At 38.5% G+C, this 72089-nt stretch overlaps 1 protein-coding gene across 2 annotated transcripts; it reads right to left on the bottom strand.

The window, feature by feature from the left end:
- Window positions 1–23704: 23704 nt before the first annotated feature.
- On the bottom strand, window positions 23705–50753 carry RAD21 (RAD21 cohesin complex component). 2 transcript variants are annotated; one of them, XM_061123572.1, is made up of 15 exons: window positions 50614–50753; window positions 50203–50318; window positions 43573–43747; window positions 38914–39043; window positions 37652–37751; window positions 36124–36230; window positions 35622–35828; window positions 35036–35161; window positions 34585–34707; window positions 32762–32985; window positions 31404–31563; window positions 30811–30956; window positions 27929–28078; window positions 26042–26125; window positions 23705–25420 (listed from the first exon to the last, which is right to left on the bottom strand). In XM_061123572.1, exons 3-15 carry the CDS (start codon window positions 43714–43716, stop codon window positions 25229–25231), a joined length of 1893 nt encoding a protein of 630 aa, XP_060979555.1. In that variant the 5' UTR covers window positions 43717–43747; window positions 50203–50318; window positions 50614–50753; the 3' UTR covers window positions 23705–25228. The 2 variants fall into 2 exon arrangements, with proteins under 2 accessions (XP_060979555.1, XP_060979554.1); XM_061123571.1 differs by lacking the exon at window positions 50203–50318 and having other exon boundaries at window positions 50614–50747.
- Window positions 50754–72089: the final 21336 nt, after the last annotated feature.

Below are 72089 nucleotides of genomic sequence, written 5' to 3'. Positions count from 1 at the left end.
CAGCAAGAGAGTGAATGTGAAATACCCCAGAAGCCAGGTCAGGAATATATTTCAAAGATGAACCAAGTGGTCAAATGAGCAAATGTGCCAACAAAATCATTGTTGTCAGGCCAGCAAAATCATTATTGACCATGTGATAATCATATTGCTGAGTATAAAATGACAAACTGGATTTCTGGTTCAAATCTTCTGTGAGTTGGATACTCCAAGTTGAACCTAGAGCAATGAAACTGCTTTGGGTCTCTTGACCAAATTGGGTAATATGAGGGTCAGACCTTGGACTATAATAAATTCGTGTGACCTTGTGAGGCTATTTGGCAATCCCTCTGTTTGTATCTGCTTTTAATGATATTTTGGCTTTGTCACGTGCAGGGCCTGCCTGGGAATTCAGTCTTCACATGTGCCTCTTCACCAGCCTGCCCTGTCAGAGCTAATCTATTAGCTGCTTTATGAGATATCCCATCTGGGCTGGGTCTTCCATGGATAGGTTTTTGGAGTCATTGCCACACACATGGTAAATGGAGCAGTAGAAACCTTGACCTTTATCACAGTCAGATTGGAATTCATGCAGCAGAGACTCTCCTGGGAACCAGGAGATTTCGTTTCTAGTGCTAACTCCATCACTTACTTAGATCTGTTATTTAGGGTAAGTTACTAAATTTCTTAGTGTATTATCAGGAAAGGTTAGATTATGCAGCTGTTAATAAATTAGCACTAAAATCTCAGTGGCTTAACACAACAAAGGCTTATCCCTTGCTCCTGGTATATATTTATCCCAAGTTTATGAGCAGCCACTACTCTCCCTAGTTACTCAGGAACCAGCTTGATGGAGGTTCCACCAGCTAGTTGCTTCTGACGCACTCCCACCCTCCTCTATCCCTTGAGCTCAGGGGAAGAGAGGAGCAGGACCGGGAGAAGAAAGTGCCGATGGGTTTTTCAGTTCTGAAGAACTATGCTCCATTTGTGTGCAAAGCCCATGGATGAAAGCTAGTTTTGTGACCTCACCTATCATCAAGTCATGAAGTGTAAGGAAACAAATGAAATCTTCACTGACCATTGTAGTCTAGGTCACACTAAGTTTCTATATCTGTTGATACAATTAATAGCAATACTGTTATTATCATGGAGATACAATTATTTATCTCATGTTAGGACTAAGATAATGCAGGTGACATGCTTAATGTAGAGCCTGACTGCTAACAAATGTTGGACAAGTTCTAGACATGATATATGTATTATTATTATCAATAGGGCTTTCCTGGTGGTTCAGTTGGTAAAGAAGCCACCTGCAAAGCAGAAGACTGCCTGCAGTGCAGGAGACCTGGGTTTAATCTCTGGGTTGAGAAGATCCCCTGGAGAAGGGAATGGCAACCCGCTCCAGTATTCTTGCCTAGGAAATCTCATGGACAGAGTAGGCTGGTGGGCTATAGTCTATAGGATCGCAGGAGTCAGACATGACTTATTTTTATTATTAAGTGGGCAATAAATTGTTCTTTTGTTATTATTATCATCATCATTTTGTGATTCTCTTAAGAGCAAAACTGATTTTGCCTAAGCCCTTAACCATTTGTCACTTTTGGGCCATTGTAAAGTCATTCTGCCCTGAAGTTTGGCTTAGGATCAAGACAAGGGCCGTTGACAAAAACATTCCAGGAAAACTGGAATTGAAGACGGCTTCTCTGTACCTTCTTCCTTTGCCCTACCCCTTTTGCGAGTATTCCTAGCCACAAATGCCTCTGTCGGCAACCCAGGAAGAAGTCTGCAGATATTGGAAGCATTTAGCTCTTTCTCCTCCTAAGTGATTTTCCAGGGTCCAGAGCACCTCTTACACATCCAGGCTCTTAAGAGTGTGAGACACGGGAGGCTGCAGGGGCGGCTCAGTTTTCCTGGCAGTCAGGTTCCCATGTAAACAATGGAATGAGGTGGACTTATAAAAATGGTCATACTCAACAAGCAGACTTACTCTTGTCTGGAAATGTTTTTCAACTTTCTCTTTTCTGTCTGGTTTGTCGAGGTATAAAGATCCCACATGACCTCATTAAAAAGCAGAAAGGTCTGTTGAGAGGACCTATTTGTTGTTAAATATAGGGATGTGGAGAAGACTGTACTGAAGGATGGAGAAATGCCAGGTGGTCCTTTGAGCCTAGACTCCCTACAAAGTCCAGCAAGATTGAGTAGCCCGAGAGTTAATCCTGCCCCCTGCCTGCTCCCTGGGCTTTGCTTTCTTATATTTGGCTTCGAAATCAACCCTGCTCTTTTTTTTTTTAACCTCCATGCCCTTCTTCTTTTTTAAAAATTGTATTTATTTTTGGCTGTGCTGGGTCTTTGTTGCTGCCCACAGGCTTTCTCTAGATGCAGTGAGCAGGAGCTACTCTCCAGTTGTGGTGTACAGGCTTCTCATTGCAGTGGCTTCTCTTTTTGGGAAGCATGGGCTCTAGGGCGTGGGCTTCAATAGTTGTGGTGCACGGACTTAGTTGCCCCCCGACATGTGGGATCTTCCTGGACCAGGGATTGAATCTGTTTTCCCTGTGTTGGCAGGCAGAGTATTCGTCATTGGACCATCTGGGATGTTCCCCTTCTTTTTAATGCAATTGTGTATTATGTGTTTGAGGTATCTGTCTATCTTTTTATCTATCTATCTAGGCCAAGTCTTAGTTATGCCATGTAGGACCTTTAGTCACAGCATGCAAAACTCTTAGTTGTGGCATGTGAGGTCTAGTTCCCTGACCAGGGATTGAACCTGGGCCTTCTGCATTGGGAATGTGGAGTCATAACACTGGACCATCAGGGAATTCCCTGCCCTGACCTTCTATCTATCATCTGTATTCTACCTGCCAAATGAAATCACACTCATTCTTCAAGGTCTGGTTCAAATGCCACTTACTGCCTCCTTGAAATCTTTGAAGATGTCATTGTAAGGATTGTGTTTTTGTGCTATTAACAGTGTCTGGTGTTTAATAAATGTATGTCAAGTTGAAAACCTCCCTCTTCATTAATTTTATCCTTTAGTTTATGTTTTTGGAAGCCATTGACTATGTCAGAGTTTGTGGAAAGTTGTTTTTGCCCCAGAATCTCATCAGGAAAAACATTAAAAATTCCCCCAAACTTTCAAGTTTATAAAACTTGAAATAGTTACTATAAGACATCATCCCTAACTACATGGTATTCCCTTACCTTCTGTGAAATTGACTTGTAGATCAAGGTTTAACCATCAGTTCAGTTCAGTTGCTCAGTCGTGTCTGACTCTTTGTGACCCCGGGGACTGCAGCACGCCAGGCCTCCCTGTCCATCACCAACTCCCGGAATCTACCCAGACCCGTGTCCATCGAGTCAGTGATGCCATCCAACCATCTCATCTTCTGTCGTCCCCTTCTCCTCCTGCCCTCAATCTTTCCCAGCATCAGGGTCTTTTCAAATGAGTCAGCTCTTCGCATCAGGTGGCCAAAGTATTGGAGTTTCATCTTCAGCATCGGTCCTTCCAATGAACACCCAGGACTGATCTCCTTTAGGATGGACTGGTTGAATCTCCTTGCAGTCCAAGGGACTCTCAAGAGGCTTCTCCAGCACCACAGTTCAAAAGTATCAATTCTTCTGCACTCAGCTTTCTTTATAGTCCAATTCTCACATACATACATGACTACTGGAAAAACCATAGCCTTGACTAGATGGACCTTTGTTGACAAAGTAATGTCTCTGCTTTTTAATGTGCTGTCTAGGTTGGTCATAACTCTCCTTCTAAGGAGTAAGCATCTTTTAATTTCATGGCTGCAATCACCATCTGCAAGGATTTTGGAGCTCAAGAAAATAAAGTCAGCCACTGTTACCACTGTTTCCCCATCTATTTGCCATGAAGTGATGGGACCAGAGGCCACGATCTTAGTTTTCTGAATGTTGCACTTTAAGCCAGCTTTTTCACTCTCCTCTTTCACTTTCATCAAGAGGCTCTTTAGTTCTCCTTCACTTTCTGCCATAAGGGTGGTGTCATCTGCATATCTGAGGTTATTGATATTTTTCCCAGCAGTCTTGATTCCAGCTTGTGCTTCATCCAGCCCAGCATTTCTCATGATGTACCCTGCATAATAGCTAATAGATAAAGAGCAGTGATCACAGGCCAAGCACTATAAGTGCTTTGCTTGCATTGTATTATTTAATCCTCATAGGATCCTTGACTAGTTTTTGCAGTAGAGAAGCAATATATAGAGAAGTGAAGGCAGTCCCATGGTTGGTTTCTAGTTAGAGACAGAACTGTTACTCAATTCACCTTTCTCTTATTCCAATCTCATGCCCTCAGCTCAGTCAAACTCTCTCAATAAAGAGAAACTATCAATAAAAAAAATGTATTGGAATGTAGTTGATTTACAATATTGTATTAGTTTCAGGTGTATAGCAGAGTGATTCAGTTATACAGATACATATATTTATTCTTTTTCAGATCCTTTCCTCCTAATAGTTTATTACAGAATATTGCTTTGAGATCCTGTCCTTGTTGGTTATCTATTTTATATATAGTTCAGTTCAGTCGCTCAGTCGTGTCCGACTCTTTGCGACCCCATGAATCGCAGCACGCCAGGCCTCCCGGTCCATCATCAACTCTCGGAGTTTAATCAAACTCATGTCCATCGAGTTGGTGATGCCTTCCAGCCATCTCATCCTCTGTCGCCCCCTTCTCCTCCTGCCCCCAATCCCTCCCAGCATCAGGGTCTTTTCCAATGAGTCAACTCTTCACATGAGGTGGCCAAAGTATTAGAGTTTCAGCTTCAGCCTCAGTCCTTCCAATGAACACCCAGGACTGATCTCCTTTAGGATGGACTGGTTGGATCTCCTTGCAGTCCAAGGGACTCTCAAGAGTCTTCTCCAACACTACCATTCAAAAGCATCAATTCTTCGGTGCTCAGCTTTCTTCACAGTCCAACTCTCACATCCGTATATGACCACTGGAAAAACCATAGCCTTGACCAGACGGACCTTTGTTGGCAAAATAATGTCTCTGCTTTTTAATATGCTATCTAGGTTTGTCATAACTTTCCTTCCAAGGAGTAAGCGTCTTTTAATTTCATGGCTGCAATCACCATCTGCAGTGATTTTGGAGCCCCCCAAAATAAAGTATGACACTGTTTCCACTGTTTCCCTATAGTAGTGTATGCTTATTCCAAGCTCCTAATTTATTTATTTATTTTTTTTTTTGTGGCTTGCATTTATTTTTTTTTTTTTCCAGTGGGTTTTGTCATACATTGATATGAATCAGCCATGGATTTACATGTATTCCCAATCCCGATCCCCACTCCCACCTCCCTCTCCACCCGATTCCTCTGGGTTTTCCCAGTGCACCAGGCCGGAGCACTTGTCTCGTGCATCCCACCTGGGCTGGTGATCTGTTTCACCATAGATAGCATACATGCTGTTCTTTTGAAATATCCCACCCTCACATTCTCCCACAAAGTTCAAAAGTCTGTTCTGTATTTCTGTGTCTCTTTTTCTGTTCTGCATATAGGGTTATCGTTATCACCTTTCTAAATTCCATATACATGTGACAGTATGCTGTAATGTTCTTTATCTTTCTGGCTTACTTCACTCTGTATAAGGGGCTCCAGCTTCATCCATCTCATTAGGACTGGTTCAAATGAATTCTTTTTAATGGCTGAGTAATATTCCATGGTGTATGTGTACCACAGCTTCCTTATCCATTCATCTGCTGATGGGCATCTAGGTTGCTTCCATGTCCTGGCTATTATAAACAGTGCTGCGATGAACATTGGGGTGCACGTGTCTCTTTCAGATCTGGTTTCCTCAGTGTGTATGCCCAGAAGTGGGATTGCTGGGTCATATGGCAGTTCTATTTCCAGTTTTTTAAGAAATCTCCACACTGTTTTCCATAGCGGCTGTACTAGTTTGCATTCCCACCAACAGTGTAAGAGGGTTCCCTTTTCTCCACACCCTCTCCAGCATTTATTGCTTGTAGACTTTTGGATAGCAGCCATCCTGACTGGCGTGTAATGGTACCTCATTGTGGTTTTGATTTGCATTTCTCTAATAATGAGTGATGTTGAGCATCTTTTCATGTGTTTGTTAGCCATCTGTATGTCTTCTTTGGAGAAATGTCTGTTTAGTTCTTTGGCCCATTTTTTGATTGGGTCATTTATTTTTCTGGAATTGAGCTGCAGGAGTTGCTTGTATATTTTTGAGATTAATCCTTTGTCTGTTTCTTCATTTGCTATTATTTTCTCCCAATCTGAGGGCTGTCTTTTCACCTTACTTATAGTTTCCTTTGTAGTGCAAAAGCTTTTAAGTTTCATTAGGTCCCATTTGTTTAGTTTTGCTTTTATTTCCAATATTCTGGGAGGTGGGTCATAGAGGATCTTGCTGTGATTTATGTCGGAGAGTGTTTTGCCTATGTTCTCCTCTAGGAGTTTTATAGTTTCTGGTCTTACATTTAGATCTTTAATCCATTTTGAGTTTATTTTTGTGTATGGTGTTAGAAAGTGTTCTAGTTTCATTCTTTTACAAGTGGTTGACCAGTTTTCCCAGCACCACTTGTTAAAGAGGTTGTCTTTTTTCCATTGTATATCCTTGCCTCCTTTGTCAAAGATAAGGTGTCCATAGGTTTGTGGATTTATCTCTGGGCTTTCTATTCTGTTCCATTGATCTATATTTCTGTCTTTGTGCCAGTACCATACTGTCTTGATGACTGTGGCTTTGTAGTAGAGTCTGAAGTCAGGCAGGTTGATTCCTCCAGCTCCATTCTTCTTTCTCAAGATTACTTTGGCTATTCGAGGTTTTTTGTATTTCCATACAAATTGTGAAATTCTTTGGTCTAGTTCTGTGAAAAATACCGTTGGTAGCTTGATAGGGATTGCATTGAATCTATAGACTGCCAAGCTCCTAATTTATTCCTCCTCCCCGACAGTGTTTCCCCTTTGGTAATCATAAATTTGTTATTGAAATTTGTGAGTCTATTTCTGTTTTGTAAATAAGTTCATTTATATCATTAAATTAGGTGCTTTGTATGAATTATATGACATTTGTTTTTCTCTGACTTTACTTAGTATACCTATCAATGTTTTGATGATTGCTATTGACATGATTATTATCCATCCGTGAGTTGATTCTCTTATTTATTTTCCTACTGTGTAAGAGACTGCCAGCAACTGGGATAATTAGAGGGGGACTTGAGAACCCCTTTGGCCAGATGCCCTGTGGAAATAACACTGTATCAGTCTGCTCAACTTGGACAGCCTCATTCCATCTCTGAATATTGTGGGAATTTCCCACTGCACAGCTGTTGACCAACTGAGAACTAATTAGTCCTAGAGCATAAATAATAACTGACCATGGGGAGGGCTCTTCCTGCGTCCAGTTGGGGCTCCAGATGCTGGCCAAGTGTTTGACATGGCTACTCTAAGGCTGGGGCTAACTTGTGGTATCTGAAAATGTCATCTGGGAATTGCCTGCCTCAGAACCACAGGAATGCTTGTTAAAAATGCAGATTCCTGGGCCAAATTTCAAGCCTGTAGGTTCATAATCTCCCACATGCCTCTTGCATTCATAACATCTGAGAACCAGTGCATTGTTGGGCTTTTGGAAATTTGAGAGGGTGAGACTTTTGTCTCTATGTGTAATTTTTTTCTAGCCCTGCTTCTAAGAAGAGGTTTCTATTAGGTTATATCCTTATATAATGGTTATACAGTGGTTATACAAGGTCATAGAGGCCATGAACTGAAGCATAAAGTCAAGTAAGAATTCTCCTGCTGGGCTTGGAGAATCAAATAAAGGCCCTGGGAGAAACGAAGATAATGTTATTTAAAGAGGAAGCAGCCAGCCTGTGGTCTTTGAAGTGGTGACAGAGAGAACAGTCCTGGAAGCCTTGCTTTAGTGTGCTTTCCTTCCAGTTTTTATACTCCATGCAACAGAAGCCACACAGCTGAGGCTGGATCTGCATGATGTTGGAAGCAATTTTGGATCATATATCACATTTAAAAATCAGTATTCAAGAAAATCTGGATTCATGGCCTCTCTTGATAACCCCCTAAATGTGGCATCGTTGGGTCCTGTTTTCTGAACCAGCAGTTGATGAGATTTTCACAGACACCACCCACCCCTCCCACTTCTGTTTGTCCATTTCCCCACTATCCACCCCCTGCTCTCTTTCTGCACACCTGACCTTGTCACTCATTTCCATTACCTGCCAGACGTGCCTAAGCACATACCCTCCTGACAATGCATGCCTGGGAGAGAAGTGGGAAGAATGCTGAACAGGAAGCAGAGGATCCTGGAAGCGTGTTCTTGGAATAAGAGCCCCCCAACATTTTAAATTCCCATGTCGACTCAGTAGTTGAAAAAATTGTAAATGTTTAGAGGAAACAGCATGAAAGCAAGATGACAAGGCAGGACCAGAAAGTAGTCAAAGTAAGTGGCTCCAGTCACCTCCTAATGCCCAGGGCCCTCAACTCCACCTGGGAGGTCACATTCAGGGGTCTCTTCCCATATTTATGGAGCAAGGCTGGTTGTCTGGGTATATCCTTGTCCTCCAGGTTTTATAAGTGATAAGTTCTTTTTTTTTTTTTTAATTGGAATATAGTTGCTTTTTGGGCTTCCCTGGTGGCTCAGTTGGTAAAGAATCTGCCTGCAATGTGGGAGATCTGGGTTCGATCCCTGGGTCAAGAAGATCCCCTGGAGAAGGGAATGGCTCCCCACTCCAATATTCTTGCCTGGAAAATTCCATGGACTGAGGAGCCTGGCGAACTACAGTTCACAGGGTTTCAAAGGGTTGGACACGACTGAGTGAATAACACCCACACATAGTTGCTTTACGCACTGTGTCAGTTTCTGCCATATAGTAAAGTGAATCAGCCATACATACACATTTATTTCCTCTTTTTTGGATTTCCTTCCCATTTGGACCCCACCAAGCACTGAGTAGAGTTCCCTGTGCTATACAACAGATTCTTACTGGTTATCTATTTTATATGTGGGAGTGTATATATGTCAATTTAGTCTCCCAGTTCATCCCCCCACACTTGGTGTCCATGTTTGTTCTCTACATCCGTGTCTCTTTCTGCTTTGGAAATAAGATTATCTATGTCATTTTTCTAGATTCTACATATATGCAGTAATATACAATATTTGTTTTCCTAAAGTGATAAATTCTTAAGTTACATTTATGAAAGTGAACATGTTAGTTGCTCAGTTGTGTCCAACTCTGCGACCCCACAGACTGTAGCCCACCAGGCTCCTCTGTCCAAGGAATTCTCCAGACAAGAATACTGGAGTGGTTGCCATTTCCTTCTTCAGGGGATATTCCAGACCCAGGGATCAAACCTGAGTCTCCTGCATTGCAGGCAGATTGTTTACCACCAGGGAAGCCATAAATTACTTTTATAGAAGGGACTTAGAGACTTGTAGAAATGAGTTTTGTGTGTGTGTGTGATAATGTGTATATAGTGACAAAGAAATGTTTTGACGCAGGTTCTTACATACTTCCTGATACTTTCTAGGTACCAGCTGTTGGTCTGGCTTGATGCTTGTTGTGTTTATAGAATATGTTATTTGATTCTCACACACTCCATGAGGTAGATCTTGCTACCCAACCTTAAAGATGAGGAAATTGAGATTCAGAGAAAAGAAGAGGTTTGCTTAAGGCATATTAGTGGTATGTGACAGTTGTTCAGTCACCAAGCTGTGTCCAATTCTTCTCGACTCCGTGGACAGCAGCACGACAGGTTTCCCTGACCCTTACCATCTCCCGGAGTTTGCTCAAGTTCATGTCCATTGCATCAATGATGCCATCCAACCTTCTCATCCTCTGTGGCCCTCTTCTCCTTCTTCCTTCAATCTTTCCCAGCATCAGGGTCTTTTCCAATGAGTTAGTTGGCTCTTTGCATCATGTGACCAAAGTATTGGCAAAGCTTTCAGCATCAGTCCTTCCAAAGAGTATTTAGGGTTGGTTTCCCTCAAGATTGAATGGTTTGATCTCCTTGCTTTCCAAGGGACTCTCAAAAGTCTTCTGTAGCACCATAGTTTGAAAGCTTCAATTCTTTGGCACTCTACTTTCCTTATTGTCCAGCTCTCACATCCGTATATGACTACTGGAAAGACCATAGCCTTAACTGTATGAACCTTTGTCAGCAAAGTGATATCTTTGTTTTTAACACACTGTCTACATTTGTCATAGCTTTCCTGGCAAGAGGCAATCGTCTTCTAATTTCATGGCTGCAGTCACCATCCACAATGATTTTAGAGCCCAAGAAGAAGAAATCTGTCACTGCTTCCACCTTTTCCCCTTCTATTTGCCATGAAGTGATGGGACCGGATGCCATGATCTTAGTTTTTTAATATTGAATTTCAAGCCGGCTTTTTCACTCTCCTCTTTCACCTTCATCAAGAGGCTCTTTAGCTCTTCTTCATTTTCTGCAATCAGAGTGATATCATCTGCATATCTGAGGTTATTGATATTTCTCCTGGCAGTCTTGGTTCCAGCTTGTAACTCATCCAGTCTGGCACTTCACGTAATGTGCTCTGCATTTAAGTTAAATAAACAGAGCGATAATGAACAGCCTTGGCATACTCCCTTCTCAATCCTGAATGAGTCAGTTGTTCCATACAGAGTTCTAACTGTTGCTTCTTGACCTGCATACAGGTTTCTCAGGAGACAGGTAAGGTGGTCTGGTATTCCCATCTCTTTAAGAGTTTTCCACAGTTTGTTATGATCCACACAGTCAAAGGCTTTAGCATAGTCAATGAAACAGAGGTAAATGTTCTTCTGGAATTCCCTTGCTTTCTCTGATTCAGTGAGAAATTTGATCTCTGGTTCCTCTGCCTTTTCTAAATCCAGCTTGAATATCTGGAAGTTCTCGGTTCCTGTAGTGCTGAAGCCTAGCTTGGAGCATTTTGAGCATAACCTTACTCACATGGGAGATGAGTGCAATTGCCCTTCTTGGGAACTGGGATGACAATTGACCTTTTCTAGTCTTGTGTCCACTGCTGGGTTTTTCAAATTTGCTGACATATTGAGTGCAGCACTTTAATAGCATCACCTTTTAGGAATTTTTAAATAGCTCTGCTGGAATTCCATCACCTACACTAGCTTTATTGGCAGTAGTGCTTCCTAAGGTCCGCTTGACTTCACACTTCAGAATGTCTGGCTGTGAGTGAGAGATTACATCATCTTGATTATCCCGGTTACTGAAATCTTTTTCGTACAGTTCTTCTGTGTAAAAAGGTAGAATGACAGAGCTGGGGTTTTAAATTCAACTGTGTCTGATTGTGAAGTCAGTAGTTTTTCTACCAGGGAGTCTAATGTTATATTTTCTCATTTTTTTTTTCATGGTTTCAAAAGACATGTTATAGTTGAAGATATATATAATGGTATTTATTGGATTGTGTTATACTAATCAGTAGGTCATGCCACCTTAGAAATTTAACAGCATTTTTCTAAATGATAGCAATGTTTACTTGCTTTTAGGTTAGGATGATCACAGGTGACTCTTTCTAACTTCTAAGAATTTATCATTATTTTTCAATTATTTAGCATTGTATGATTTAATATTTTTGGAAAAAGATCCTTAAAAGAAAGTGTATTAAAATCTGCAATTTCTTTCAAAGAAAGTGGGAAAGTTTTGCCAATTAACTATAATGATCATTCTTTCATTTCATTCATTTTTTCTCTAAATTTATTGAGATAATATTGATATATAATGTTACACAAAGAGCACAGCATGTTGATTGATACACCTATCTATTACAAAATTATTACCAATATGGTGTTCACTAGTTCTTCTATCTCTTCACATAATTACCATTTCTTTTTTGTAGGGAGGATATTTAATATCTATACTCTCAGCAACTTTCAAGGATATAATAAAATATTATTAATGATAATCACCATCATATATATTAGATTCCCAGACTCATCTCATAACTGAAGTTTATTCTCTGATCAACAACTCTCCTTTTCCCCCACCTCTCAGCCTGTGGTCCTACCATTCTACTCTGCTTCTATGAGTTCAGCTTTTCTAGATTCCACATGTCAGTGATATCATACAGTATTTATCTTTCTCTGACTTACTTCACTTAGTATAATGTCCTCAAAGTCCATCTATGTTGTAGTAAATAGCAGGATTTCCTCGTTATGATTGAATAATATTCTATTGTGTGTGCTGTATATTTACATACATTTGTATTTACATTGAATATTTACATACACTTTCTTTCCCCATTTTTTTTTTTGTTGTTGAAAAACGCTGAAGTGGTTTCCATCAGTTCAGTTCAGTTCAGTTGCTCAGTTGTGTCCGACTCTTTGCGATCCCATGAACTACAGCATGCCAGGCCTCCCTGTCCATCACCAACTCTTGAAGTTTACCCAAACTCATGTCCATTGAGTCAGTGATGCCATCCAACCATCTCATCCTCTGTCATCCCCTTCTCCTCCTGCCCTCAATCTTTCCCAGCATCAGGGTCTTTTCAAATGAGTCAGCTGTTCGCATCATGTGGCCAAAGTATTGGAGTTTCATCTTCAGCATCAGTCCTTCCAATGAACACCCAGGACTGATCTCCTTTAGGATGGACTGGTTGGACCTCCTTGCAGTCCAAGGGACTCTCAAGAGTCTTCTCCAGTACCACCGTTCAAAGCATCAATTCTTCTGCACTCAGCTTTCTTTGTAGTCCAACTCTCACATCCATACATGACTCTTGGAAAAACCATAGCCTTGACTAGACGGACCTTTGTTGACAAAGTAGTGTCTCTGCTTTTTAATATGCTGTCTAGGTTGGTCATAACTTTCCTTCCAAGGAGTAAGCATCTTTTAATTTCATGGCTGCAATCCATATCTGGCTTATTCTTTGGTGATAGCCATTCTAGCTAGTGTGAGGTGATATTTCATTGTGGTTTCTATTTTTTCTTTTTTGCTTTGAAGTTGTATGACTTCTTTGTATAATTTGAATATTAACTTCTTATCAAACAGATGATTTACAAATATTTTCTCCAATTCTGTAGGTTACCGTTTCACTTTTTTTTGATGGTTTCCTTTGTGCAAAACTTTTTACTTTGTAATCTTACTTATTTTTGCTTTTGTTGACTTTGCTTTTGGAGTCAAATCCAAAAAATTACTAAGACCAATGTCAAGGACTTTATACCCTATGTTTTTGTCTAGGAGTTTTACTGAGGTCTTAAGTTCAAGTCTTTAATCAATTTTGAGTTAATTTGTCTGTGTGGCATAGGATAGGGGCCCATTTTCATTCTTTTGCAGATTGCTTGGGAAATCTTATGGACAGGAAATCTTATGGGAAATCTTATGTATTCCTGGTGGAATACAGTCAATGGGATTGCAAAGAGTTGGACATGACTTAGGAACTAAAACAACAACCCAGATATCCTAATGCTATTTATTTGGTGCCTTTGTTGTAAATCAAATGATTTATATATAAGTGAATTTATCTCTGAGCTCCGTATTCTAGTTCTTTGATCTGTTTGTTTTTATTGCCAATACTGTATTATTTTAATGACTATAACTCTGAAATATAATTTGAAATCAGGAAGTATGATTCCTCCAACTTTGCTCTTCCTCAAAATTTCTTTAGCTATTTGGGGTCTTCAAAGTCAAATTCCCTGGGGGTTCTCAGTTCCTTTGCCAAATCCTCAAGTTGGGAAATCTGTTGTGGGTCCTAGAACTTTCTTAACAGTATGAGAATTTATTTGGTATAACTGCTCTGCAGTTTGTGGGTCATCTGCTCAGTGGCTCTATGGTAGGCTTAATGGTGACCTTCTCCAAGAGGGCTTATGCCACACCCAGGACTGCTGCACCCAGAGCCCAAGCCCTTGGGGCAGGCCACTGCTGACCTGTACCTCTAGAGGAGACATTCAAATACTCAAAGGCAGGTCTGGCTCAGTCTCTGTGGGGTCTCCTGGTGTGCACAAGGTTTTGTTTGAGCCGTCCAAGTGTCTTTGGTGTGTATCGGGTTTGATTCTAAATGTAATTTCACTCCTCCTACCATCTTGCTGGGGCTTCTCCTTTGCCCTTGGAGGTGGGGTATCTTTTTTGGTGGGATCCAACATTCTTCTGTCGATGGTTGCTCAGCAGCGAGTTGTAATTTTGGAGTGCACAGGAGAAGATGAACGCACGTCCTTCTGCTCTGCCATTTGTCATTCCATAGAAATTTTTCAGTTCACTCACTCAGTTGTGTCCAACTCTTTGCGGCCCCATGGAGTGCAGCACGCCAGGCTCCCTGGTCCTTCACCATCTCCTAGAGTTTGCTTAAACTCATGCCCACTGAGTCAGTGATGCCATCCAACCATCTCATCTTCTGTTGCCCCCTTCTCCTCCTGCCTTCAATCTTTCCCAGCATCAGGGTCTTTTTCAATGAGTCGGCTCTTTGCCCAGAGTATTGGAGCTTCAGCTCTTCCAATGAATATTCAGGGTTATCTCCTTTAGGATGGACTGGTTGGATCTCCTTGATGTCTAAGGGACTCTCAAGAGTCTTCTCCAGCACCACAGTTCAGAAGCCTCAATTCTTTGGTGCTCAGCCTTCTTTATGGTCCCACTCTCATATCCGTACATGACCATAGCTTTGATTATATGGACCTTTGTTAGCAAAGTTATATCTCTTCGTTTTAATACACTATCTAGGATTGTCATAGCTTTCCTTCCAAGGAGCAAGCATCTTTTAATTTCATGGCTGCAGTCACCATCTGCACTGATTTTGGAGCTCAAGAAAATAAAATCTGTCACCATTTTTACTTTTTCTCCATCTGTTTGCCATGAAGTGATGGGACCGGATGCCATGACCTTAGTCTTCTGAATGGTGAGTTTTAAGACAACTTTTTCACTCTCCTCTTTCACTTTCACCAAGAGGCTCTTTAGTTCTTCTTCACTTTCTGCCGTAAGGGTGGTATCATCTGCATATCTGAGGTTATTGATATTTCTCCCGGCAATCTTGACTCCAGCTTGTGCTTCATCCAGTCCAGCATTTCTCCAGCATCTCTCCATATAAGTTAAATAAGCAGGGTGACAATATACAGCCTTGATGTACTCCTTTTCCTATTTCGAACCAGTCTGTTGTTGCATGTCCAGTTCTAACTGTTGCTTCTTGACCTGTATACAGATTTCTCAAGAGGCAGGTCAGGTGGTCTAGTATTACCATCTGTTGAAGAATTTTCCACAGTTTATTGTGATCCACACAGTCAAAGGCTTTGGCATAGTCAACAAAGCAGAAATAGATGTTTTTCTGGAACTCTCTTGCTTTTTTGATGATCCAACAGATGTTGGCAATTTGATCTCTGGTTCCTCTGCCTTTTCTAAAACCAGCTTGAACATCTGGAAATTCATGGTTCACATACTATTGAAGCCTGGCTTAAAGAATTTTGAGCATTACTTTGCTAGCATGTGAGATGAGAGCAATTGTGCTGTAGCTTGAGCATTCTTGGGCATTGCCTTTCTTTGGGATTGGAATGAAAACTGACCTTTTCCAGTCCTGTGGCCACTGCTGAGTTTTCCACATTTGCTGGCATATTGAGTGCAGCACTTGCACAGCATCATCTTTTAGGATATGAAATAGCTTAACTGTAATTCCATCACCTCCACTGGCTTTGTTCATAGTGATGCTTTCTTAGGCTCACTTGACTTCACATTCCAAGATGTTTGGCTCTAGGTGAGTGATCACACCATCGTGATTATCTGGGTCATGAAGATCTTTTTTGTATAGTTTTTCTGTGTATTCTTACCACCTCTTCTTAATATCTGCTGCTTCTGTTAGGTCCATACCATTTCTGTCTTTTATTGTGCCCATCTTTGCATGAGAAGTGCCCTTTGTATATCTGATTTTCTTGAAGAGATCTCTAGTCTTTCCCTGTCCATTGTTTTCCTCTGATTATTTTATTTCTGTTGGAATTTGATAGGGATTACATTGAATCTGTTTATTGCATTAGGTAGTATGAATATTTAATAATATTCTTCTAATTCATAAGCACAGAGTATCTTTCCATCTATTCATGTCTTCAGTTTCTCTCATCAATATTGTATAGCTTCCAATGTATGCTCTTTCACTTCCTTAATAAAATTTATCCCTAGGTATTGTATCCTTTTTGATATAATTATAAATCAGATAATTTTCTTAATTTCTCATTCTAATAATTTATTGTTAGTGTGTTGAAATGAAACTGATTTTTGTGTACTGATTTTGTATCCTACAACTTTACTAAACCTGTTTTTTATAACTTTTTTTTGAGGGGGAGAGTCTTTAGGGTTATCTATATATACGATCATGTGTGAGTAGATACAGATTTACTTTTTATTTTCTGATTTGGATGCCTTTTATTTATTTATTTTGCCTAATTGCTCTGACTAAGACTCCCAGTACTGTTTTTAGTAAAAGTTCAAAGAGTTGGCATTCTTGCCTAGCTCTTCATCTTAGAGAAAAAGCTTTCAGCCTTTCACCATTTAGTATGATGCTAGCCGTGGGCCTGTCATATATGGATTTTATTATGTTGAGGTACATTGCCTCTATAGCCATTTTGTTGAGAGTTTTGATAATGAATGATGTTGAATTTTGTCAAATGCTTTCTGTGCCTCTGTTGCTTTTTACCCTTTTGTTACTGAAGTGTATCACATTGACTGATCAGCAGATATGGATCCATCCTTACATCCCTGGAAAAAATCTAACTTGGCTGTGGTGTATGATCCTCTTAATATACTGTTATAATCAGTTTGCTAATATTTTGCTCTTTTTTGCATTTATATTCCACAGGGTTATTGGCCTATAGTTTTCTTTTCTTGTAGTGTCTTTGTTTTTGGTATCAGGGTAATGTTGGCCTGGTAAGATAAATTTGCACATGTTCCTTCTCTTCTATGTTTTGGAAAGGCTGAGAAAGTTTGGTGTTAATTCTTCAAACGGCTGATAGAATTTACCAGTGAATCCATTTTCTCCTGGGCTTTTTTTTTTTTTTTTGGATTGTTTTTGATTACTGATGCAATCTCACCACTTGTGATTTTTCTATTCAGATTTTCTATTCCTAATTCAGTCTTGTAGGTTCTAAAACTTTATCCACTATTCTAAGTTGCTATGTATTATTTATAATATTCCCTTATAATATTTTGTATTTCTGTTATCAATTTGTCTCCCCTTTCATTTCTAATTTTGAGTCCTCTCTTGTTTATTAGTAGTCTGTCTACCTGGACGTTTGTCAGTTTTGTTTATCTTTTCAAAAAGAAGCTCTTAGTTTCATTTTTTTCTCTAATATCTTTTTTAGTCTCTATTTCATTGATTTCCACTTGAATTTATTATTTCCTTCATTTTATTAATCTTAGACTTAGTTTTTTTTTTTATAGTTTAAGATGTAAAGTTAGGTTGGCTATTTGAAATCTTTCTCTTTCTTATGTAGGGATTTTTATTTACTGCTATAACCTTCCCTTTTACAACTGTTTCTGTTGCATCCCATAAGTTTTGGTTTGATCTGTTTCCAATTTTTATTTGTCCCAATTTATTTTTTATTTCTCTTTCAATTTCTTCTTCAACACATTCGCTGCTCAAGGGCATTTTGTTTTATCTCCACATATTTGTGAATATTCTAGTTTTCCTCTTGCAGTAGATTTCTAATTTCATACCATTGTTGTCAGAAAAGATGCTTGATATGATTTGTTTTCTTTAATTTGTTGACTTGTTTGATGGTCTAATATATAGCTATCCTTGAAGAATGTTCCGTGTGTGTTTGAGAAGAATGTGTATTCTGCTTTTGGATGGAATGTTCTGTAAATGTCTAAATCCATCTTGTCTAATGTACCACTTAGGTCCAGCATTTCATTTTTGAATTTCGGTCTAGGTGATCTATCTAGTGTTGAATGTGGGGTACTAAACTCTGTACTATTACTGTCTCTTTCTCCCTGCAGAGATGTTTATTATTTGCTGTAAAGCAAGGGCTTCCCAGGTGGTGCTAGTGGTAAAGAGCCCACCTGCTAATGCAAGGGACAGAAGAGACTTGGGTTCGATCCCTGGGTCGGGAAGATTCCCTAGAGGAGGGCATGGCAATCCTCTCCAGTATTCTTGCCTGGAGAGTCCTCATGGACAGAGGAGCCTAGAGGGCTACAGTCCATAGGGATGCACAGAGTTGGACATGACTAAAGCGACTGAGCACGCATAATGTGTATATTTGGGTGCCTTGATGTTGGGTATGTAAATATTTATAATTACTATATCTTGGTGAATTGAGCCCCTTTATCATTATACATTGACCTTCTTTGTCTCTTATTAATGTTTTTGGCTTAAAGTCTGTGTGTTTGGTACAAGATTAGTTGCCCCCATATGCTTTTTGTTTCTACTTGTAAGGAATATCTTCTCCCATCCCTTCACTCTGAGCCTATGTGTGCCCTTAACTCTGAAGTGAGTCTGTTGTAGGAAGTATATATTTGGGTCTAGATTTTAATCCCTTCAGCCATTCTGGGTATTTTCATTGGTGAATTCAACTCACATATTTAGAGTTATTATTGATATGTAAGGACTTAACTAATGCAGTTTTATTAATAGTTATCAGTCTGTTTTATATTTCCATTGTTTATTTTTACCTCATTTCTGGCTACTTTTGTAAATTGGTGATTTTTTATCATCATATATTCTGTTTCCCCTTTATTTTTTACGCTTTTACTATAGGCTGTTGCCTTGTGGTTACTAAGGTGGTTACATAAGACATCTGATAAAGAAAACAGTCTATTTTAAGATGATAGAAACTTTAATTGTCTACAAGAGTTTCACCTTTTTGCTTTTCCTTCTTTAAATTTTTGATGCATTATTTACTTTTTATATAGTGTGTTCATTAACAAATTATAATAGCTATAATTATTTTTAATACTCTTTTCTTTTGATGTTTATACTGTAGTTAAGTGGCTAACACATCGTCCCAGTACAGAATTAGATTTCTAAGTTTGAATGTTTACTTTTACCCATATGCTGTGTACTTTTGTACATTTTCATGTTACTGATTGACATTATTTCATTTCAGCTTGAAAAACTACTTTTAGTATTTCTTGCAAAGCAGGTCTAGGGGTGATGAGCTCCGCTGGATTTTTTTCTGCTCTAGAAAATTTTGGGCTGGCAATTATTTTTCTTTCAGCTTTGCATCTCTCCTCACCTAGACTTTTAGCTGAGAAATCTGCTTAGAGCCTGATGGGAATTTCTTTATAGGTTATCATCTTTTACCCTTGGCTGCTGTTAGGATTATCTCTTTGTTTTTGATTTTTGACAGGGTCATTATAATGTGTCTTAGATATGGTTTTATTTTCACTGAGTTAATAGAGTTATATAATTTTCTATACTTGAATATATAATTCTCTACCCAGACTTGGAAAGTTCTCAGCTATTATTTGTTTTAAATTGAGGTGTTGTTATCTCTGCAACCCCATGGACTGCAGCACCCCAGTCTTCCCTGTCCTTCACCATCTCCTGGAGTTTGCTCAAACTCATGTCCGTTGAGTTGGTGATACCATCCAACCATCTGATTCTCTGTTGCCCCCTTTTCATCTTGCCCTCAATCTTTCCCAGCATCAGGGTCTTTTTCAATGAGTTGGCTCTTTGCCAAAGTATTGGAGCTTCAGCTTCAGTCCTTCCAATGAATATCCAGGGTTATTTTGTTTAGGATTAACTGGTTTGATCTCCTTGCTGTCCAAGGGACTCTCAAGAGTCTTCTCCAGCACCACAGTTTGGAAGCCTCAATTCTTTGGCACTCAGCTTTCTTTATAGTCCCACTCTCATATCCATACATAACTACTGGAAAAACCATAGCTTTGACTATATAGATCTTTGTTGGCAAAGTGGTATCTCTTCTTTTTAATACACTGTCTAGGATTGTCATAGCTTTCCTTTCAAGAAGCAAACGTCTTTTAATTTCGTGGCTGCAGTCACCATCTGCAGTGATTTTGGAGCTCAAGAAAATAAAATTTGTCACCATTTTTACTTTTTTCCATCTGTTTGCCATGAAGTGATGGGACCAGATGCCATGATCTTCATTTTTTGAATGTTGAGGTTTAAGCCAGCTTTTTCACTCTTCTCTTTCACTTCTCACCAAGAGGCTCTTTAGTTCCTCTTCCCTTTCTGCCATTAGGGTGGTATCATCTGCATATCTGAGGTTGTTGATATTTTTCCCAGCAATATTCCCAGCAATATTTTTCCAACTTGTGCTTCATCCAGTCCAGCATTTCGCATGAGGTACTCTGCATATAAGTTAAATAAGCAGGGTGATAGTATGCAGCCTTGATGTACTCCTTTCCCTATTTTGAGCCAGTCCATTTTTCCATGTCTGTTTTTAACTGTTGCTTCTTGGCCTGCATACAGGTTTCTCAGGAGACAGGTAAGGTGGTCTGGTATTCCCATCTCTTTAAAGATTTTCCACAATTTGTTGTGATGCACATAGTCATAGTCAGTGAAGAAGAAATAATTTTTTAAAAAAAATTCCCTTGCTTTTTCTATGATCCAACGGATATTTGCAGTTTGATCTCTGGTTCCTCTTGCTTTTTCTGAATCCAGCTTGTTTATCTGGAAGTTCTCAGTTCACATACAGTTGAAGCCTAGCTTGAAGAATTTTGAGCATTACCTTGCTAGTATGTGAAATGAGTGCAATTGTACGGTCGTTTGAACATTCTTTGGCTTGCCTTTCTTTTGAATTGGAATGAAAACTGACCTTTTCCAGTCCTGTGGGCACTGCTGAGTTTTCCAAATTTGCTGGCATAGTGAGTGCAACAGCATCATCTTTTAGGATTTGAAATAGCTCCAAATGAATTCCATCACCTCCACTAGCTTTGTTCATAGTAATACTTCCTAAGGACCCCTTGACTTCACACTTCCAGATGTTTGTCTCTAGGTGAGTGACCACACCATCATGGTCATCTGGTTCATTAAGACCTTTTCTGTATAGTTCTGTGTATTCTTGCCACCTTTTCTTAGTCGCTTCTGCTTCTGTTAGACCCTTGCTGTTTCTGTCCTTGATTGTGCCCATCTTTGCATGAAACGTTCCCTTGGTATCTCGTTTTCTTGAAGAGGTCTCTAGTCTCTTCTCCTGTTGTTTTCCTCTATTTCTTTGCCTTGTTCACTCAGAAGGCTCTTATCTCTCCTTTTCTTTGGGATTCTGCATTTACTTGGGTTTATCTTTCCCTTTCTCCTCTTTCGTTTCTCTTTTCTCAGCTATTCATAAGGCCTCCTCAGACAACCACTTTGCCTTCTTGAGGTGAATATATCATTAGTTTCAAGAGCACAACATAATGATTTGATATTTGTATATATTGCAAAATGATCACATTAACATCCATCACCATATGTAATTACAATTTTTTTCTTGTGAGAACTTTTAAGATATACTATTAGCAACTTTGTTATGCAGTGCAGTATTAACAACTGTAGTCATCGTGCTGAATATGACATCCCTATCACTTGTAACTTGAAGTTTATACATTTTGACCTCCTTCACCCATTTCACCAATCCCTCCTTCCCCACATACCTTTGGCAACCACTAATCTGTTCCGTGTATCTGTGAATTTGGGAATTTTTGTTGTTTTAGATTCCACATATAAGTGATATCACATGGTCTTTGGTTTTCTCTGACTTACGTCACTTAGCATACTGTCCTCAAGTTCCGTCCATTTTTGCAAATGGTGAGGTTTCATGTCATTTTTTATGGCTAAAGAATATTCCAGTGTGTGTCTATATGTGTGTGGATAAAACACACACACAATTTTTATCTATTCATCCATATAGACACTTAGGTTGCTTCCATATGTTGGCTATTATAAGTCATGATGCAATAAATTTGGATGTGTGTCTTCATCAGTTAGTGCTTTTGATTTGTTCCTATAAATATCCAGAAGCAGATATGCTGGATCATATGTCGAACTCTATTTTTAATTTTTTAAGGACCCTCCATACTGTTTTCCATAGTGGCAGCACCTTTTCAGTCTAATGCATACCAAGTATTCCCTTTTCTCCACATCTTCATCAACAACCAACACTTGTAATTTCTTGTCTTTCTGATAATAGCCATTCTGACAGGTGTGAAGTGCTCTCTCACTGTGGTTTTGATTTCCATTTCCCTGATTAGGGATGATGAGCATATTTTTTTATATACTTGCCGGCCATCTGTACTTTTTTGGAAAAATGTCTGACACTCTACCCATTTTAAAATGACTGTTTTGCTATTGAGTTGTATGATTTCTTCGTTTTATATCTTAATCTCTTATCAGATATATAATGTGAATATTTTCTCCAATTTTGCTTTCCTCTGTTTACTGGCAGTTTCCTTTGCTGTGCAAAAGCTTTTTGGTTTGATATAGTCCTACTTGGTAATCTTGTTGCTTTCTAAGTTCACATCCAAAAAAATCTTAGTTGAGGCTGATTTCAAGTTTATCACCTGTTTTCTTACAGAAATTTTATGGCTTTACATCTTATATTCAAACTTTACTTGATTTATAGTAAATTCTGTAATTTCCAGCTTCATTCTTTTGTACGTGGCTGTTTTCCCAATATCATTTTTGAAGAGACTGTCATTTCCCAATTGTATATTCTTGGCTCCTTTAAGTCAATTGGCTGGTAAAGTTCGTATCTAGGTGCCTTCCAGGTGGGCATTGTCTGCTCCCTCTGATCTGGGCCTGGGTCTGCGTGCATGTGCACTCCTGAGTTGGTTAAATCCTTTGCTGTTTGCTACAGTCCTGTGGTTTGAATGTCAACTTGTGATTCCTGTTGGTTATCAGAATTAGCTGATCCAGGGTCCTTCCCTCAGGCAGCAGCCATAAAAGCTGGGGCATCAGACATGTGCATGATCTCGTCTCAGGGACATACTGGTGACGAAGCAAACTAGAGGTGTCTGCTGGTTTTCCTAGTCTCTGAGGAGGATCACAGTCAGCCCCTACAGGAGTGCTAAATTTTAAGCCTGAACCCTAAGCATCAGCTTTTTTTCTCTCCTCTGTGTATTTAAAAAAAATATTTTTGAATATAACTGCTTTACAATGTTGTGACGGTTTCTGCTGTCACATGAATTAGCTGTATGCATACACAGACCCGTTCCCTCCTGGGCCTCCGCCCCACCCTTCTAGGCCGTCACAGAGCACCACGCTGAGCAGCTTCCCACTTGCTAGCTGTTTCACACAGGGTTCTGTATGTGTCAGTGCTGCTCTCGATTTGCTCCGCCCATCGTCTTCCCCCTGCCGTGTGCACAAGTGCTTCTGTACCTCTGCATCTCTACCAAGTATCAGCTTTCAAATAGTTTTTCTTTGTCTGTTTCCCGAGTGCAAAGTCTTAAGTGTCTGAAAAGTTCACAGCTAGTGGTGGGACAAGTCAGATGCTTGAATGCAAAGACGGGTATGTTGCAAGTTGCCTACTGAACGCCATGGCTAAAGTAAGTTTCTCAGATGGATCCAGCAAATCTCCAGGACATTGTTAATGGGCTACATTTGTTTAGACCCCCAAGCATACACCCCTCTGTACCCATGTCATAATTTCTATGTACTTAGCAATTACAAGACTATAACTATGCCCCAAAAGATTCCTCAGCATCAGCCATTTATTGGTTTCATTTTAATCTCAATCCATTCTAATATACATTGTAAAGATTTATTATTTTGTACTCTAAAGATCTCTTGAAAATTCACTTACTATTTGTGTGGATAATTATTCTAGTTAAGACAAAAAAGATGAAGCAATAATCTTGGGGAGTGCCACCAACAGAATACCAATACTCCAGAATTTACAGCTTATAACACAACTTTTATTAGAAAAGTTATACATAACATAGCATCAACTATTTTCAAGAACAATATTAAACCCGATAAGCAACAAAAACCAGACTAACAAAATGTGTAACAAGAAACTAATGACCTTTCTATAATCAAACATTCAATTATCTACAATGTCTTTATACAAAGGGAGAAAAATCCATGGTTTACAGGCACATGATACTGAAATAAAGCGGCAACAGCAATTTTATACAATTACCATTCTCAAGAAACTGAATCATCAAAACAGTAATTACGAGTTCACAAATTTAAAACATCTCACATAATTTAAAATTATTGGGTATACACTGAAGTCTGATTTTTTTTTTTTTCCACACAAGTGCCAACACTTAAGCTAGAACTTTTAGTGTGTGTAATTTTGCCCTAAAAAGTTAAGACATGTTTTGATAATCATAACAGTTACATAATTTTTGTGCTACCTGGTCTGTTAATATTTAAAGCCTTTATTTGGATGTTTTTCTTCACTTAAATTACAGGAAACTATTGGATTTCTGTTGCAAAGCTATTACAGTTCCAAACAAAGGAGTGTGCAAGCTTTGGAAAAAAAGATCAGTACTAAAACTTACAATAAATATCAAAGAAGCCATTAGTTTTTACAGCGCTGTCTGCTTAAAGGTTAAGTCCTCCAGTTGTACAATTTCCCATCAGTCTGTCCTTTCAGTTAGCATAGCAATTTCTATTTTCATGATCTGAATACTCAAATATGTCCAAACATCTTTTTAAAACCTTGATTTATAGCTCCTGGAAAATTATAGATGCTTTTTATATTCATTCTACTCTAAAAAGTCTATTTCGGCTCATTTTAGAGTCTCACTAAAACAACAGATTTCAGTATAGTAAGATTCATTAAAAAGTTTCAAATGGAATGATTTACAAAATAGGGCACTTTAAACCAAGTCCTATCTTTTTGTAGTTACAGTACAATTAATTTCACATTCCCGCCCCCCCCCCCCTCCCCCATGGTGAATTGTGAAATTATACTTTAAAACTCATCCCGAGAAGACAGTCTCTGTTTGGGGAACCATCCCTGAAGGACAATGGTCCCTTCTAAAACTGCTGGGTGTTGCTGATGGGAAAAGACAATTTCTGTCAAAGAGTCACACTACTGTTCTTAACTGTCAGGTGTTTTTTTCCTGAAACGTTCTCCTTTATAATGCAGTAATGGAGAACTAAGATAAAAACCCCAACCTTCCGCTGCTACTCAATTATATGCGCCAATATTGCACACATCTGTTCTGGACTGTTAAATTAATCTTGGGGTGCTTGCTTTCTCCACCAGAATACAAACACCATACAAACAATTCTGCTTTAAGAGGAAATGGGTAAATTTAAAATACTGGAAAAAATGAAAAAAAGGCAGAGACTTTGTACAGACAAAAATCTAAATTTTCTGGAAGGGTTTTGTGTGCCCTACACATGGGGGCAATTTGTACACACTAGTGAAATGAACACTAGCACTAACGCTTCTAGCTGCTCAAATAATGTGGAACCTTGGTCCCGGTGTTGCAATGATATCACTGTATGGTTCTTCCTGTGTCAGCTCAATAGCTTGCTGCTTTTTAAGAACCAAGAAGCTGTAGAACTTTGCTGCAGCTTGCTTTCTGTTCGTGTTTCGGCACAGCTCAAGCAAACTGATAGATTCAGCTCCAGTTTTGGCAAGAGCTCGCTGAAATAAAAAAAAAAGAAGGATTAAATGAAAGTAATCAGCAAACCAAAGTAGTAATTTTAGAAGCATACTATCTTTGGATAGTATGCAAATGTTTCTCATGTTAAAAAAAAGCAAAGGGACAATGTTAACACAGACTCATTTCTTTGTAGATTTAACTGAACTGATAAAACACACTAAAATGTAGCACTTACAGTTTTGCAAACTTTCAACTATCCTTTGAATCTATTTTAGCAGACCCTGAGCATCTCACCTGCTATTTCATAGACACTCAAGCTATCTCCTCTGTATCTGATACATGAAGGCCCAAGGATAAGTGATACTCTAACCCTGTACAATGATTCAACACATTAAATTTGCTCAACCAAAAAAAGATGTATACACACACCAAGGAGCTCTGCTTTGCAGAGTAACAATGGGAAAGTGTTCCCCTGGATGCTTTCTAGGCTTGATTTCAGCCTAACAGCTTATGTATTAAAGCAGTTTAAGGTGTGTGGTTTTGGAAGAAGTTTCATAAAAGGCAGACTTGCTGTTTATATAGCATGTAAGTAGTTTTCCTTTTAAGGAAACAGTGCCAAAAGCCTTTGATGAAATTTTTTCTCTAAGCCTTCACTGGCATACCTGAAGACCATGAAGCATCTGCTGGGTCCTTTTGTTCCACCTTCTTTCCTCTTGATCCTGATCACCTCCTGAAGCATCTTCATCCTAAGTGATAATGACCCCACACAAAAACAAACTGACAAAACTGCTACAAAATGAAGCATTTCTGTTGTCTCCTGAAAGCTCTAAATTAAATTGTGTATTTTGGTTAGTGGACAGAACACTTAGCATTTAGTTCAAAGTCTTTTTTTTTAATTACAAAAGAATGTCCTCTGTGCATTTAGCTGATTCTGTACTGATCTAGAAGCATGGGATCTACACAGTGTGGTCCATGGACTAATGCTGGCAAGCAATGGGTTATTGGCCACTGCTAAGATAAGAAACTTATATCAGGTGTTTCAAAAGAAATGGGCTATAATTTATAATATATATTTAATTGTAATAGCCTGGTTCCCAGTCACCTGCCACCTACAAGACTGAGGTTGGCACCAGGCAAGAGCTGAGATACTCCCAAACTATGCTGGAACTATACATAATACCCAAAGGACCAGGAGTTAACAATTTCAAAAATATCAGAAAGTATAATTTTAAATATTAATTGAACACAGTCTGAGATACTCTAGAACACAGGCTGGAAGAACTTTGGGGCTAAATTCTGACTTTAAAACAATATAAGGCTCATAATCAAGCCCTAAATGGTTATGAAACCTATGCTGGCATAAATTACAAATATGAACAGATGGTAATGAGAATTAGTCTTGGAAGAAACTTTAAACATAAAGGTTTAAATAAAATATTTGACAGGACATCAAAAACAAAAATATCTAAGTCTTCTATAACAATTTTAAAGATCTAACAAAAGCGGGGGGTTGGGAAGACAAAAGACCCTGAACAGCCAAAGTGTGCATGAGGAAAAGGAAATCCACTCCCAAACTACCTCTACTTTTTTAAAAAATAAAAATCAGATTAGCCAAGTCACATCCCACTCCACTCTAATGAATAACAAACCCCTCACAAATAGAGGGGTTATACGAGAGGAAGATGTTAGTAGCAATAAGAACTGACCCTCGACCACAAGAGAACAAGAACAGCTTACAATTTAGAAGTCAAGAAATCAGTGAAGGGCAAACCTCTTGTCCTTCAAAAATCCCACAAGGGACCGAGTGAGTTATTTAACACAGCATAAAACTTGAGGGTCGTGATGGTCTAGAGCAGTGGTCCACAACCTTTCTGGCACCAGGGACCAATCTTTGTAGAAGACAATTTTTCCATGGATGGGGTATGGTGTGATGATTTGGGGATGAATCAAGAGCGAATCAAGAGCATTACATTTATCATGTGCTTTATTTCTATTACTACGCTGTGATATATAATGAAATAATGCAGAGCAGTAAGAGCCCTGAGCTTGTTTGCCTCCAACTAGATGCTTCCATCTGGGGGTGATGGGCGACAGGGGCAGGCGCTCCCCAGCACTAGCATCACCACCTTGGCTCTACTGGCATTAGATAATCATAAGAAATGCACAACCTAGGTCCCCTGCATGCGCATTTCACAGTGGTTTGCACTCCTGTGACAATCTAGTGCTGCTGCTGATCTGACAGGAGGTGGAGCTCAGGTGGCATGAGGATGGGGCGTGGCTATAAATATGGATGAAACTTTGCTTCTTCACCTGCCGCTCACCTCCTGCTGTGAGGCCTACTTAGTTCCTAATAGGCCTTGGACCAATAGTTGGGGACCCCTGGTCTAGACCACTAAGAATCTGGCTAAGTTTTGCACTTATTCAAACATTTTTTATCACTCTGATAATTAACTCAGCTCCAATATGAAAAATAATAACGAGCTGGCTGAAGACTTTCACTAAACCTGGAATGGGAATTTACTCGTCAGATCTTTTTTACATTTCCTTACCTCCTCCTCTTCGTCATCTTCTTTCTCCTTCTCCTTCTCTTTTTCCTTTTCTGGTAAAAGTTCTAACTCTGGAATTAACTGACAGATATTTGGAGGTTCTTCTGGGGGCAGCTCTACAGGAGGTATTTCCATCTGCTCTGCCTGCTGAGGCTTAAAGCAATAAAACAAGGCGATTTAAGGATGCACGTTTTAAGGGTAGCTTCTGTTAAGGATGCAGTTGCTGCAGTTTTCAAAATGAAAAGAAATACTGGGGTCACACCTCCACACTTCCTCATAATCAAAAACTCATTACAAGTCTCAACATTAGTTTACAAAAGAAAATCTGTTCACTGTCGTCTTAACCCAGAGCAAAGGTGCTTTGTTTTTATACCTACTATTTGCAAACACTAACAAAAAACCCTCAAAACTTTCTGTATTAACATTTTAGGGATAAACAGAATCCACTGACTCCAGGGCAATGCAAAAAGGCTCTAACGTTAATTAGCCTGGCACAGGCAACCATTACTGTATAAGACTGCCTTAAGGTTATTGCAACTCAGCTTGAGTGCTAAATAGGCCTTTGGGCTTTTCCTGAAGCAAATAATACAAATGAGAAGACTATTTTTCTGGGTCCATTTCTTGTGTTTTCTTCTCTGACTTAATACAAACAAATGAGAACATTAAAATACTCACAAGGGAACAATTATCCAGAGAGTGGAGACTAGAGCAACCCACCTATTACCTGCTCCCCTTCCTGAACTCAAAAAGAAAAATGCACCCAGCCTTTTACAACTACTTAACACCGCAAGGGGGGGGGGGGGTGGCCTTAGAGAACTAGTTCTTAAAATTCGCAAGGAATATTCTTTTGCCAGTGTCTTGATGGAGGCTGAACCAAGAGCCTAAGGCACCAAAAAGTCTCCCTTTGTCCAGATTAATGTATTCTATAGACTTAAGCTTGGGAAGCTTCAAACCAGACCACCTCCTTCCTTTTTACTTACAACAGGACACTGAAGTGAACTTAATGGTAGGCAGTTTAAATGAAGTAGCAAGATGCTACTTTACTTTTTGGACAGATATATTCTAGTTTCTTAACAAGACAGCCTGAAATTACTTTGTACTATAGATATGCAGGAATATTTGCTAAACAATAAGCCAGAATCTGAAAGAGAACAGAGGAATAAATGTACACTACATGGTCAATTAATTTAGCACAAAGGAGCCAAGCGTATGCGAGGAGGAGAGGACAATCTCTTCAATAAATGGTGTTGGGTAAACCAGACAGCCACATGTAGAAGAATGAAATGGATTAAAGACTTGAATCTAAGACTTGAAACCATAAAACTCCTAGAAAAAAACACTGGTAAGAAACTTATTGGTTTTGACAGACTTCTTTGGATTTGACACCAAAAGCAAAGGCAATAAAAGCAAAAATAAACACGTTGAACTTCATCAAACTAAAACATACTACAGAGGATACCATCAATAAAATGAAAAGGCAACCTACAGAATCGGGAAATATCTGCAAATCATTTATCTGATAAGAGACTAATACTCAAGATATACATACAACATAGCTCAAGAGCAAAACAAACAAAATGGGCAATGGATCTGAACACACATTTTCCCAAAGACAATATACCTGATGACCAACAGGTATAAGAAAAGGCTCAACACATCTCTAATCAGGCAATGTAAATAAAAACCACTAGAGTTATCACCTGACACCTGTCTGAATGACTAACCTGTTAAAACGCCAAAAAAGACGAGAGACCAAGTGCTGGCAAAGATGAGGAGAAAAGGGAACCCTCACGCACTGCTGGTGTAAACGTAACTGGCTCAGCCATTATGGAGACAGTGTGGAAGGTCCTCAAAAAATTACAACTAGAAATTTCACTTCCAGGTATTTATGCAAAGGAAATGAAATTACTATCTGGATAAGATGCTTCCATGTTCACAGCTAAGCTATGAAAACAACCTAAGTGTCCATCAATACATAAATGGATAAAGAAAATATGATACACACACACAGATATATTATTCACAGGAAACTATGCCTTTTGTGACAATATGGATGAACCTGGAGAGCACTATGCTAAGTGAAATGAAAGACAAGTCCTATATGACAGCTGTATCACTTACACATGGAATCTTAAAAAGCTGACATTCACAGAAGCAGAGAGTAAAATGGTGGTCATGAAGGCTAGAAGGTGGAGGAAATGAGATGTAGTAGTAGATGTTGGTCACAGTATAAACTTCCAGTTTTAAGTAAGTTTACATACTTGAAAGTTGCTTAGAGTAGATATTGTGTGACAAGAAAAAAATCTAATTCTGTAAAGTGATGGATAATAACTAAACTTATCATAGTAATCATTTCACAATACATACATGTATCAAGTCATTATATTGTACACCCCAAACTAATAAAATTTATATGTCAATTTTATCTCAATAAAAATGGAGGAAAAATGTTCCATCTTGCTAACAGCTGTTTATTAGCAGGAAGTTTGTTCTATTTTACTCAAAATGTATTTAACAGGTTCCTTATGTTGCTTTTCTTATTCTATCTAGAATTGTCTGATTCACCATGGGCTAATGTTTGAGAAATAAAATAAAATTAGAACCAAGTTCAGTGTCAAGGATTTCATATTAGCCAAGGATGCTCAGGCCACTCTGAAGCAAGAGTATCCAAGAAAACAACAACTCCTAAACTAAAAACAACGCCCACTCAGGGCACACTGTGTTTAGACCCCTGGCTGCCATTTTTTCTCTCTGGATCCAGTCCTTGCTATTTTCTGCCCAAACCAAGATACTTCAAAAGGTCTCCTTAAATAACACTTGCTACTACTAGGGATCTAAAATACTGTCTGAACATCCCAAACATTTTGATGGAGAGATGTGCTTACAGGGATCACGGGTTCTGGGTCAATTTGTCCCGCTTTTCGTTTAACTCCCTGAGGTGGTGGTGGGGGCATGGCTGACTCATCCAAGTTTGTCCTGCTGGTCTCCATCGTCTCCTGGAGGCGGCTTGGCTCTTCCAAAATGGGCTCATCTACGATTGGTCATGTGAAGAGAAGACTTAGATCATCAGTCCTTAACAATATTTTAGGACCATTTAATATTAATATGCTACAACATAGGTACTTTCCCTAGAAGGAAGGCAGAATAAAATTTTACCTCCACAAAAGTTACTCAACTTATAACAATACATTTACAAGTGGGAGGGAGCTTTAAAAGGACAAGCGCCACTTCCAGTCCAAGGCAGGACAATCCTTTAGCAGACTAGCACTCAGCCAAGTCCTAAACTTTAAACTTTCTGAAAACAGAAAGTTTCCCATCTAACTAAGCAATCAGAGAATATAAAGCATGTATTTCCCTGTTCAAAAATTTGAGTACACTTCTTTGTTCCTGATTTCTTTTACTTTGGCAATAATATAGGTAAAATTTAAGCCAAATGTTCACTTAAACTTTATGAGGGAACTATTCTAATAGAACAGACCGATAACATCACGCTGCTGATGTTGCTGCTGCTGGTCCTCTCTGGGAACCTCTGGATTTTCAAATTCTTTGAGGAATTCATCCAAATTATCAGCCTCTCCTCCTTTCCTCCTTTTTCGAAGATCTTCTGGTACTAGTGGTGTAAGACAGCGTGTAAAAAGCTATAAAAAATTTAAAAATCAATTATATAATCTCTACTACAAATCACAAGAAATGAAAACCTACCACTAACATTACAATGTTTTAATAGTCGGTATATATATATATATATATATATATATATATATATATATAAAATTGAGCACGATTTCTACTTAATGTTATACCATATTCACACTCCATTCTATAATTTGAAGCCATGGAAGATTTTCATTGCAGCAATTTTATAAAATTTGAGGATGAAATTTTTTTTATCCATTGTCTAACTTGGAGATTAAGTTTTATTTACCTGCAGTTTATTTTCACATTCATACACTTAAAACTCAATCTAACTGAAATCATACCCAATAGCTTTACATAGTACCCTTTTCACTCAATGATATGGTAATTTTATCAACTATTATTTCTAGTATTTTTAATGACTGAATATTCCACTGAGTGGAAATACATATGCGTGTGCATACATATGCCACGCTTGAAAGATTTTTTAATATTTTAAAGTTCTTTAGAAAAATTTAACTTCAAATAACAATTATTTAACATCTTCATGGAGTAGTTTTTTTCCCCCATATTTTAAATTATCTCCTCAGGAAAAATTACTGACAATGAATCACTAAGTCAGAAAAAAACCAAAACCTTAAGAACCTTCTTCCAAATGATTATGATTGTGCTTCCAAAAAAACCCAGCAGTTTTAACAAAGCCTTGCTGCTTTAAAGACTTTAGATTACTTAAACAAAATCAATCAGTTCCAAGAATTTTTCAACTCTAAAAAAGGGCCTGTAAATGAAAAGAAATTCTCATAAAGCTAGAAATCTGTATTGTGGGAAAAGTAGAACCAACCCATATTTTAGCCAGAAAGCACCATCTAAAGAAATGTAGACTTGAACCACGGTACACAGTAAGGCAACAGAACTAATACTTTATCAGAGGAAGTTGAGAGAGAATTATTATTAAAAACACCAGTAGCTTTTTAGAATAGTGAAAATTCATTCCACATCTTTTTGAAATGTAGGTGTCACTTATCATAATCTTTCAGATCAGGTTTATATTCAGTATACTGTGGTTTAAGGGAGAAAAAAGATGATGCCATATGGCTGGCTGAACAATACCTGATCAAAAATGATTTAAACAAAAGGTTTTAAAATTTTAAAAAATGACCAAAATGTGTATGAAATTTAAAATCCTGCAAATGCCATTACCTTCAGTAGTCTGTTATTCCATAAAGGCTGAGCAGGTAAAGAGAAGAGTTTTTCCACTCCTCCTGTCTCTTTCCACATCATCAATTTCTTGGTGGGTGGTGCCAGATCCAAAGTAGTAACAATGTCAGAATAATCACTAAGCTGGGCTCTAATTGTCTTGCTATCCAACTCTTTGACACTGTCAACAATGAGCTTCCTCTTCCTCTTGGCTTTTGTTTCTTTGACTAGAATGATAAAAAGAAAATAAAGTCATCTTTCTGAGGCGCCAGCATGAACCATACAACTTTAGTCTCATTGTATTTCTGCCTTTCTACATGCCTAGAAGGAATGTTAAAAGTTTAACGAGTACAGAATCTATTTTAACTGATGTTTCCCAAGCATCATATAGAAGCTGACGTATGATAAACGTTCAATAAAAATTTGCTGAATGAATATGTATAGACTTTTAGCACAAAATGGGCCAAAAAAAAACCTGTTAAGAACCAATTCATTTTTGCTCATGTAGTTTTATACTATAAACACGCAACATACCACACCTCATTCGGAGTTAGACTCAAGCGCTAGGTTTTGCCGATTAGGTAAGTGACCATTAAAAAAAATTAACTTCACTTTACTTCCTCATCTGAAATACGGCCAACCACTTACAAGGGACTGTAAAATATTTAGTATAGTGTCTGGCAATAGATTGAGGACTCCATAAATGGTTGCAAGTACTATGGTTTTTATTAGAAAAGTTACAATTCATATACGGCAGCTGCATAAGCAGCCTGATGAAGTGAAACAAGCGCAAACCCAGTTAGATGAATCTGAAACTCCATCCCTATACACTTTGTGTGTTCATTTATAATCCTTACTAAATTCTTACAAAGCAGGTAACATGATCTCAGATTCTTAAGATACAGAAAGGCTCGTGGTAGTAAATAAATTCCTCAAGATTTCATTCTGTCATACGTTATATAACTCTATTGGTTTTAAAGATAAAATATGCACGTGGTTTAAAATTCAAAAATATGTTACACAGTGACAGCCTCTGTCCAGCCCCTGTCCTCCAGCTGCTGAGTTCCCTTCCTTGAAATTAAAAGTTCAAGTTCTTGTAACAGCTGGCTAAGCTCAACTGTCTTAAACAATGCAGTATTTGTCCTTACATTTTAAAATAGATCTCTGTGATATCTGTCAATAATACAGTACATAATTTACTTAATTATCCAGGTTCCCGTACTACTGAAATTCCCTGAGGAAAGACTTGTTCATTTTTATATTTTCAGTTCCTGAATTGAGTTCGTTACACAGAAAGTACTCTTTTTAAACCAGAAGCCAAGTGCCAATTTTGGTGATCAGATTCTAAGTAGGAAATCTCGAAAGTTAATCTTGTTTTAACTTAGAAGTAATAACAACATCTTGAGTCACACTGTAAATGACTTATTCTATTCCACTATATCCATAAATCATTTAGAAATTTTTAAGTTTCACATCCAAATTACATATTGCCTCTTCTACTAGAAGAGGCACCTCCAATTATACTTTGCTATGCTTCTTATTTAAACACTAAAACTGATTAGTCAATCTTGTTATTTTACCGAAAAATGCCTTGCAGTGTTTTTAAACTGTTATACATGTGACCTGTTTGCATTTTTGTAACCCCCAAAGACTGAGATACATATTTGCAGAAAGCCTGTTTCATCCTTTGGAAGTTGTTTCACAGCAACTTGTAAAAACATTCTGTAAGATACTAAAATTGTCATTGATTAAAGATTCTACAATAGATGACGGACAAAGGAGAAAAGTTATTTAAAATGAGATTACTGGAAAGTGTGTTTGCTCACCAGTGATATCAATAGGTTCCAAAGCAAAGGCTTCTTCCTCATTTGGAACAAGCGTTGTCTGATCAGTCATAGTTGGCATTGGTTCGACAGGATCCACTGAATCAGGACTATCAGGCCCACCCACTATAAAAGCAGAAATTTGGTCAAAAAGGCTTGGAATTTACCATACATCCAACAAATGGTAAGGAAAAAACCCCTTTGAGTAACTGAAAGAAATCCACTGGTACCAAAGAGAAAACATTTTTCTAATTACAAGGTCTCTCCCGTTGACCTACTGGCCAAAACACAGGCAGGAGCACACGGTTAAACACGCCAGAGAATCAACCACAGGCGCTTCTTAAGAGTCACAGTTCATTAAAAGCGAGAATGTTTAGCTTTTGGTCTTCTATACATGAAATATGTTTTTGGATGCCATACAATCACATGCAATCACTGAGCATGAAATGCTTACTTGACACGTTATCATCCTCGTCCATATCATCGTGTGCAGGCTGCTCTGGCAACATCACCCCCGCCTCAGACAGGGCAGGGGGGTCGTCAAAGATACCGCCATCATTATTACTAATCAGCTTGTCATCTGAAATAGGGAATGTAACTTAGTTGCAGTTTACAAAAGAAATGCTGAAAGAACAGCTGCCAATCACTGGGAAAATAAAATTATGTCAAAATGTATTAAACTTAAAAAATTTAAATCTGTATTCAGTATGCATCTGTTCTCTTCATGGTAGTATACAGAAGTATTAAATACTTCCACACATGAAAAAAATGTCTCCTTAATTTTAAAACTTATACTTACAGACACAAATAGAGAAGCCTGAAGAATTAGTAAAACTTAAAATTCCAAGACAAGCACTTATAAACTAAATTAGGTATTGCTAACATTTTAAGGTTACAGGTTTACAGATAACACCAACTGAACCAACTGATCACAGTTCACATATACATACCTAGAGAGATGCTCAAGACTGAGAATTAGCAGCCACTCTAAAACACCGCAACTGAATAAATGTTAGAGTAATCACCTTGTAGTGACTTACCTAATATACCACCATCATTTCCTTCTCCAAAATTGTCATCCTTATATTGGTCTTCATATTCTAAATGGTTAATTTTCTCATTAAGATTGCTGGTGCTCTGCTCAGGCTCTAATAGGAGGTTAGAAGCACCAGTGCTTGCTAACATGTCGTCATCCTCGAAAGCGCTGCCTTCTCTCATTATCTCACGATCATCCATTCCAAAGTCACCTAAACAAATTTTAGTCAGTCATTAGTTGAAAAAAGTTAGAAATACTGCTGACACAAAAGAAAATGCCTTATGATTTAATTATAAAGCCATATTTGCCTCATAAATATTTGCCTATGTATCTCTGAATATGAAAACATCTGGTTTAAGCTTTAAATCTTCAGCATCTACACTGCATAAACCGATCCTGGGCATGATCAGAAAATTCAAATGTAAGATCCAAATTTAGGTTGTCCCAAATATGTTATGTGACATAACTTTAACATTACAGCTAGTGGCTAATGATTTCTCTATTACCAAAATCATTTTCTTGTAGAATACTGATGTTTCCAACTTCTTCTCTCATGGTTATCTCTTCCACTCTACTCTGGTTCAGGCTGAACTGCTGGGCCACATCAATGTCACTGTAAAAGAATTTCAAAACACTTTAGTCTCAATTCTCACTGTACTGTTTTATAAGGGAAAACATATCTCAATTCTATAAAGGGGGAAAAAGCATACACACAACCTGTGGAGCCTAAATATTTGACATTAAATAAATGCAATCCAAGAATCTAGATGATTTAGAAGCGAGTTTCATTTGTATTTAAATTTTAAAAATGTTAATGACCAGTGAGCAAAATATAAGTATGCTGAAATCACTACACAAAGCAAGATGGTGTACAGAGAGGAAGAACTTGAGAGAGGCATGGGTTAGAGAACCATGGGTTTTCATCAGGGCCCTGCAATTTACCGGCTGTGTGAACACTGACGTTAACTGGCTTTTCTAGAACTCTGTTTGATATGAACCGACCTCAGATTGGGTGATAGTGTAGCATGCATTTAGTGGGGGAAAAACACCTGCACACAAGAAGACCCTTGCAGGTGAAACTGGTGTTAAGGGTCAATTGTACACATTAAATAAAACTGGCAATGTATCAATAATGAAAGAAACTGGATCATCAGTACCTGGAGTTCATAATACTAATCACTCTTACTTTCTAGAGTAAGGAAAAACTTCACCATAAAAATTAAAAAAACAAAACCAAAAAAACACCAAGTATAAAGAGAAAAAGTAAAGCAGTCAAATAGTACCTAGCACTAATTAACACAATAAATTCAAAGTAAGTAATAAATTTATAATTATGCCAGATTGTTTTTCTAAAAAAGCAAAAAAAAAAATTGTTAAAAAATAAACAGGGCTTGATGTAGAGGGTTTCCTGGTTAATTGTGCTACTTAATCACTTAGTAACAGTCACATTCCCTGTCATGGTAATGATAGCTGGATGCTGAAGACCTGAGAAGAGGTAAACAACATACCACAGTACTTTGTTGTAATGGTCACCTCTGTATAACTTTCTGTTCTCAAATGTGTGTTGTGACAATGACCTTCACTCGCTCTTTGAATAAAGTTATCTCACATGTTTATTAAAAAAAAAAGAACAAAACTTGTGGCTGAGTATAGCTTGGTCAAGATGATAAAATGGTAGAAGACTTTAGTAAATACCTCTGGAAAAAAATCATGAAGCTACAGTTCAAGTTTACTGATATCATTATGTAAAGCAAACAGCTAGACAGCTCTTCACTTTACATAATGGCCTAAGCAAATCAGAATTCTCTTTAGCAGTGTTAAAGCTGACATTGTTTACATGGTTTTCTTATAGAAGAAACACTTCTGGGTTATGTTTCATATTTATATACTATCATAAATACAGCATATGCATTTGGCTACATGTTAACTCAATGTCAAAACATCCCAAGAAAACTATGTATTTGTAAGCCAATAATGTTTTTTGGTACACCAAGTCAATAATTAAAAAAAAAAGAGAAAAAGAGACAGACATACTCTAAGTCAGGCAGTGGCTGATCAAAATCATGAAATTCTTCAGGTAAAGTAATGGCATTGTACGCAGCTTCTCGATTTTCCTCAGGCAGGTCAACAACACCTGGAACAGTAACAGGAACTTGAAGCCCTGGCTATACCGAAGATCATCAAGGGGTGCAGGAAGGTAAACTGTCAGCTTAATTTCCTAAGGTTCTATTCCAGGAGGGCTGCTTCAGCACCACTGAGGCACAAGGGCCTCAGCGTCCTCTATAATCGTCAGTCACACTTCTTGTATCACACGAGAACGGGCAGAGCACTAATTATGAATTAAACTGAGAAATCTTTAATAAAGGACATAACAACAAATAAGTATTAGCAACAGCTTTCTACATAAGCACGAAATTCATGAGAAAAAGGAATGACTGCAAAAGAGTATCCCAAATGTTAAGAGGAATTAGTTATTTTAGAAAAGTGGGATTAAATTATTTTTATTTTCTTTACATTTCCCCTTATATTTTAAAGTGGTCTATAATAAACATGCATTGATTTAAAAAAGAAACAAAATGTTATTTTAGCAAAATACGCTTAGTAGCCACAAAGTAGAAAACACTCAAGTATCATGGCCTCCGCTTAAGCCTTTCACTTTTAATCAAATCTTAGAATCTCAAAGATTTCACTATTCATGTTACAATAATTTTAAATAGAATACATCAGTAGAAATGAACAGTATAAAGCAGCTCCCCTACACATTGAGATTACTTTAATCAGAATAAAATTTCGTCAATACTTTAAAAAAAAATTATACAATTGTAATTATCTATGCTGATGGAAGTCTGGTTGCAAGAGTTCAGTTTTAGAAATCAACTATTACCTAAAACAAAACAACAAAGAAATATAGAGAACATTTAATAAAGTTTTAACAACTTCAGCTAAAAGTGAATTCGATTTTAAGACTACATTAAAACTCTAAGATTTTTTTTCTGAGCTGTGTTTTTAAAAACATAGAACAATGAGTTTTCAACACTTCAACCTCTGATGACTGCTGAAAAAGGAGTTAAAAGGGCAGCTCCAAAGGATAACAAAAAAGGTCTCCCATAATTCCATTCACAGAACAAAAATGAAATGGGCTATCGCCCTTGAAACACTGCCTGTCCAAGCTTTGCCCATTTTTGAGGGGCTCCTTGCAATTAAAACAAACTATGCCCATCTAGAAATACATGCTTAGCAGTTTTTCACCCTAAACACAATGAACTTCAAAGTTAAAACAAAAAAGTCAACAATACCTGGCCGAAAAGCCATCTTTATTTTAATGAATGCCTCATTACAATCTGCCAGGAGGTATTTGGCTTTTCTGTGATAGATTCGAACTACTCCCAGTAAGAGATGTCCTGATGTTCGGAGTGCCATCTTCACCTGCGGATTAACATTAATTTATACAGTAATGTTCTGGTTTTAGAGAAAAATTCAAAGCCTGTATGTTGTGCAATTTATAGGCAGTTTATATCTCTTCATACTTTTAACCATTGTATTTGAAGTTACCTCATAATCATGTATATATTTTCTCACCTGTAAATTTCCTGAGTATACCCGAAAGACAGACAGACAGAAACCCATGAATTAACATGGATGTGAATGTAGCTCTGAGGCAAGTATCAGGCAACCCAAGAATTGCTATCATTAGCTCATTAAGTATGTGACACTTCTGGATGCCAATCCAGAGTCCCTGCTCCCTGTCAGTTAACTGAACTCTGATTTTATGTGGGAAGTGAACGTCCCCAGACTTGAAAGATGATGATCTCGTTCCTCTCTGCGGATGCTTGTTTCTGAGTGGGCATATAACCTAGTTCAACTAACAAGGAGTATTAAGTAGGTCAGAGAATTCTGAGATTTTACCAATTAAAAAAACAAAACAAAAACCTCCACAAAAAAACTGAACCCCCCTCCCTTCTTCTCCGCTCCCGCCCTCTGAGCAGGTGGGGCTCACAGCAGCTTGCAGCAACCCTGTAACCCAGGGCGTAGGCATGAGGACAAGAAGCCAGCAAACTAAGAAAGGGGGTCTAGGTGAGTCCCTTGGATGACATGTTTGAACTGCTGAACCAATTCTAGATCTTCCTACTTCTAAAACTTCTAGTTAAACCAGACCACTAATTTCCTTACTGTTTAAGCCACTTTTCACTTAATTTTTATTACCGGAAAATAAAATTTAGCTGGAAAGCACACTAACCTATAATGGATAATAGTACTGTCTCTTTTTTTAAACAAGAAATCACACTCCTCAGCCTGTATTTTATCAAAGTGGATCTTGATCAGTGTTTATGGGGGGGGGGGTCTAGAATGTGGGATGAGACACAGTAGCTGGGAAAAGAATGAGGGAATTAAACCCTCAATCTAAACAGAATCAGAATTCCTCTGGTTACAATAAGATTTTCTAAAAGCACAAGAAAATATGAGTGCAATTTTATCAGATTGTTTTCCAGATCACACCACAGAAACATCAAATTCTAAGGTAGCAAAGAAAGCTGTTAAAATATTTGCTTACAGCTTAACTTATGATTATTATACTATGTTACTTATAACTTACAATACAATGTGTTGTTTTATTTAATATGTATACTCCCTATAGCAGTCTAGGATTCTATTAACAATAACTCAGGATCTACATTTATGGTCACATCACATGACAGCATAAATTTTGAAGTTTAGAGTTGTAAATTCTTATTTAAAACTGTAATAAATTTGTGACTAAATCTAGGTCACATCCCATGATGAATCTCTTACCCAATTAAAACGCGCTCTTAATGGAAAAATGAGACTCTCCCTTTATGGTTTGCCTTAGGAAATTTGAAATTAATAATGACTACACATAACCCTTCACCTGAGAAAAAAGGAGACAAAAAACTCAACCGTGGCATGCCATTATCTTGTCCAGAATCAGCAACTTTTAGAAGGTTGTGTATGGAAAACAGAGTAGTGGGTACCTTAGAAGAAGGGGATGGGGGAAAAGCAAAGGGGTAAAAGGATCAACTGCATGGTAATGGATGGAAACAGAACTTTAGGTGGTGAGCAGGTTGCATGGTATACAAAAGTAGAAATACAAAATCTATTACATAATGTTACAAATCAATATTACCTCAAAGTAAATTACTTAAAAATGAAGATAACAGTTTCCTCATTTAAAAAAAGGTAGTGTTTGGGCAAAGGCTTTCTTCTTTCTTTCTAGATTAGTTTGGTTCAGAGTTTAGTCTAGAAGGAGATAAAATGAGGTGTGGAATTTCTGCGGCTGAGCTTGCTGATTATTAAGCGTGTAGGTATGATCAAGAACATAGGATATACATCCAAGGACAGCTCTGCAGGGGCTAAGAGGGACCGTTCCAGCCAGAACGGGGGAAGGCATGGAGTTCTGAGTGGGCCATCTGTCTGACACTTGTTGTAAACGACTAAATCAACATTTCCCCACAAGAACCATGCAACGAGAGCAAACATTAGAAATTTTTACGTCATCTCACCCTTTGGAGATATCTATTGTGATACATTCTATCATAATAAACCAAAATCAAAGAAAAACAAGACTTAGAAATGATTTTAAAGTTATAAGTGTCCCTAATGGCATACAAAGTACTCTGCACATATTATGAAAAAATGTTCTTTTAAAAGCCAAATCAGCTTCAGTATTTGCTTATGGATTTTGTTAAAGATTAGCCACACATATCCATTTCCAGAATAGAGTTCAAATTCTCCTTTCTCCATTTACTTAACTCAGTAAGCATACCTATAAAAAGAAAACATTTCTCAATTTGACCAGCAGTGCATGTTGGTACAACTTCCCCACAGAATACATTGCTAATGCATCAGATATCTTAAAAATAAGTACATCACCTGCTCGATCAATCATATTCCTAAAACATCAAGGAAAGACAGAGAACAAAAGATTTTACAAATAACAGTTACAAAATGGTCGTTTTTTAAAGAGGAAAATAAAAACTTGTAATCACACCACCTAGAGCAATCTTTAGTAATATTTTAACATGCTTTCTAGGCTTTTATATGTGCATACACACAATTTTTCTTTTTATGTGTGTGTATATAAAACTGCATATTGTTTTGTAATGAGCCTGTACCCAGGAAAAGCTCTGTCCATAGCATTACTGTAATTTTTAGTGGCTGCATTAAAATACCAGAGGAATTAAATTCAAAATTTTGGGAAAAATATGGATTAGCTCTCTCCTTTCAAAAAATGCAGCTGGTAAAATAAATCAAGCACAATCATAACAATAAATTACAGGTCCATTATCCTTGATCTGAAGTCCTAGGGGTCAAATGTGTTTTGGAATTCAAAGCTTTTTTGAATATTATAAAGTTAATGCAGTGCACTGCCATTTATCAAAACATTCCCTGGAGTGTCTGCAACAGCCCCCCCACCCCCATAATCATACACATTAGTGTTTCCACAGTGAATTTATGAAAACACAAATGACCTCACTTCAATTCCAGTCGAGTGGGTTTCTGGGTTTTTGTGTGTATTTTAAGTTCTGTGCATAAGACACTATGACACTGTACAATACAGCTGCTAAAATGATGGCCGAGTTAGGAATAGAGCTTCTCCTGAATGCAGTCTTGTTACAAAACATACAATGCAGTTTTTGTATACATGCATTAAAAGGGAGAAAAATTACACGTATAACACATGCACCCATGAAAGTCTAGAAGGCATACCAAAATACTAAAGGTTTCTCTAGGTGGTAGAACTAAAGGTCACTTATTTTCCCACTTGCAGAAAGTCCAATAAATTCTACAATAACTCCTCTAAAACTGGCTGAAGTTCCATAGAAACTTTATAATGTATTCTAATTCCAAATCAAACTTTCACTTCTCTCCTGTAAAACATTTTTCTACATAACTTTCTGAACAAGTCTCTGCTACATCCCAGCTTTATTTCTGGGATCCTCTTGCTCTTTCAGCAATAAAGAACTACTCTCATTTACCTGTCAATTCTAACAGTAGCTCCCAATACTGATACAGAGAGGTGCAATCTGGAATCTTTAAAAACAGGAAAACTGGTAGATGTATGTGTATATGCATATGTATAAATACAACATCCAGGAAAGGACCTTTAAAACACAGACGTAATATATGTATAAAAAAATTACATCCAAGGCCCTTCATACATTTAAAAAATCAACCTGTTTATTCCTCAATGAAATGCTAATGATGTTAGTAGCTTTGCGTCTGTGTGTTTTAATGGTCCATCTTTGGCAATACAAAAACCATGTATTAAATCATACTATTTGTGAAATCCAAGGGTGGAAACAACTGCTTCAGAAGTTTCATAGGATATTAAGAAAATCTCTAGAAACAGAGCAGCAAACAAGGCAGATAAGGTTAGGACATTCACAAGCCTTCCATTCTAGTGGTACACAGTAATTAAATATTTAGGGAAAGTGCATGGCCAAGTAAAAAATTTCAGAGATGGGAAAAAGGTTGGTATCTTCAAGAAATAGCAAGCAGGCCGGTGAAGCTGAGGTGGAGCAAGTGTTCTGGAAACTGTTCACTATGTGGATAAAGTAGTTGGGTCTGGCCCCTGTAACATTTTCCAAATAATGGGTCCTTATTTTGAAAACTTTATATAAATTCTATAAATTCCTCAATCAAAACACCTATGCTCATATTTAGTATAAAAACATCTACAAAGTCAAATATAAAATATTTGGGTACTGCCAGACCATGCTTATCTGTCATTAAAAGAGGCAAATGAAAATTATCTTTGTACTCACAACACAATTTTTAGAGAAGAGAGTATCAAATTGAGACTCTGGCTAATCTATGGATTTTCTTTACCCCCAATATACACAGATGCCTGCCTAAGAACTCGTTTTTATAGAATTCTATTTCACACATCAGTGAACAATCAACAAAGTGAACAAAAATATCAACATCAAACATACCTTTGGTGAGATGATACTCTCCACACTGCTCTCTAAATTACACTCAAACACATGGGCTTTGGTTAGCTTCTTATCCCAGTGGGCCGCAAGCCAGATTTTGGCCAGTGGCCCTCTTTTACTGAGGACAAAATGTGCGTAGAACATTGTTCTGGTTGACTATGAAACAGGAGGAAACCTGAGGGGGAAGAAAAATTAATACAAATGCCACATGAGAACTGAATTATCAAGATGTACAAGAAATCTGGCTCCCCTGATGGCTCGGTTGGGAAGGAACCCACCTGCCAGGCAGGAGACCCCGCTGGATTCCTGGGTCAGGAAGGTCCCCTGGAGAAGGGGAAGGCTACCCACTCCAGTATTCTGGCCTGGAGGATTCCATGGACTGTATAATGGGGGTCTCAAACAGTCGGACACGACTGAGCGACTTTCACAAAAAATGTGAAATGTTTCCTTTTCTTTTAAATCTGAGAACTATGTATGAAAGGCTCAAGTGAAGTAGAGTATGAATTAAAGCAACCTATTGTTTAATTTTGATAGCATTAAGAAAAAGACTGCCCGCCCATACTAAGGTGAAAAGGGGACAAAGGTCAGATCACTTTCATGCCACACTGTCATCTTACAATAAAAGTGTTAGTATGTTTTCTCACTTTGAGTAAAAGTTGTCATCAGAAAACCTACTCTTTTTGAAGATCCATCCAGTGTTAATTCTATTCCAATCCAGATTACTAACTGTGAAAGTTAGTAAACTGTGAAAGTTTGCTTTTGGCCAAAAGTTAGAAAATGTGTTCCTCATGATAAGAAAAAAATGTCCAGGAAGAAAAACACTCGAGCAGAGATATTAATCAGTGAGGAAATTTCCATTTTAGAACCCCATTTAAAAATGAGATTCTCAGCCAAATGCATTATACAATAATTGCTACCTCATGTCAAGCACTTTACATTTCACCAAGTTGGTAAGTGGACTGACCCCATTTTACGAGTAGTTTAGAAAAGCTGAGCCTTAAAAAGAAGCGTTACCAAAGTTTTCTCAACTCAGGAATCTGGAAAGCACTTGCCCTCTTATAATTTAAATACTAAATTGAGAACAACGATACAGTATACAATTCATCATGACTGAAATATTCTTAGTAGAAATACAAGTATGTTATTTTCCTTTTAGCAATCTAATGTATAAATACCTAAGGCAAAAAAACAGCCTGAAACACTCTAGTTTAGAGAACACATGAACTGTGTAAAACGGTAACTTCCCTTATACCATGTCGTTTTTTCTTTTCCACAGATTTTTAAAAACCTTTCACCAAATGAATCTCTATTTTTTTCTAAAATGTCCGTAACTGGAAAAAGGTAAGCATACTTTTATAGAAAGCATGAAAAGTAAGTAAAATTTTAAAACTTATTTCACACCTATCCCTTGCTCCCTACCATTCCTAGGTTCTGGCCAAACACCAAATCTTCTTTAAACTTTATCATTTTGAGAATGCTACATAAATGGAATCATACAGTATCTGACTTTGGAATAGCTTCTTGGATTCAGCATCATGTTAAAAAACCCATCAAGGTTCTTGGTGCACGCATTAAGTTTGTCTCCCTCTGACGCTGAGCAGCATTCCCTGGGATGGGGATGCTACCAGTGTGCTTGGCCATTTTACCTACTGAAGGACATTTGGTTGTTTCTAAGTTTTTTGACTATATCAAATAAAGCTGCTGTAAATACTTGTGTATACAGACTTTTGGTGAATATAAGTTTTCACTTTCCAAGACGAACAGTCTGAGCTGTGACTGGACAGACAGCACAACAAATATTCTTTTAATTTTTAAAGAAACTTTTAACACTGCTCTTATCAAAATTCTAGTGAGGCTTTCTTAAATAAGCTGCTGACAAGATTTTTCTAAAATTCATAAGGAGAGGCAAAAGACCTAGAATAATTAAAACTAATTAGAAAAACAAAAACTTTGAAGACTCATTCTACCCAATTTTAAGACTCATTTTAGAGGTATAATAGTCAAATACTGTGTGACCAGAAAGACACACAAATCAATGGAACAGAGTAGAGAACACAGTAATAGATCCACACAATTAAATCCAACTGATTTTTCACAAAGATGCAGAATTCATAGGAGGGAGGTAGTCTACTAGTCTTTTTGACAAATGACACTTCAGTGATTAGATATCACCCCACAGGCAAAACAAACAACAACAAAAACACAAAACCCTCAACTCAAATGTCACACATTATATAAACATTAAATTACAGACTTAAATATAGAACTATAAAATTTTAAGGGGGAAAAAAAACCCACAAGAAAACACCTTTAACACCTAAAGCTTTGTAAGAATTTTTAGACATCACACCAACAACATGTCCCATAAAGGGGAAGAACCTATTATGAAGGAACCCACTGAGGATGCAAAGGCAAGACAGAAGATGAGAAAATGCACGTGCAGCTACGTATCTGAGAAGGACCTGGATCCAGAATATATATGAAGAACTCTCAAAACTAAAGAGAAATCCAACTAGAAAAGGGTGGCGGGGTGGGGGGGGGAATTTCAAGGAAAAGAAAATACTGAAGGCAAATTAAGAACAAGAAAGATGCTCAGCTTGTTAGTTAGGAAAATGCAAATTAAGACTCAAGGAGATATCACTGCACACCTCTTTTAAGAGCTAAAATAAAAAATAACGGCAACAGCTAATGCTGGTGAGGGTACAGAGAAGCCACATATCTCATAAATGGCTACTGGGAATGCGAAATTTCCTTTCGAATTAGCTTAAGAAAAAAAGATCCAGACTAAGTCAACTTGAATTTTCATGCTTTCATAAAGGGACCCTAACTTTAAATAAGAACTTTGCTTACTGTACTTTCAATTAAAAACTGTGCTCATTCTTTCCAGTAAGGTACAGCAAATACATATATATTAAGCAATTCCAGGCAAGAGATTTCACACCTGTCAAAAATGTTTGGGAGGGTGGTGGTACAAGGGTAATACGGTCAGGTTTGCCTCATCTTGATGCCAATAATTTGATGGAATTTTCATTCTCTGAACCAGATGCTTTCAGGAAATCATTAATTCACACTAGGAAAATTTTTTCAAAATAAATAATTGGCTTCATCAACTGCCTAAAGTTGTGAAGTTTTTCTTGCACATGTGGAGTTAAGGAAAGAACTAAAGAAGAATTCAGGTCATTCTAAAGTAAAAGGACTAACCCCCCACCTCCCAAAATGCAAAAAAAAAAAAAAAAGCACCTCAAGTGTACCTTATACCCTAGTAAATCAAAATATGCTTCCCATAATCAAAAAGAGCCTCCTATGCTGTAGCATTTCTACTTCAAGCCTTAAAGTTTGTTAGTGTAAAAATCAGGCTGCCTCTATAGCATTATAAATATAATCCACAGGATTTTGTAGAAATCTAATACGGCTTGAAATGTCACTAAAAACACTGACTTAGAAATATAGTCGCTGTTACGCACAAAGCCCCAAGTTTTACTACAGGAGACAGTCATGTTCCAAATAAGTTAAAAAAAAAAAAAAAAAAAAAAAAAACTATTTACCTACTACAACACTCTGCTGCATGTCAAATACTAAATATGTGTTTAATGAAAATGGAAATGAAATACACCAAGTGATCTCATAATTGATACATGTAAAAAATTTTGGAAATTTTAGAAATTGAAACTGGCATGTCTCAACAGGTGTCAGTAGCTCAGGGCCAGCACTTCAGCTGCTGGTTAAGAGTTCCACGCTTAAAATACCCCAGCTATGTCCAGGCAGAGATTCCTAAACAGATGCTTTCTTGGCACTGGATGGGGAGTAACTAAAGCAGAGTGGTGCTAAAATTAATCTGGGAAACAATTAGCAAGAGGAAATCACCTTAATAACTAAAGGAAGCCTGATGGGACAGTAGTGATCAACTACTGACATATCTAAATAAGAGTAAAATTTGGTCATCCTCACTTTTTGCAGCATTTCTTTCCCTTACTGATACCAAACCTTTAGCCTGCCCCCCACCCCCACAAAAAAGGTTGGTAAAAAGTTCTAAAGATTCTAAATTTTGGAAATCCCTTGCAATAGATCTTAGCAGAAAGCCTACATTGCTGCTTACCAGAAACATAGCTTACCAATTTCATAATTTCTCCATTTTTTTTCTAAAGCAGCAAACAACTTTTAAAAACTGATCCTAAAAATTTTAAATATCTGATATGAAATGGCAGAGTAGTATTTAGGAACATATTCAGGAACGCAAAAAATGGCACTTTCTTTTAAGATATTTCGAAAAAACCAGTCAAATTACAGCTCATGTTTCTACAATGTTAAATCATTCTAATATTTCACTCATCTGTTGGAAAGCAGGGCAGGATAGTGGTTGTATAAACTGGTATGCCCTCTTTGAAGGGCAATTTGGCAAAATCTTATACTCTCCAGCCAGAAACTGGGCTTCCATTAATAAGCCAAAAGTATACTTGAGGATGTATAATAATGACAGATCAAAAATTAAACTTACTAAGATCTAAGAATTTTATCTGTCCATCCTCTTCATGACAGTCTTAGAAGATAAATACTGGCCCATTTTATAGACCAAGAAAGAAAAGAAGAGGTATAAGGAACTTGGCAAAGGTCACCAGTAATCAATGCAAATGCAACTTGAACTTCAGAGCCCACAAAGTCTAACTAAATGTTTTGTTGCCTTGCCAGCTCGACTACAAAGTATTAGGAAAAAACCTACCTAGCCCCTAATAAGTGATTTTAAGCAAATCAATACAATCATGCAATAAACAGAATTCTATGCACTCTCAAAACAATGATAAAGTATTGAAAAGAGTTCCCTCTAGACATGTATGTTAACACACACTTGCAGGAGCATAAAATATCTGCAGAGTGAAAACAGAACTGATGAAACCGGTCACCTTTGAAGAGTAGGTCCAGTGAGAAAGTAAGGCCTACCCTTCTGCACTGCTGGACTTTTTTTTAACTCAAGGCATACACAAATGTCACCTATTAAAAGTAAAAACAATTCTATTGGGAGTGCTTTCCCAGTAACTAGTGAATTAAGCTGGTTATTCTGTGGTGTTCATTTTTTCTAACCATAAAAAACTGGAAGGTGGAAATTCAGTGATTACTAACCTTGGAAAACAACATCATCTAACTCAGGTAATAATGGAACCGTCTTCTGGGGGGTGTTTGTGGGGAGGTTCTCCAGAACAAAAGGTATTTGCAATGCTATACATCAGAGCTGCGTCCCTTGTGATACTAAAGTTCTTTGAAGGAGGGTTTTACAACCAGATAGTCCTAGGTTCAAGTTCAGCTCCCTCCTTAGCTGTTCTGTAACTCTTAAAAGGGATTCAACATGTGAGTCTCAGCCTTCTCAGCTCTAAAATGGGAATGTTTCCCAAACAGGATTTTGAGAATTAAACATCATGCTTAACACAATGCCTTTAAAGACGCAGTTACTCTGGGAAAAAAATCTCCTCCAGAGTACATAGAAGTTATCAAGATCATGCCTAACAACTCTGATATCACAACATTTAAACATAAAACACAAAATATTTTCAGTATCAAGAACTTTCCTTTCTGTACCAAATTAGATAAAACTCAGAATCTTTGTGTTCCAATAAATGGAAACTCACCAGGAAAATCTCATCCTTAAGAATTCTAGAGTGCAGTAATATGTTGCCTCTACACACAAAAAAGGTAAAGATTATGCGCTACCAGCATAATTGACTTGCATATGAAAAGCAAAGTCCACTGAGTTATGCACTACTGTCACCTCATCTGCAAGCTGTTAAATAATTTAATCACTGGATATGGCACAGGTCCCCATCAACGTCTTTTTAAAAGTATTGATTAGCAGCCTCCAACGATAAGCAAAGAAATTTAATGACCCTACAACTTCAAAAAGCTTCCTCAATCTGTCTTCAACATTCTGCACAATCATACAGCTCACTAGCATTGACATTCGTTGGAAGAAAATAGAAATTTATTTTCTGGAATTCAATGATTACTCTAAACAGCGTAAGGAGAGCAGATGTTAAACTTTGGCTTGCAAACAGAAGCCGATAAACACTAGCCTTTACCCGAAACCCTTAAAAACACAAGCGCGTTTTTGAACGCTGGAAGCCTATCAATCAAATCTAAAGGTGGCCAAACCTTCCAGCGTTTCCCTCTTTGAAGAAGGTGGCGAAGTCTGGGAGCACAGCTCGACAGTGTCACCCCTAAACTATTACAGCAGATCCTTCTCAAAGCCTTTCTCAGCGAGGAAAAAAAGACACCACCTATTTGTCAGAAACACACACCTCCCTCCCAAACACAACATTCAATATCCTCAATCTCCAGGAAAAGTCTGGGAGGAAAACCAATTATGCTAATTTCCCAAGAATCAGAGGCAACTTCCCTTAGTCGCGTTTTCTATTGGTCTAACATTTGCTATCCCCATCGTAACCATTTTCCTTAAAAAACAAAACAAAACAAAACGGGTAAAGGGGGAGCAGCAGCAGTCCCCGGCTGGGGGCCCGCCGCATCCTCCGGGCCCGCGTGTCTCCGATCACCGCACCCGCGCGCGAAAGACGGTTGCGACCCCTCGGAGTTGGCATCGCGGGCTCCCGCCCCGAATCCCGCGTCCTCCCAGACAGCCATTTTTACCCGAGGAGTAGGCGGCCCGGTCCGAGAGCGGGCTCGTTCAAACCTCCTCTTCGCCCTCCGCGGCCCAGGCTTTCCCCTGCTCCCCGAGGGACCCGCCGAGCAACGGCTCCTCTGGCCTAGAAACAGACCCGGACCATTGGTTACCCAACAAGAGACGATGCGGGCCCAGGCGGCGCGGGTCCCGGCCGAGGGCGGGCCCGGGGCCAGGGACCCGGGGCGGGCGGCGCTGCCGTCCCGGAGCTCAGGAGGGTGGCAGCAGGGCTCCGTCCCGGGGCGCTGGCCGTGCCGCGGTCTCCCTCGCCCTCCCGCCCCGCTCCGGAGTCCGGCGCCCCGACGGCAAGGCGGCGGGGAACGGGTGGGGGGGGGGGGGAGGGAGCTGGAGCAAAAGAAGGGGGCGGCCGACTCTCCTACCTTGCTCTCCGCCGGGAGTTGGGCGGGCTGGGTGGCCTGGGGAGGGGAAAAGGGTCGGGGAGGGGGCGGGGAAAGGGAGGGGAGCCCTAGTGCGGTGTAGCTTCGCAGCAGCTCCCGCCGCCGCCACAGCGGCCGCCTCCTTTTCCGATTCACTCAAACAAACAAGATGGCTGCCGTTACGCCGCGGCTCTTCCCGCCGCCCAAATCCTCGGTTCAAATCGGCAGGATGTTTACGGTCAAAATGGTACCTGTGCGCCTGCGCAGCCAGCCTCGGCCCCAGAAGGAGCGACGCAGGCGCAGCGACCATTTCCTTTTCCTAGGAACCCGCCCTGTGGGTGAGCAGCCCCGGACTGAGCTACCGCAAAGGTGATTCTCTTGCTAGAGGGTCTTCTAGTTTCGCGACACTGGCAAGTGGCTCACGCGCGGTGCTTGCCAGTGAAGCGCTAATTGGATTCAGCTTTATTCTTGGGCTTATGTTAAAGGGGGAAAAGAATAGACAACTTCTCTCTGTGCAGTTTTATGTGCCCCTGACACATTCACTTTAATGAGTCTGTAGCAACTAAGGTAGCGTAAAACCATTAAATATGGTATTTAAAATGTAGGGGTTCATTCATTCAGTCAACCTATATTTATAGAGGGTCTTCTCTGAAATACATGCTAGGGTCTGGAATCTAATGACTAGATAATGAGATAATATCTGCCTAAGTGCTGTGACCCAAAGTGCTTAAGAAAATACAATGGTCTTGCCCCCGCCTCCTGCTCAAGCTTCCTGGCCCCTCTCTCCCTCCCTGTGCTCTAGTCACTGCGCCTTTTAAATTACCAAATACACCACGAATGCTCCTGCCTCACGGTTTTTGCACTCGCTGGTCCCTGTGCTTAGAGCAGTTGCAATTCCATCCCTTCCCCTTTTGTCTAATTTCTTTTGCTTTTAACTTAAAAATGTTTTATTGGAGTATAGTTGATTTTCAATTTTGTTTTAGTCTCAGGCATACAGCAACGTGAATCAGTTATACAGACACACAATCTATCCACTGTTTGATGATTTTCCTAAATAGCCATTACAGAATATTGAGTAGAGTACTCTTTGCAACCCCACGGACAGTAGCCTGCACCAGGCTCCTCCGGCCATGGGATTTTCTAGGCAAGAGTACTGGAGTGGGTTGCCATTTCCTTCTCCAGGGAATCTTCCCGACCCAGGGATCGAACCCAGGTCTCCCACATTGTAGACAGACACTTTACCGTCTGAGCCACCAGGGAAGCCTTCTCTGTGCTACAGTAGGTCCTTATTATTTTATATAGTAGTGTGTACATGTCAATCCCATTCTTTCCATTTATCCCCCACCCTCTTACCCCCTGGTTATGGTAAATTTGCTACATCCCTAACTTATTTCTGTTTTGTTAATCTTACACATCTTAGTTGAAAAGCCACCTCCTCAAGAGAGTCTTCCCTGATCCTCTGTATTATGTAGGCTAACACTATGACTATAACAAAAGGTCTCTATCCTGCCCCAAACTTAAGGGCTTTACAACATGGCCCTGCCAATTTCTGCTTGTATGACCACGAGTAAGTAACAGCCTCTCTCTGTGCTTTTGGTTTATCACCTGAGAGGACTGTTGCGAGGATTCATGAATTAATATGTGTAGAAGCTTTTGGAATGCCGCATGGCCTGTTACAAGTAATCTAAGTTTTATTACTTATATCTTCATTATCATTATCAAAATTATTCTCCCCTATAATTTTTTCCCCCTAATGAATGGCACCCTGAGCTAGACATAATGCTCCAAGCCAGAGTAGAGGAGAGTAGGATCAGCATTTTTGGATGTGGACACCTGGCACTTATAATCTAGCCCAGTTGCGTGCTAGTTTTTCAACTGCCCTGGACCCTTCCAGGGTTTTCACACTAAACAATACAACTCACTTTTAAATTTCTTGTGTTGTAGCAACAGGTGGATAAGAAACTGAGCAGCTTTCTGCTCCATTTATTCCGGGTCACCTGATTTTGGCTTGGGGCAGTGTTCAACTCACAAGCTGGAGTCCATGAGCCAAGTGGTCATGGCAGCTGGAACTCAGCTTCATCAGGTGACTCCTATTTTAGTTGGGCAATTTTTTTTATTTGTTCTTTTTTAATGGGGACTTTGCTGACTGGAAAAACCATAGCCTTGACTAGATGGACCTTTGTTGACAAAGTAATGTCTCTGCTTTTTAATATGCTGTCTGGGTTGGTCATAACTTTCCTTCCTAGGAGTAAGCATCTTTTAATTTCATGGCTACAATCACCATCTGCAGTGATTTTGGAGCCCAGAAAATAAAGTCAGTCACTCTTTCCCCATCAATTTGCCATGAAGTGATGGGACCGGATGCCACGATCTTAGTTTTCTGAATGCTGAGCTATAAGCCAACTTTTTCACTCTCCTCCTTCACTTTCATCAAGAGGCTCTTTAGTTCTTCTTCACTTTCTGCCATAACTGAGGTTATTGATATTTCTCCTGGCAATCTTGATTCCAGCTTGTGCTTCCTCCAGCCCAGCGTTTCTCATGATGTACTCGGCATATAAGTTAAATAAGCAGGGTGACGATACACAGCCTTGACATACTCCTGTTCCTATTTGGAACCAGTCTGTTGTTCCACGTCCAGTTCTAACTGTTGCTTCCTGACCTGCATACAGGTTTCTCAAGAGGCAGGTCAGGTGGTCTGGTATTCCCATCTCTTTCAGAATTTTCCACAGTTTATTGTGATCCACACAGTCAAAGGCTTTGGCAGAAATAGATGTTTTTCTGGAACACTCTTGCTTTTTCAATGATCCAGCGCATGTTGGCAATTTGATCTCTGGTTCCTCTGCCTTTTCTAAAACCTGCTTGAACATCTGGAAGTTCATGGTTCACGTACTGGAGAATTTTGAGCATCATTAGCGTGTGAGATGAATGCAATTGTGAGGTAGTTTGAGCATTCTTTGGCATTGCCTTTCTTAGGGACTGGAATGAAAACTGACCTTTTCTAGTCCTGTGGCCACTGCTGAGTTTTCCAAATTTGCTGACATACTGAGTGCAGCACTTTCGCAGCATCATCTTTTAGGTTTTTCCAGTAGTCATGCATGGATGTCAGAGTTGGACTAGAAAGAAAGCTGAGTGCCGAAGAATTGATGCTTTTGAACTGTGGACTTGGAGAAGACTCTTGAGAGTCCCTTGGACTGCAAGGAGATCCAACCAGTCCATCCTAAAGGAGATCAGTCCTGGGTGTTCATTGGAAGAACTGATGTTGAAGCTGAAACTCCAATACTCTGGCCACCTGATGTGAAGAGCTGACTCATCTGAAAAGACTCTGATGCTGGGAAAGATTGAGGGCAGGAGGAGAAGGGGACGACAGAGCATGAGATGGTTGGATGGCATCACCAACTCAATGGAAATGAGTTTGGGTGGACTCTGGGAATTGGTGATGGACAGGGAGGCCTGGCGTGCTGTAGTTCATGGGGTCGCAAAGAGTCAGACACAACTGAGCGACTGAACTGAAGTGAATGGGGACTTTAAGAGGCTGGCAATAAGGATAGCTGTTGAAATTCCAAGCTAAGTCGGGAAGGGGTGCAAGCACTGTTATTATTTTCAACGTTATTTCCCTCAACCAATACAGATTAAATGTTTAAAACATTTACAGAACTTCCGTGGTGGTCTAGTGGTTAAGAACCTACCTGCCATACAGAGTGAAGTAAGCCAGAAAGATAAAGAACATTACAGCATACTAACACATATATATGGAATTTAGAAAGATGGTAATGATAACCCTATATGCAAAACAGAAAAAGAGACACAGATGTACAGAACAGACTTTTGGACTCTGTGGGAGAAGGTGAGGGTGGGATGTTTTGAAAGAACAGCATGTATATTATCTATAGTGAAACAGATCACCAGCCCAGGTTGGATGCATGAGACAAGTGCTCGGGCCTGGTGCACTGGGAAGACCCAGAGGAATCAGGTGGAGAGGGAGGTGGGAGCGGGGATCGGGATGGGGAATACATGTAACTCCATGGCTGATTCATGTCAATATATGACAAAACTCACTGCAATGTTGTGAAGTAATTAGCCTCCAACTAATAAAAAAATAAATAAATAAAAATTAAAAAAAAAGAATCTACCTGCCAATGCAGGGTACATGGGTTCGATTCTTGGTCTGGGAAGATTTCACATGCAGTGGTGCCAACTAAGCCCATGTGCCATAACTACTGAGCCCATGCTCTAGATCCTGTGAACTGCAACTTCTGAGCCCATGCACCCTAACTGCTGAAGCCTGTGCACCTAGAGTCTAGGCTCAACAACAAGAGAAACCACCATAATGAGAAGCCCACACACTGCAACTAGAGAGTAGCCCCCCTCCATACAACTAGACAAAGCCCATGTGCTGCAATGAAGACCCAGTTCAGCCAACAAACAAAACTGTTACAGAAGTAGATGATCAACACACAGTAATAGAGTTCTTTAAGATTTAAACAAAACTTCATAGACTTAATCATCAGAATTGCTAGACTTTCAATACATAATTCTCTATGACATAAAATATATAGTGTAAGTAGGAGAGGTTAGATTAAGAGAGCAATAAGGCAAATGGACAGATTTTTAGTATTAATAATGGAGTGTTAAGTATGTTAACACTTGCAGAGTGTTAAGTATGTTGTAACAGAATTTAAAAGTTATTTAAATAAATAAAAAAATCAAAGTATAAAATACTTGTTTTATGAAGTTACTAAAGTTCATTAGAGTCCAGAAAGAGTGAATAAACCCTTTAAGATGTGGTATAAACATTTTCCAGTCATTATCCGTCCATTTTTCTCTGTTTAGATTCTGACTTTTCTTCTAATGTCAACAATATTTTTTTATCCCTAGAACAGATGGTACTATTTTGATCAAAAAGGGAACACATTCTAAGGACAACATAGTAAAAAATGTTATAATCAGATGCATTATATTTAAGAAGAAGCAGGACTAAGGACAAAACATTGGTTTTGAAATATATTAAGATAATAAGTTAGCTAAATCACAGAAATCTTAGATTTCATTCACAATCACATGCTCAGCTTCAGGCATGTGGGTTTGAATCAGGATCCTGCTCTGGAGAGGGGCTGCAAACATCCCTGTCAAGGCCATACTAAGGGTCTGTTCAGGCAGGTAGGTATCTGCAAAGAAATATTGCCAGGGGCCAGGAGTGGCCCCAGGGATGCTGCAGATCTCTGGACCAGGTGGGAATGTGAATTTGTCAGCCCCTGAGATTGAGGCTTCTCAGGTGGCTCAGTGGTAAAGAATCCACCTAGCAAGCGGGAAAGGTGGGTTTGATCCCTAGGTCTGGAAGAAGGAAATAGAAACCCACTCCAGTATTCTTGCTTGGAGAATCCCATGGACAGAGGAGCCCAGTGGGCTACAGTTGATGGGACATGACTGAATAACTACACACACACACAGTTAGTCCCATAGTCTTCTTTTATCTTGCTTCCCTACTGTTAGCATTCATTTCTTTCGTGCAGTGAGACCATGAGAATCAGAGGCAAAGGTGATCATTGTATCTTATGTTTGGGATCTAATCAATGGCTCTTCATCCAGTGCTGCCACCCTCTATGTCTGTGTGGTAACCATACACCTAATTACCATTCAGCAAGTACATATTTGATAATTACTATATGATAATACTGCTTTCAATATATTTTAAATTTTTTAAATATTTTAAAAACTTTCACTCTACATCCCCTTCCTGCCATGTACCATGTTCAACTACTTTTTACATCAAAATTTCTTTAAAGAATTGTTCATGTTTTGCACCTCCAGTTCCTTCCTTTCCACAATCTTTTCATTGCAATAAAATATATGCAATACAGAATTCACCATTTTAACCACCTTAAAGTGTATAGTTCAGTGGCATGTAGTGTAATTACAATGTCATAAAACTATCACTACTAATTCTAGAACCTTATCAACCAAAAAGAAAAACCTATACCCATTCAACTATCTCTCCCTATTCCATCTTCTCTCTGGCCCCTGGAAACCACTAATCTCTGGATTTTCCTGTTCTGGATATTTTATATAAATGGAATTATACATCTTGTGACCTTCTGTACCTAATTCTTTAGCTTAGCATAATGTTTTCTAGGTTCATTCACATTGTACTGTAATCTGTACTTCATTCCTTTTTATATCTATATAATATTCCACTGTATGGATATGTCACTTTGTTTAACCATTGATTAGCTGATGGACATTTGGCTTGTTTTCACCTTTTGTCTATTGTGAATAGTGTTGCTATTAACATTTGCTTAGTCATTTGTTTGAACACCTGTTTTCAATTCTTCTGGGTTTATCCCTAGAGGTGGAATTACTGAGTCATATGTAATCACTGAGGAATAGCCAGACTCTTTCTCCAGTATCTGTACTATTTTATATTCCTACCAGCAATGTATTAAGGTTCCAATTTCTCTAAATGCTCACCACCACTAGTTATTTTCTGTTTTATTTCTTAGTTCTATCCATCCAAGTGGATGTGAAATGGTATCTCATTGTGGTTTTGACTTGCATTTCTTTAATGACACTGAGCATTTTTTTCACCTGTTTGTTGGCCATTTATATTTCCTCTTTAGAGAATGTCTATTTAAATACTTTGTCCATCCTTAATTGGATTGTTGGTCTTCTGTTGCTGAATTGTATGAATTCTTAACATATTATGGACTCTAAGTTCTCAACAGGTATATTATTTGTAGATGTTTTCTCTCTGTGGGTCATTCTTGACAAAGATTAGCACAGAACCCAAAAATCTCAAATGTTATGATATTCAGTTGTGTGGGTTGAGAGTAGAGTTTTGTTTTTTGACTTAGTTTGCCTACAGGCTTATTATTTGTAGAGATACAAATTTTGAAATCCTTTGTTTTCGTTGTTGTTGTTCCATCACTAGGTTGTGTCCAATTCTTTGCAATCCCATGGACTGCATCATGCCAGGCTTCCCTGTCCTTCACTATCTCCTGAAGCTTGCTCAAATTCACGTCCATTGAGTCAGTGATGCCATCCAACCATCTCATCCTCTGCCACCCTCTTCCCCCTTTGCCTTCAATCTTTCCCAGCATCAGGGTCTTTTCCAATGAGTCAGCTCTTTGCATCATGTCGCCAGCCAAAGTATTGAAGTTTCAGCTTCAACATCAGTTGTTCCAGTGAATACTTAGGGTTGACTTACTTTAGGATTGACTGATTTGATCTCCTTGCAGTCCAAGGGACTCTCAAGAGTCTTCTCTAGCACCACAATTTGAAAGCATCAAATATTCGGCACTCAGCCTTCTTTATGGTCCAACATCAGTACATGACTACTGGAAAAACCATAGCTTTGACTATATGGACCTTTGTTGGCAAAGTGATATCTTTGCTTTTTAATATGCTGTCTAGGTTTGTCAGAGCTTTTCTTCCAAGGAGCAAGCGTCTTTTAATTTTATGGCTGCAGTCACTGTTTGCAGTGATTTTGGAGCCCAAGAAAATCTAATACTGCTTCTACTTTTCCCCCTTCTATTTGCCATGAAGTGATGTGACCAGATGCCATGATCTTAGTTTTTTAAAAGTTGAGTTTTGAGCCAGCTTTTTCACTCTCATCCTCTCAAATCCTTTAGTTGTAGGCAATTCTAGAGCCTATATCTAATATCCAAATATTTCCCTAAACATTGGAGTTTTTATACATGCAATTTAGTTCTCAGACTATTTGAAATAATACCATGGAACCATAATTAAAATAAATGTTAATGGCTTTAAGAATGGCCATCAACAGAAATTCAATGTCTCTGAATCTTTCCTGATTTCTGAACCTTTGCAAAAGAATTTAAATTTAATGTACTGGATTATCAGGCTTGGAAATTTGGTTGTACATGTCTAACATTACAACTGATAGGCTGATTTATTTTGGAAGTTAGTAGACTCCTGAAATGTTTGTAAAATAAAGACACCCCAAGAAGAATTGCTATGAATGACTTACAGAAGATGTGTCAGTCAGGGTCTAGCCAGGAGATAGAAACCACTCAGTAAATTGAATGGAACATTTAAATATAAAGCATTATTATCTAGTAATGAACTACTAATAGCAGGAAGTAACTAAGGGATAAATAATAGTAAACTAAATAAGAGGAGATGACATCTTAGCAATAAAGTAAACTTGACAGAATACAAGAAAAGCAGATGTAGGGAGGGGGGAGGGGCCACTACTTCTACAGCTGAGGCTAAAACCCCTGGAAGGAGATTTGGAAGGAAGCCAACACTGACATATAGGTCCTGTTGGAGAGGGTGTGGCTGTGGCCTACTTAATGACAGAATTTGCTGAAGTGCCAGCAGCCAGGGCTGGCTGGAAACCGCCTGTTGGGGCCCCAGTAAAACTAGTTGGGAATCAGCCCTCTGGGATGCTGGTGAAACTCACTGGGAAGTCACTTTCTGAGTTTTTGCATGTCGCTGGCAAAACATGTTGGTGCATGAGTGTCTATGTGCTGCATGGGTGTCCTATATGTTGCTTTCTGTCAAGAGCTGCAGGAACAACCTCCTCTCACCGCCCCAACCCTCCATCTTCACACAAGAACCCAAAAGAGCAGTTCCTGCCTCCAGCAATGTCACTGCCTCGCCCTCTGCTGACAAAGACTAACACTGCACTAGCTGACATGGGGAAATGTTTGCAGGGTCCAGTTAGCACAATGCAAAACAAACACAGGTGAATTAGGAGCTCAGAGACAATAAATTGATAACTGGCACAGATGGTGACTTGTGACTATTTGTGGGGAGAACCCAGGTTTATGGTTTGTGAAGAAAAGTTTTAGAGGTGGTCATTTGTGGAATACATGCTAGCACTGTGATTAGTTTGAGAACAAAAGCTTAGCAATGGCTGAAGCAGGAAACCTGTAATAATTGAAAAATAGTTTATGTTGCAGGTTATCTGAATTTGTGAGCCAAGAACTTCCCCAAACAGGAAATTCTCTCTTGGAACAGACCCAAAGATAATGCCAAAATAGGTACTATACAAATACGTATGAGTCAATATCACATGTTCTAGATAAAGTGTTCTGTTGCATGAAGAATTGGAGATATCAGCAAACAAATGATTTTGTGTTTTTCTTTATCTGGGAGGACTGTTGTGACATCAGATCAGGCCTAGCTTTCAGGACCTAGAAAAAAGATGCACTCTTCCTTTTAGGGGTTTATCAGTGAAGAATTCCTTTTTTTCTACAATAACAGTGGTTTCAGGGACAAAGAATAAAACATTTACACTGGATATTAATTCCTTATGGGTCATATCATTTGCAAATATTTTCTCCCGTTCAGTAGACTGTCTTTTCATTTTGCCAATGGTTTCCTTTGTTGTGTAAAAGCTTTTAAAATTTAATTAGGCCCTATTTCTTTATTTTTGTTTTTATTTCCCTTGCTTTAGGAGACAGATTCAAGAAAATATTGCTGCAATTTATGTCACAGAATGTTCTGCCTATGTTTTCCTCTAGAAATTTTACAGTATCTGGACTCTTACTTTTGTACATGGTGCTATAGAATGCCCTAATTTCATTTTTTTACATGTAGCTGTTCCATTTCCCCAGCACCACTTAGCAGAGACTTTTTTCCCTTCATTGTGAATTATCGCTTCCGTCCTCATAGATTAACTCACCATTAGTGTGTTGGTTTATTTCTGGGCTGTCTATCCTGTTCACTGATCTGAGTCTGTTTTTGTGCCACTACCATACTGTTTTGATTACTGCAGTTTTGGAGCATAGCCTGAAGCCAGGAAGTGTGATTTATTTAGATCTGTTCTTTCTGTAGATTGTTTTGGCTATTTGGGGTTTTTGTGTTTTCATACAAATTTTAAAATTATTTGTTCTTGTTCTGTGGAAAATGCCATTAGTATTTTGATAGAGATTGCACTGAATCTGTAGATTGCCTTGGGTAATATGGTCATTTGAACAATATTGATTCTTCCAATCCAAGAACACAGTATATCTTTCCATCTTCAATTTCCTTCATCAGTGTGCTATAGTTTTCTGAGTACAACTCTTTTTATCTTCATAGCTCATACAGCTCAACACCAAAAAAAAAAAAAAAAAAAAATTCAGACAACCCAATTAAAAAATGGGCAGAAGGACTGAATAGATATTTTCCAAAGAGGAAATGCAGATGTCTAACAGGCACATGAAAAGGTGTTCAACATCATTAATTAACAGGGAAATGCAAATCAAAACCACAATGAGATATCACCTTATACCTATCAGAATGCTGCTGCTGCTAAGTAACTTCAGTTGTGCCCGACTCTGTGCAACCTCATAGACGGCAGCCTAGCAGGCTCTTCTGTCCATGGGATTCTCCAGGCAAGAATACTGGAGTGGGTTGTGATTTCCTTCTCCAGTGCATGCATGCATGCTAAGCTGCTTCAGTCGTGTCTGACTCTGTGTGACCCTATAGATGTGCAACCCTTTGGACAGCAGCCCACAATACCCCTCTATCCATGGGATTCTCTAGGCAAGAATTCTGGAGTGGGTTGCCATTTCCTTCTCCAGAATGGCTATCATAAAAAGTCTACAGGGATTCCCCTGGCAGTCCAGTGGTTAAAACTCTGCGCTTCCACTGCAGGGGGCATGGGTTTGATCCCTGGTCAGGGAACTAAGATTCTGACTGCTGTGTGGTGTGGCTGAAAGCAAACAAATAAGTTGGCAAATGTTGGCAAGGATGTGGAGAAAAGGGAAAATTTGTACGATGTTGGTAGGAATGTAAATTGATGCAGCCACTGTGAAAAATAGTATAGAGGTTTCTTAAAGAGTAAAAATAGAGTTGCTATATGATCTGCAATCCCACTGTTGGGCACACACCTGCAGAAAACCATAATTTGAAAAGATACATGCACCCCAATGTGCATAGCAGCACTATTTACAACCGCCAAGATATGGAAGCAACCTAAGTACCCATCAACAGATGAATGGAAAAAATAAGAAAGATGTCACACACACACACACACACACACAATGGAATACTACTTGGCCATAAAAAGCATGTAATTTTGACATTTGCAGCAACATGGATGGACTTTATGCAAAGTGAAATAATTCAGAGAAAGACAAGCATTACATGTTATCACTTAAGTGTGGAATCTAAAAAAATACAACAAACTAGTGAATATAACCAAAAAAAAGCAGATTCACAGACACAGAGAACAAACTAGTGGTTACCAGTGGGGAGAGGGAAGTAGGGGCAATATAGGGGTAGGGATTAAGAGGCACAAACTCCTGGGTATAAAATAAGCTATATGGATATATTGTACAATATGGGGAATACAGCCAATATTTTATAACTACAAAGGAAGTATAACTCTTAAAAACTGTGAATCACTATTTTGCACACCTGAAACTTATGCAATATCGTAGGGCAACTATACGTCAATAAAAAAATAGAAAAAATATAAATTTGCACTTGGAAGCAAAAAATATATATTAACATAAAACATCTGGAGCAAACAGCTCCTTGATAAACTCAAAGCCTCGCATCTTTTACATCTTCCTGCCCTATCAACCTAAGAATACTGGCTTCATGGTTGGGATATGATGCCTGTTGTGGTATGTATCATTTCATTTTTTAAGTCAAGAGGAAGGAAGAAAGGAATTGACATCTATATATGTGCTCAACAGGCATCGTTGGTATCAAATTGTTTCGCCAACATTTATTGAAACATCATGTGTGTGGCAATGTATCAGACTGGAATTTAGTGATTAATTAAAATATGTATATTCTGGGCCCTCTAACAAATCCTACAGGTTCAAATATGAGGCTTTTCCTAACGAGGGTTTCCTTTCCCACCTCATTCATGCCTGACTGCAAAAGCACAATCTGTCTTGAACCCCTGCATACTCACAGTAGGAATCTTCCTCTGTCCTGAGTCTTCTTGGTACATCCTGGGACTTACCTTATTTATACTCACTATATCATATGTTTAGGATAATATTTTATGTAACTGTGTTTTGTGGCAGAATTCCTTAATGTGAAACCCTTAAAAAATATACATTTTATTGATGGTAGTCAATATTTATTCTGTGTTCTGCTTTCTTTCTTCTTCTCACATCAAACCCTAACAAGCTATTATGTTAGATGATATAAGACTGCCATTTTTAAGGAGCATTCTCTTTGTTGTTAGGGTCTGACTTTCATCTGAAGTGGGAAATATACTGACTAGGACAACCAAAAGAGAAACTCTCTTTTGAAAAATAATTTTCAATAATAATGACAATTTCTCCTGATACAAATGACAACTTTAGAAGGGTCAGTCCCTTCTGCACTTTTTGGGAACCAGTTCTTTCTGGCTGTGCTGTGCAGGTTCTGGGTTCTTAGTTCCCCAACCACGCACTGAACCTGGGCCCTTAGAAGTGAAAGCTCGGAATCCTAACACCTGGACCACCAGGGAATTCCCTGGGAACCCACTCTTAAAAACTCGTACAATAACTCTTTAACAAATAGAAAACAAACCTACCGTATGTTCAAAGTGCAATATAATTGACTCACATGTTATTTAATAACTTTGTATCACAAATTTTTATACCCATGAAAAAATATGTTGGCCCTATCCATCCTCTGATACCTTCTGCTTCATCCACTTTCTGTATTAAGAAATCTCCTCTTACCAGGTTTGTCTTTTCAGAGGAGTAGCCCGTCCTTGTCTTGCCTCTATAAAAATTATACAAACAATGAAGAGGATTTTCCCTCTATGATGTTTTTCTGAGATGGTTTTCTCTTTGAAAAATGTTTTCAGTTTCAAAGGCAAACACCACAGACATACAAAAAAAAAAAAAAAAAAAGAAGGAAAAAACCACACTAGACATAGAGTTTAGCTGCTTCAACAGAATGTACAGAAGACAGGAAGCAACAGCCAGATTCTCAGGCTCTGACTGTCCCAAATCACACAAGTCATCAACTAATCAGAAAAGGAAAACAAGCCATTTTTAGTTGAAAGAAGATTTGAATCCATAATATGCACTGTAAATCCACAATGGATGGTTTATAACCAAACAGCTGGTTTTTGTGACTTAATTTGAGTTACCCAATGCAACGTATCTTGAAAATTCCACAAAATATCCTAAAGGATACATTATGCAAAATGCTCAAATATTGAGATGCAAAATTTTCTTGCCCCTGGGGAGCAGTCTTAACAGTCATCCACAGCAGGTGCAAACTATTCCAGACAGAGGGCTGGGCTGGAAAGAATATATTTTTTCATCAGTTCCAGAAATCCATGGTTGTGAGGGATTAGGAAGAGAAATTTCTGGAATGGAGTAGGTGTTACTCGGTTATTAGAAGAGGAATCTAGAATTGTTCATTTAGTTTGTGGGATCATATAAACTCGGATGTGACTTATTATGGTCATTTAGTGTGCCTGATGATCAGCTTTCTTGACATCAGATGGGGGTGTAGTATTAGTCAGGGTTCAGTCGTAGATAACAGGGCACATTTGGATAAACTAAGGTGAATGAGATAGATGGTGAAAGAAAAGCTGACTCTTTCTGGGTCTTCAGGAGAGACTCCCAGAATATCCTCTAAAACAAGGGCTACCTCTGCAACTGTCAGGAAGCTGGGGAATCAGAAAGGCACTGACAGCACACTTCCAGAATCACGCTCCATTAGCTATGGACTGGAGTCAGGAGCTTCCTCCAGCATTAGAGCTCCAGAGACAGACCATGCCTACTACACCCACTCCAGCAAAACCACGTTACTGGCATCCTCACCTTTCCTTCCTTTTATTTACTAAGTGAACACACACATATTTATTGAGTACTTACTACAACAAATGACTAAAATATATAGTACATTAAAAGGTGATAGGGCTTCCCTGGTGGCTCAGCTGGGTAAAGAATCTGCCTGCAATGTGGGAGACCTGGGTTTGATCCCTGGGTTGGGAAGATCCCCTGGAGAAAGGAATGGCTACCCACTTCAGTATTCTGGCCTGGAGAATTCCATGGACTGTATAGTCCATGGGGTTGCAAAACGTCAGACACAACTGAGCGACTTTCACTAGAAGGTGATAAGTGCCATGGAGAAAAATAGTGTAGGACAAGTAGAGAGTACTGAGTGGGTGAAGGAAGGCTCCCTAAGAAAATGATACTTGGGACTTCCCTGGTGGTCCAGCAGTTACCACTCTGCACTTCCACTGCAGAGGGCACAAGTTCAATCCCTGATCAGGGAACGAAGATCCCGCATGCCACATACTATGGCCAAAAATTAAAAAAAAAAAAAAAAAAAGACAATGATATTAATACTTGTGTGAAGATTTGAGGGAAGTGAGAGGATGAACCCTGTGAGTTCCTAGGGAAGGAGTATCCAGGAGAGGGAACAGAAGGTGCAAAGGTTCTGAGACAATAGACTCCCTGGAACTCTTAAGGAGCAGAAAGGAGACCAGTGTGGCTGGAGTGGAGTGGAGCGAGGGGATAAGCCTTCTATGAGACAGTCAGACTTATTCCAAAGTAGAAGTTTCTTAAGATGCTTCTCAAATAACTCATTGCTTGGTTTGCTATATAGACTATGTATTTTGAACTAGGATATTAAACGTTTGGACAGATTTTAAACTAACACTTCTTGAAATCAAAGAATAGATCTATTAATACTAATCTGTTTGAAGCTATTGTGCTTTCAAATAATATTCTGTACTTAAGGTATCATGTCTAGTTTAGTGTTTTTTCTTTGTAATTGTTTAAGTTTTATCATAAAGAATTTAAAAACACCCATCTTTGATGGAACGGTTTTGTGTGAAGAATTAATCAGTTACATGATTGAATTCTACCCTTTGGTAGAGTCTTACAATTGGCTTCATCTTTATTATGGTACAACTATTACATCCAAAAGAAAATATGAGTATAAGTTTTGTCAGATGCATCACTGAAACATGTCTTTAGGATGGAGAATAATAAGTAGGCCAGCTTTGACAAATATCTCTTTTCAATGGAAGGCTAAATGTGAAATAATGAACTCGTCTCTGTGCGAGATAGAAACTTACATTTGACCAAATACTTTCAGAAATAACATGCATATTCTAAGAATACTGGTTTTTATCTGAGACACAAGTGATCTTATTGTAAGAACCACTGCATTGCCATTATAATCAAGAATTAGCCAAGGGATTTAGAGGAATACATGGGAGGTAAGACTGAGGAGGAAGCAACACAGAAGACATCTAAGAGACAGGAGGTGTTAGAGCAGGCTTTCTCAGACTCGGCGTGACTGTCCTTGTGCCATTGTGGCAGCTGTCCAGTGCTCCGAGTCTTCAGCAAAGCATTTCTGGCCTCTGTCTACTAGTAATATCTCCCTCTCCCTCCTTATGTGACAGCCCCAATCATCTCTGGTTTGAGGACCACTGAGTTACAATCAGAAGAGTGAAACAACCTAAAAAATTGCTCTGAGTTTGAAATCTGGAAGAGAAATCTTCACCTATGGATCTGGGAACAAGAGGACTTTCTGAACAGAGACCTAAAGAATTTAAAATTGAATCTTCGATGCAATTTTAATATTATTTGCAACCTTTGTTAAATAATTATTGGTAAAAATCATTAGTTAAATATCTGTGTACAAGTTTTTGTGTGGACATAAGTTTTTAACTCTTCTGAGTAAACAGCAGGGAGTAGAATTTCTGGATCATATGGTAAGAGTGTGTTTAGTTTTGTAAGAAGCTGTCAAACTGTCTTCCAAAGTAGGTGTACCATTTTGTATTCCTACCAGCAATGCAAGTTCCTGTTGCTCTGCATCCTCATCAGCATTTGGTGGAGACGATGTTGTGGATTTTGGTCATTTAATAAGTGTGTAGTTGTGTCTCATTGGCATTTTCATTGGTGTCTTCCAGATGACCTATGAGGGCTTCTCTGGTGGCTTAGCTAGTTAAGAATTTGCCTGCAGTGCGGGAGACCTGGGTTCGATGATGTGAAGTGTTTTTTCACCCACTTATTTGCCCATCTACATATCTTCTTTGGTGAGGGATCTGTTAAGGTCCTTGGCTCATTTTATAACTGAGTGCGTGTGTATGTGTGTGTGTGTGTGTGTGTGTGTGCGCGCGCTGAGTCGCTTCAGTTGTGTCCGACCCTTGGCGACCCTCTGCACCGTGGCCTGCCAGGCTCCTCTGTCCATGGGATTCTCCAGGCAAGAATACTGGGGTGAATTTCTGTGCCCTCCTCCAGGGGATCTTCCCGACCCAGGGATTGACTCTGTGTCTGTTACATCTACCTGCACTGGCAAGTAGGTTTTTTTTTTTTTTTTTTTTTACCACTAGCATTATTACAGATATCAAGAAAATAAAAAGACTAGGAGAAAAACCTTGCAAAACACCTATCTGACAATTGACTAGGTTTCTTACTATTGAGTTTAATGCTTTTTGTATAGTTGAAATACCAGCCCTTTATCAGATACATATTTTGCAAGCTTTCTCCTAGTCTATTTTCTCAATGTCTTTTGCAGAGCAGGAATTTTAAATTTTAATGAAATCTAGCTTATCAATAATTTTTTTCATGGACTATGGCTTTGTTGCTTTATCTAAAAAGTCATCCCCAGGGCTTCCCTGGGGACTCAGTGGTAAAGAAACCACCTGTCAATGCAGGAGACACAGGTTTGATCTCTGATCCAGGAAGATTCCACATGCCACAGAGCAACTAAGCTTGTGCACCACCAATATTGAGCCTGTACTCTGGAGCCAGGGAACTGCTGAGTCCACGTGCTACAACAAGAGAGGAGCCCCTGCTCACAGCAACTAGAGAAAAGCCCACACAGCATCAAAGACCCAGCACAGCCAAAAATGAAGAAAGAAAGAAATACAATTATTTTAAAAGGTCATTACCAAACCCAAGGTCATTTAATTTTCTTCTATATTTTCTCCCAGGAGCTTCATAGTTCTGTGTTTTGCATTTAGGCCTGTGATCCATTTTTGAGTTAATTTTTGTGTAGAGTATAAGGTCTACATCTAACTTTACTTGTTTTTCTTTTTTGCCTGTGGATATCCAGTTGTTCCACACTATTTATTGAATGGAGGAGACTGACAGCAGAGAGGCTGAGTAATAACAAAAATCACTAGGAAAGGGTAGAAGTTATATTTAAATGAAAGTATAGCTTTGTAGACTATACTTTTTAACTACCAGTAATTCTTGCCAATAAGTATAATAATGATACTGGTAATCACTGCTATTTCTTGAGCTTTGCTATATTAAAGGCACTTTGAGGGGTGGTGAATTAAACTGTACATGATACCATTTAGTTTCTAAAAAGAAATATATTACATATGTATATATGTATGTATATTATTTATTATGCTATAGGTAATATTTTTCACTGCATTTCACAGATGGACAAACTAAGACTTAGGGAGGTTTAGCATCTGCTAATAAGCAGCTGACGCGCTCTTTGGACAGAAGTCTGACTGACTCCATAACCCATGGGTTCCACTGTCAGCTACTACTTAACTTTAGGGAGTTTACTTTAACCAGTGGTCTCTCCTGCAACCTATAGGCCTTTCCTAAGAAAGAGGAATAAAGCAACTCTTTTGCCCAAGTCCAAAGGTAGGTCAAAAGCCAAAGTCTCCTTTAAATTGTAAAATTCCAGGACATCCAACATGGCTTTGCAACTCATCCCAGACTGCATTTGTTACTCTTGTTGTAGGCCACCCTCTCTCCCTTCAGACTATACTACAAAACTATAGTAATCAAGACAATATGGTCCTGGCTTAAAAACAGAAATATAGACCAATTGAACAGGATAGGAAACCCACAGATAAACCCACACCTGTGTCACCAAATCTGTGACAAAGGAGACATGATTATACAATGGAGAAAACACAGCCTCTTCAATAAGTGATGCTGGGGAAACTGGACAGCTACATGTAAAAGAATGAAATTAGAACATTCTCTAACAGTATACACAAAAATAAACTCCAAATGGATTAAAGACTTGAATGTAAGCCTAGACACTATAAAACTCTTAGAGGAAAAAAGAAAAAAAAACTCTTAGAGGAAAACATAGGCAGAACATTCTGACATAAATCTCAGAAAGATCTTTTCTGACCTACTTCCTAGAGTAATGAAAATAAAAACAAAAATAAATGGGACCTAATTAAACTTCAAAGCTTTTGCACAGCAAAGGAAATCATAAACAAGATGAAAAGACAACCATCAGAATGGGAGAAAATATTTGTAAACAAAGCAACTGACAAAGGATTAATCTCCAAAACATACAAACAGATCATGCAGCTTAATATCAAAAAACCCAAACAACTCTATCAAAAAAACAAAGAACTCAATCAAAAAATGGGCAGAAGACTTAAATGGGCATTTCACCAGAGAAGACATATAGATGGCCAACAAACGCATGAAAGGATGCGCAACATCACTAATTATTAGAGAAATGCAAATCAAAACTACAATGAGGTATCACCTCACAGTGGTTAGAACAGCCATCATTAAAAAGATATACAAACAATGAATGCTGGAGAGGGTGTGGAGAAAAGGGAACCCTTTTGTACTGCTGGTGGGAATGTAAATTGATACAGCCACTATGGAGAATAGCATGGCGTTTCCTTTAAAAACTAAAAATAGGGATTCCCTGATGGTTCAGTGGTTAAGAATCTGCCTTGCAATGCAAGGGACACCAGTTCAATCCCTGGTCTGGGAAGATTCCACATGCCTCGAAGCGACTAAGCCCAACTGCTGCAACTACTGAACCTCAGACGCCTGGAGCCTGTGCTCCACAGCAAAAGAAGCGACCACAGTGAGAAGCTGTACACTGCAACCAAGAGTAGCCTCAGCCTGCCACAGCTAGAGAAAGCCCGAGTGCAGCAACGAAGGCCCACCACAGCCCCAAAATTCAAAAAATAAATATTTTTTAAAAACCAACTAAGAACAGAACTACCATATGACCCAACAATCCCATTCCTGAGCATATACCTAGTGAAAAGTGTAATTCAAAAAGACACATGCACCCCAATGTTCATTGTAGCACCATTTACAAGAGCCAGGATAAGGAAGCAACCTATGTGTCCATCAACAGAGGAATGGATAAAGAAGATGTGGTACATATATAAATGGAATATAACTCGGCCATAAAAAGAAATGAAATTGGGTCATTTGTAGAGACATGGATGGACCTAGGGACTGTCATACTGAGTAAAGTTAGTCAGAAGGAGAAAAACAAGTATCATATATTCATGCATATATGTGGAATCTAGAAAAATGGTACAGATGATCTTATTTGCAAAGCAGAAACAGACACAGATGTAGAGAAAAAATGTATGGACACCAAGTGGTACGGGATGAATTGGGAAACGGATTGACGTATACACACTACTGATACTACGTATAAAATAGATGACAGGTGAGAACCTACTGTACCGCTTGAGGAACCCTACTCAGTGCTCTGTGGTGACCTAACTGGGAAGGAAATCCAAAAAAGAGGGGATATATGTATATGTATAGCTGATTCCCTTTTTTGTGCAACAGAAACTAACACAATATTGTAAAGCAAGTATACTCTAAAAAAAAAAGTAATTAAAAAAATCACACAAAAAATAAGTACAGGCCACAGAGACTAAGTAGTCTGCTTCATGAAATACGGGATGGCAGGAGGAGCCTTTGGTTTTCTAATGGGGAAGTGGAGGATGCCAGTAATAACTTCCCATGTTTCCATGAGCAATGAGCATGTATTATTGGTGCTTGCACTCATAGAGCTGAATCCATAAATTTATAGAAAATTATACTCATTTTCTTCATCTCAGAAATCAAAAGTTTCCAAGTAGGAAAGCAAATTGACTTTCCTGTAATTTTCTTAGTTCATTTCAGTTCAGGAGCCTTTTACTATCTGAAGTTTTCTAAGTGTAGCTCAGAGGCAAAAGAATCTTTCACTTTAAATAGCATGAAACATCTGGGAGTTACTTCTTGTATGTTAAATTAACAGTTCATGGAATTCCATGAACTGTAGAGTTTGTCCTAAATTCACAGTAGAATGAAAGTCCTTTTCCCTGACGGAAAACTTTCAGTGGTGTGCTGAGATTGGTTTTGCTCAAGACTGCATTTTGCATATTGATTTAATTAGGTGATTCTCATTCTATTTTACTTGAAGATGATGTCTCTATGGGATGAAGTGAATTTTTTTTTAAACAGAGATATGATGCAGGAGGAATTAGTTATTAGCTAATTTCAGAGACTGTTGATCCAGTCATTAGACTGCCAGGCTGAAGTGATCTGAGACTGGGAGACTTTTCAAGAGCACTCTTCTGATGGTAAAAATTGAACAATGTTCCATATGAGTTCTTCTTTATATTACAAGTTCACCTTTTAGAATTCAAAACATCTGGTAAACATGAAATTCTCTCTCAAAAACTTTCTGTAATATATATTCTTTTTAAACATTTTGTGTGGAAAGTTTATTTCACTAAAACCTGGCAAGCCCAAGCAGGCAACTCCAACATATGAGACTGTTCCCTTTTGTTCTAAACATAGCACTGTCCTCTGGATGGGGTCCAACTTTCACAGAAAAGACCTGATTGATCCCCTCTCTCATTATAAACCTTTAATGATATGGAAGACCCAAACACAATGCAAAATAAGAACAGACTGAATCTTAATTACATTTGAAAACAGGCTGAATTCATATTAGTTTTCTGACCACTTTAACCCACACTAAGCTTACTGTCAATAAAAGCCTCTCTGATTTAAAAACAATATTATTATACCTGCTGCTGCTAAGGTCATATCTTTCCATATTTGTGCAACTGCTTCTTACATTTATCCTTAGTTAATTTCCTATTAGTGTATTTTGGTTCATCTTAGTACACATCGGTATTTTTTACTTTCGATTTTTGTCAACAGTGTCATCTGGAAATTTGGGGTATGTAACTTTATCCAAGTCATTAACAATAAACAATGAAGCAAATAAATATTAACTGGCTAGCACCAAGGACAGAGTCAATATATAGTTAAAGCAGTTAGTTAGATTCTGTTACTATGTGTATATTTACATAGACCCAACTTCAGTATTAATGTACACTTTTCTAACAAAAGACTAATTCACATACCAGACGGCTAATGGATTGATTTGTAACAGAAGATTTAACTGCTGTGACTAATGTTATCATCATGTCCATAGCTGAAATTCTTCTTCTTATTATCAAGATGTCTGGAACTTCAACTCAATAATCAGAAAAGAATGTTTCGCAAATGATCTTGCAAAGCAAAATCAAGTTTAATATACCTAAGAATTATTTCATTCTTTTGTATTCATTCATACAGATTAACAAGAAATCCAATTTACCAATTGGTTGTGATTCAAATGTCAATTTGGGATTGTTTTGGCTAGAATTTTTAAGATATTTTCCCCAATAATGATATTACCATGGTGGTTAAATTCCCAGTTATTTCAACAAAAGCCTGTTTGAACTGTAATGTAGATAAAACAATGTACTTTTAGCAAAAACAGGAAATGGTACCTGTCTTAAAACTAATAATTAA

This window comes from Dama dama, chromosome 21 (assembly GCF_033118175.1).
Source record: "Dama dama isolate Ldn47 chromosome 21, ASM3311817v1, whole genome shotgun sequence".
Lineage (NCBI taxonomy): Eukaryota > Metazoa > Chordata > Mammalia > Artiodactyla > Cervidae > Dama > Dama dama.
The sequence above is the reverse complement of the archived record's forward strand: the minus strand, read 5'-3'. Positions and strand labels throughout refer to the sequence as shown.

Bases quoted from the DNA above. Each gene is read 5' to 3' on its own strand.
- RAD21 (XM_061123572.1), bottom strand. From the start codon at position 43,716: ATGTTCTACGCACATTTTGTCCTCAGTAAAAGAGGGCCACTGGCCAAA. The intron at 35,162-35,621 runs GTAAGTCACTAC...TCCCTATTTCAG, and splicing joins AAATGATGGTGGTATATTAG to ATGACAAGCTGATTAGTAAT. The intron at 30,957-31,403 runs GTCTGTTCTATT...GACCAATCGTAG, and splicing joins TCAGCAGCGTGATGTTATCG to ATGAGCCCATTTTGGAAGAG.